General features: G+C 51.8%; 1 protein-coding gene across 1 annotated transcript; it reads left to right on the top strand.

Moving 5' to 3' along the window:
* The first annotated feature begins 52,363 nt into the window (after nucleotides 1–52,363).
* On the top strand, nucleotides 52,364–62,709 carry A4GNT (alpha-1,4-N-acetylglucosaminyltransferase). Its single transcript, XM_040074247.2, has 4 exons — nucleotides 52,364–52,523; nucleotides 56,170–56,380; nucleotides 57,417–57,866; nucleotides 58,775–62,709. Exons 2-4 carry the CDS (start codon nucleotides 56,264–56,266, stop codon nucleotides 59,384–59,386), a joined length of 1,179 nt encoding a protein of 392 aa, XP_039930181.1. The 5' UTR covers nucleotides 52,364–52,523; nucleotides 56,170–56,263; the 3' UTR covers nucleotides 59,387–62,709.
* The last annotated feature ends 7,690 nt before the right edge of the window (nucleotides 62,710–70,399 follow it).

Raw genomic sequence — 70,399 nt, 5'->3', positions numbered from 1 at the left:
GGTGTCTGGACACACCCTGTGCACAGTCCTTGGTGTCCACAGGGTCACTCTGGCCTTCCCCCACTCCTGTGCCCTGGGGGGCACCTCCATGCAAGGACAAGAGGTGATGGTTTCAAATTAAAAGGGGATCAGCTTATATCAGGAGGAAGTTTTTTACAATGAAAATGGGGTGAGGCCCTGGCACAGTTGCCCAGAGAAGCTGTGGGTGTCCCTGGATCCCTGGAAGTGTCCAGGTTGGATGGGTCTTGGAGCACCCTGGGACAGCGGGAGGTGTCCCAGCCCATGGCAGGGGGTGGAAGGAGAGGATGTTTCAGGCCTCTCCTAACGTAAACCATTCCAAGGTTCTGTGATGCCCAGCAAAATACAGACACCCCGTCACTCCTTCAGAGCCCCTCTGGTCTCAGCAGAGATCCCTGGGGTCACAAAAGGCCATTCTGCCCTGCTCTGAAAACTGCAGCTTTGTTCCTACCATCCCTTCGCTATCAGCCTGGCCTCTCACCGTGAGACTCCAGGATTTTTGGTGCAGGATCCAGCCAAAAGCCTTGGGAATGTGCAGGAGAGCACGTGAGCAGACTGTTCTTCTCGTCATGTCTCAGGTATGTGAAATGTGGGTTCCATTTATGAGGGGTGGGGAGCCCTTCCCTAGAATATCCCATTTATCCAGGTGTGTTCGCTCTTTCCTTAATCCCATTTTCCACCCATGAACCCAGAGGTGGTCTGCACCTCCCTGGGTTCCCCTGACCTCGTTTGGGAGCTTTTCTTTGCCCATCTCCCTGGTGCCCAGGCTGAATGAAGCATTTGCAGGAGCTTTGGGCTGGGGCTTCTGGAGACCCATTGCTCGTGCACAAAAATGGAATAATCTGCTCCTCTTTTCCCTTTACTTTGATTTCTCCTGCTCATCTCCACAGGTTTCCTGCTTGTGCTGTGCTTGGAAAGGGCTGTGGTTTCCATCTTCCTACCTGTTCCCTCTGTCCTGGGCAGGGTTTGTGCTCCATTTCATCTTCCCTGCTGCAGAACAGCCTCTGCCTTTCACTTCAATTTTTACCCCCTTGTTCTTCCCAGTGTCCTTCTCACGAGGAAATCCAAGCACCCAGAGCCTTCAAAACCCCTCACAAACACAGAATTTCTGCCTACCTGTCACCATTACCCACAGGTTTTTATTCTGTGTTTTCCTCCAGCTCTGAGGCTGGTTTATATGTGCATATATTTGACCCCAGAGGGATTATTGCAGCCACAAGAGTAAATAATGCAGCGGAGAATTATAAAAGTGAATACCCGAAGATGAAACCTGCCCTATCCCACTCACTGCTTCCTAATGGGAATGCCTGTGATTTATGACCTCCTGATAAAGGCATCCTGACGGAGAAAAGACGCAGTTAGAGGCAGGCAGGAAAGGTGTCACGTAGTTTATGGGCTTTGAACTTTTATTTTGGGGCTAGAAACACAGATCTAAAAGGCTATTTATCAGAGCCGGGGGAACATGAAGGTATTTGCTGATATTTTAAACATATTACTTCCAAACGTTGCTGGAAAACTTGGGTATTCCAGCAAGACATTTCTGACCAGGTTGTAAATACGTTTTCTCCCCAAATATTGATATTTGTTCCCATTTATTTTGCCCCTGACAGCGAGGATTGCTGCAAAATGCAATTTTTTTGTTCGTAAGGTATAGGACGATGTATCGATACTTTGTGAAGATGAAGATGTTGGAGCCTTTAGGCCTAGAAGTGATAAATGGAGAGTGTCTAGGGTGAGATAATTACAAAAGGGTTGCAATTATTGTTGAAAATCCGGGCTAATTTGCATGCAAGCCTGCCAGGTTCTCTTTCGAGAAGGTGAACGAGCTGGATTGACAAATTTGTTAAATCTGCTGGAGAAGCACAGTTTAAAATAATAACAATAATTAGCAGTAATATAATTGATCTATTTTGCTCTGTGCATGACAGGAATTCACTTCCAATTGAACCAGCAAATTAAAGCAACATTTAGCATACTAAACAATATTGCTGCTGAAAACCTCTATTTATATCTGCCAATAATTGTTATCTAACTGGGAGGGATGCAGCCGCTCCGCAGTCACCTTGTGCTGCAGCAGACGTGGGAATCGCTGGAGAACTGCTGGAATTTTCCGATAAAAGGGACCATATCTGGAGCATCAAGGCAGGGCAATAATCCACCGCTCCTTGCGCTGGCAGTGAGCTGGTTTCTCGTGTTAGGGAGTTAAATAAAATTCAGTTCGGTGGCCCAGCCTGTGTTCCCACGGATATCCTCCGGTTTGAAATCGAGTGTATTAAATCTGTGAGCGTGGGGAGAGGATGGACTGAAAAACCCACCACGAGGGTCAGTCTGTGGTGCCCCTCCTGCCATCAACAGACTGGGTTTTTGTGTCCAGGAGATTCAGTGGTACTCAGTTGGATGTCCAGGGGGATATCTTCTGGTTTAAAACCAAATAAATTAAACCTGCAAGTGTGGGGAGACGATGGATGGGGAAAAAAATGCCAAAAAAACCCCACTTTGGGGGAAAAACAGCCTCTGGGAATGAGAGCAGTGGAAGCTGTATCATGATCCTGGGAAAACAAAAGGGGCAAAATCCTTTTTTATTCCTTTTGGACGGAAGCAGGAGGTTTTTCCATCTGGCTGTATGAGGATGTATCTCTGCCTTTGCTGTCATTCAGAGCTGAGTTATAAAAGCCCAGAGAAATCAAAGCTGGCTCTTGGACATTGTCAGGTCCAAGCTGGAATAGACAAAGCTCAATGGAAAGCCCAGTAAAGCCCTGCCCAGGGCCAGGCTTGTGCCATCCCACGAGTCTGCTTCCCCCCCAGTCCGCAGTTCCCTGCCCAGTCCCTGGCTCTCCCAGCCTCTGGAAGCTGCTCCAGGGGGCAGGGGGTGAGGTTGGCACATGGGCTGTGCCAGCTGTGCCAAGGCCACGCCGTGCCCCGTGGTTTGGAGAGGACAGAGCCCTTCCCTCCTCCCTGCCTGAAGAAGAGGGTTTGAAAGATTCCATTATCCCCCATGGCCTGGAGGTCAGAGTGTCCAGCTGGAGCAAACCTGAGCTGTCAGCCACAGTGCTCTGGGGAGAGGCTGCCCACAGGCCCCTGGTGACCTCTTGGTGACCCTTCACAAACTGGGTCATTGGTTGTCCTAATATTTTGTGAATCAACCCCTCCACAGCACTTGGCAGCCTTGTCCCTCCCCACTCCCTCCCTTGGCTTTCCCTCCCCTCGTCCCCGTGGTCAGGACAGGAGGTCAAGGTCTACAGCACAAGCAAACTCTGCCTGAGGGGTCCTTGGTGATGTAGGAGCAGGTTGGAATTTTTATCCTTTTTTTTCTAGTATCTGACCAGGAAAATGTGCCATCCTGCTTGGTGTTCACCGAGGGCAGCTCCTCTCTGATGTCCTGGGTCACGTATTCCCGTGTGCTCTCTCTTTCCAGGGGTGGGGGGAAATGTCTCCTTCCCACCCCAGCAATTCCAGGGAAGTTGGCAGGAAGGCAAAGCGCTCCAGGGGAAAGGAGCTGCTCTGCAGTCGAGGTGGGGACACAACAGGAGCTGGACCCTGCTGAGCTCGAGCCTCGAGGTGGAATCCACTGGGACACATAATTCACATCCTTGGGTATGGAGCTGCTGCAGAGAGTCCAGAGGAGGCTCCAGGGTGAGCAGAGGGATGGAGCAGCTCTGCTGGAGGAAAGGCTGGGAGAGCTGGGATTGTTCAGCCTGGGGAAGAGAAACTCTGGGGTGACTTCAGTGTGACCTTCCAGTGCCTGAAGGAGCCAACAGGAAACAGGAAGAGAGAATATTCCCAAAGGTTCAGAGTGCCAGAACAAGGGGAACATCTTCCCACTTCCAGATGGCAGGGTTAGATGGGATATTGGGAAGGAATTGTTCCCTGTGAGGGCTGCACAGTTTTCCCAGGGAAGCTGTGGCTGCCCCTGGATCCCTGGAATTGTTCCAGGTGGGATGGGGCTTGGAGCCCTCTGGGGCGGTGGAAGCTGCCCCTGCCCCTGGCAGGGGTGCCACTGGATGGTGTTTAAGGTGCCTCCAGGAGAGCTTCTCTCCCTTGGTACTCCTGGAGTTGAGTCAATAAAGTTAATGGAGCTCGGAGACGGAGTCATCCAACCAAAGGAGAGTTTTAATTCTTTTTCCCATTTTAGGAAATGATGAAAACTGTCATAGACTCTGCTTTCAGCCAGGGCTGTTTGAGTCCTGGTGGAAGATTTCCCTGGAGAGCCCACTTCCAGCCCAAGAAATTCCAGCCCCATGGGAGCCCCAGCCCCGACAAGAGAATTGTTTCTCCCTCCTAGACCTGGTCCCTGATCTGTCTTGCCAGAGCTAACCCCACCATTTAGATTTAGATGGGATATTGGGAAAGAATTCCTCCCTGTGAGAGTGGTGAGGCCCTGGCACAGGGTGCCCAGAGCAGCTGTGGCTGCCCCAGGATCCCTGAAAGTGTCCAAGGCCAGGTTGGACAGGGCTTGGAGCAACCTGGGACAATGGGTGATGTCCCTGCCCATGGCAGGGGGTGGGACTGGGTGGGTTTAAGGTCCCTTCCCACTCAAACCATTCCATGATTTCAGGCAACTCCTGCACTCTGATTCAAAGTCTGCCCGTAGGGCTCCTTCTACAGACTTGGCTTGTGTGTGGATGAGACCTCCAAGGCTCTGGCTAATTCCTCCTTCCCAGCATTGTATCCTGAAGGGAAATACCAGGGTGAAAGGGTCAGGATGGTGCCTGAAAGGTCCTGACAGATCTCCATGGCACATGTTGGACTCCACCTGGCTCCCTGCTTCATTTAATAACTGACCTGCTTTTCCAGGGGCTGATAGCAGCTAACAAACTGCTTAATTTTACTGATTAATTAACACAGGGAAGATGTCTGACCTCGCTGTGGAGGTAATAATGTCCCTTACTGCACTAGGAGGGGATGGTTTCAATCTGCGAGCCCGGAGCAGCTGGATCATTACTGCCCGTTGAATACGACATTAGTATCCTCTCTCCTGCAGGAACGTGGGTGAGCCAAGCACTCAAAACAGGAATTCTCTGGTTTATGCCAACAGGAGATGAGGAGATAACGACAGAGCAGGAAGGGCATGAAGTACATGCCTGTCTCCAGGAACATCAGCCAGCCACGTGCCAGGAATTTCAGGGAGGAGGCGTCTGCTCCGTCAAAAGGAGGAGTTGGAAGGAAAGCAGAGAAAACTTTGCCTTTTGTTCTGAGCAAAACAGCCAGGGAGGGAGGGACGGGGGAGATGGTTGTGAACGTGAGGCTGCAGCAGGGCACGGAATCCACACACTCATGGGGTTTGGGACCACATCCGGAGTGTTCGGATGGATTTACAGCCCTCCGAGCTCTCCTGGGGGTTTTGTTGACCCAGCCGGCCTGCAGATAGACAGGGGAGCAGGAGCTGCTGCTCAGCCTTTGGCTGGGATTCAGTTGTGACCCTGGCACCTTCCCCTGCAGCATTTGGCGGCGGCAGTCTGGGTTCGGTGCTGGTGACAGGGCTGGTGGTGGCCGTGGCTCAGCGCTGACCTGTCACCACCTGGCCAGTCCTTCAGATACCAAGCCCAGGGAGCTTTTCCCTCCCTCAAGGAGTGGTCTGGTTGCAAAGGAGGCATGAAGTTAAAAACCCAGGCACCCTCAGCATGGGCTGAGGAAATTAATTCAGTAACTGGAATTAAAATTGCCTTTCCTACTTCAGTCCTTCCTTGTCTTTCTGTAAGATCGAAAACAGTTTGGTGACAAGTTCCTCTGATTCCTTCTTCTCTTTTTTCTACATTTGAAGCCATTTTACTCTGCAAATTCCTGCTCTGGTGCCGATTAACCGTCCTTCACCTTACCCTGTTATCCCTGCACAGAGTTCAGTGGCTCTGGCTTCTGCAGGACCCTTCCTGTGGGAAGGTAAAACAGGCTGAGATGCCACACTCATCCTGTTTTCCCAAGGGTCACACTCCTGGCCTTTTGGAAGACACTGGAATGCCTCTCCCTCCTTTTCCATCACGATACAGAGATAATGGATGCATTTTCAATATCCAATCTGACAAGACCTTCCTCCCTAATCATCCCTCCAGACCTGCTCCGAGCATCTTGTGGTAAATCCAGCACCAGACCTGGGCAGAAGGATCTCAGGCGAACCTCGGGGAGTTTCTTCCCCGTAGGAAAATGTAGTCGGACTGAAATCAAAACATTTTGAAGGAAACGTGTTGATTTCGACTGGGAAGCATCAAAACAGATTGTTTCAACTTTCTCGGTTTGTTTTGACAATATCAAAATGTTTCATTTCCATGAGGTAAAAACATTTGGGGTTGATGTTGCTCTCAGTTTAGTTTTGACTTTCCCTTTCCCTGAAATCACTGAATTTTTTGTCATGAAAAGCTTGAATAGAAGCTTGTGGAAGCATCAAAATCCCCAAATGGGAACCCTTCAGTATTTAAGGTGTTCCCAGGTCAGAGTGGGATCTCTCCTTTCTCCTGGGCACCCCTGTCCCATCACAGCCACCCAGACAGGGCAGAAATAAACCCAAACCCACCTCTGGAGCCAGGGCTGAGGAGAAGGAACCACAGTCAGGTGCCTTTCCTCAATTTATTTCCTCACATCCTGATGTTTGCTGCCAACCCTTTGGGGTCCTGCTGGAATTCCCCACTCTGTGCTAAAAAAGCTTTATGGAAGCCATGAAAGCCAAGCCACATCTTCATTTCTCACCTCCTCTCTTAACAGCTTTTGTTCCTGGAAGGAAGGAAGTGTTTTATGTCCTTCAGTGAGGCAGATCCATCAGCAGACTAAGGAAAACAATTAAAGCAAGGTAACAGGTAGGAATTAACCTTTAGGGGATAGACCCAGCTCAAATGACGCCTCTTCCTCAGCCCATCTGCATCCCAAGGCGGTGATTCATTTCTCCCTGCTGCTTATTACCATGCTCCAAAGACTGGAGAAAATTAGGAGGGAGCTTGAAAATCCCCAAGCTTCAAATGGTTTGCTTTCCTGGGCCCATTTTTTTTCTGCTTTCCCACTGGCTGATTTCCCACATAGCTTTTCCCGGGCATTTGGGGGTGTATTTGCCTCTTGTGCATCATCATGGCTTGGAAAAAAAATGGGGTTTTTCCCAAAGTGACTTTTTTTTTGTGCCTCTCAGCAATGCCTGAATGATGTGCATTGCTTTAGGTGGAGGAGATGAGAGGTGAGTGACCTGAGAGCTTGACCCCCCCCTCTCCATGGGGATATTACTTAAGTGTCTCTTTCCCTCCTCTACCTCTGAGTGTTTTAGGAGGTTTGTTATTTTGGAGACTCATTTCTTCCAGCAGCTGAGGTTAAAACTGGCAGAGATGAGAAAAGCACATCCCATAAGCTTTATTTCTGCGAAATCTGAAGAGTTACCGGGGTTTGAGTGGATGTGGGGCAGAGCCTGGGGGCAGAAAACCCAAAAGCAGAAAGCAACAGTTCCAAGGCCTGCAGAGAGCAGAAGGAGGGGATGGGGACCTCAAAATGATGCCCAGAGTCCTTTGTCAAAACACAAAGAGCACAAGTGCAGCTTCTTCTGAGAGCCAAAGCAATTCTCCTGTACCTGGAGCCCTGTCCGGGGTTAATTGAGTGGGTCCAGCCCAATCCCTCATCCCACAGCGCTGAGGCCAAGGGGTCACGTGGAGGGTGAGTGTTTTGGGAATACATTAGGAGTGGGCTATGGGCCGGAGTCTCTTAAACAAGAAAAAGCCCCAGCAGAAATCTTCTCTCCACCACAGCTAAAAGCAAGCCCGAGCACAGCTTTGGGGGTGCAGACTCGTCTGACCCCTGGCCCCTCCTCTGCCCCTCGCCACAGGACACGGAGTCTCCAACAGCCTTGGGCAAATGACAGCACAAAACCACTTCCCTGGGTTAAAAAGGGGGAGAAAGGAAGACAGAGGGAATGAAATGGGGCTGTGGCAGGAGGCAAAACAAACCCCCACGGAGCTGTTATCCCAGCCCTGGTGGAAGCCCAAGATCATTCACGGGAGCCCTCAGAAGTTCATAAACACCTTTGTTTGTAGTTTCCACTTTGACTTTGTTCAGACTGGAGGGGACAAATGTGTTCCTGTCGCTGGCTGCTGATTCTGCTACTTCTCCAAAAGAAATGGCCTCGCCTTTCTCCAGTGCGTGCCTCATAAAACAGGGATTAAGAGCACTTTTTTCAAACATCGTTTTTGTAATAGCGCAGCCCCAAACCCCTTCAATCAGCAAACTTGAGCACGGCTTGACAGCCTGAACTGCCGTTCCTTAACCCACAGGACAAGAAGTGCCATTTGCACATGGCTGGGTGGCGAGCAGCAGAGATTCATGTCGGCTGCTAATTGCCTTTGGCTCCCAGCCACGGCACAAACGCTCCAGCACCCCGTGCATTCCTCCTTCCCATCCCATCCTGGGAAATGGCTTTGCCAGGATTTCAATGACTCAGGAGTGCATGGAGCCAGAATTCTTTCAGGAAGGTGGGCAAGGAAAGGACAGCTGGGGAGAAAAAGTTCTCCCAGGAGGTGAGACAGGAGCTCCTGGGCACAAACCTCCAGTTAAAGCCTGCTGTGAATATCTCTGGATATTCAGTTTTCCATGCCTCTTCATGTCCTTTCATACGTAGGAAGAGCACATGGAAAAACTCCTTTGGCCTTCCAAATCCTCTAATGGAACGTGTCCTTGACCATGGTAGGGGTTGGAGCGAGCTGGGCTTTGAGGTCCCTTCCAAACCATTCCATGATTCCATGATATTCCACCCTAAACCATGTGTCCCAGTGCTGTGGAGGTATCTGAATCGATCTGGGCTCTCCACACAAGACTGGAAGATACACAGAGGAACTACAAGGTGACTTTCAGCAGCCCTGAGGTGGATGCTCCTTCAAATGCCCCTGGCTATCTCCTGGCAGCTGGAACCCCCCACCCAAGGTCCTTTTCTGCCTGCAGGATACCCCAGGTCAGCTCAGAGCTGGGCCAAGTTCCAGCTCTACCTCATTCCCAACCTCTGATCCCTCAAAACTGAGTCAGGATTGAAGGGATAACTCCACCAACCCTTGTCCACAGAGCACTGCAGAAAAAAAATGACCAGTTCTGGGATCTGGGCCAGAATCTGCAGCAAATAATATGAACAAGGTTTGTGAATGTTCAGATTTAGCAAAAAACCTGAGCAAGCCTCCTTGAAACTGGGGAGAGGTGGGACCTTAAGGGTCCTTCAGGGAGAGAAAGATGATGTTGGCAGTGGGGTGAAGGAGGTGGTTGGCCAGGGAAGCCAGGTGAGACACCAAGGTGGGCATGCAAGGAGATAATGAACTGCTTCACTAAAGACTCTGCTACCCTCAGTGGACAATCCTGACCTTTTATGCACTTTTAAAATTATACAAATATCTTTCAAAAGTTGTTTGTAGAAATAAAATTCTACAAACATAGAAATAAATTTCTACAAATAACTTTTGGGGTGCTTGGCAAGAGTATTCCCAAAAATACCCCTGGCATTTCCAGGAGTCTACGCAATCTGCCCTAAAGCCACATGACAGAAGTTATCAATAAGCTTCACTAAATCCTCAGACGGTTTATGTTGGAAGAGGCCTTGAGGACCATCCACTCTGCCCCTCCACCTTATTGGATCTGTCATTCCTGAGGAAAGAATGATAGGTTTTGATTTCCTGTATCCTTCTGTTCTCATTGGTGATGTTTTGTAACAAAGTACGACTGGCATGGATTTTCTTTTAATGGATTTAATTGAAATGATGGCAAATCATTCCAGCTGAAGTGTGGCATATGAAACAGGAGTCTACTCCCATATTTACACTCCTAACAACCCAAGATGTGGGGTTTCATGGCAACAAGGAGCTTTCATGGAAACAGCCCAGCACTGCCTCCAAACACTGATTTCTGTTGATTATGTGCTCTGTACCTTCAGGCAAAACAGCACATGCAAGCCCTAAAGCAGGAGCAGCCAGGATTTGGCACGTTCAGTTGCCTCCACAGAGGATGCAACCAGCCAGGGATGCCGTGAGGATAAAGCCAGACTGTCTTGGTTTGGAAAGACAGGTGTCTGCCACGGAAAGCCGGAGTCCCCTTGGAATGGAGAACGTAAACCCCCCTCCCTCCAAGTTATTATAGTTTTGAAATTAAGGAGCTCTCAGGCAAAGATATGGGAATAGGAATAACAGTTCTTTACTAGGAATATTTAAAATGTAGTAGTACAAAAAAAGGCAAACAAACAAAAAAGACAAACACTGACAGAGTCAGAGCACAGCCTGACCCCCTGTGGGTCAGGGTGTTGGGAGCAGTCCAGTCAATTCCCCCTGCAGTGACAGATGTGGTTCTGTTGGAGCGGAGATGTTCCAGTGGTGGTGCAGGTGGGTCCGGTGTTCCTCTGGGAACCCAGTGCACACAGGCTGTGCTGCTGTTCCCAATCCCAGGTTTTATCCAGCTGGGAATGTTTGGCTCTTCCCACTGTCTGGAGCATCTCCCAGTGGGATGCTGGAATTGTATCAGCCATGCAGTGAGCCTGGATGGCCCATGAACAGCAGATATCCCCTGCAGGGAGGATGGGTCCTGGAAGGGATAAAGAGCACGGCCCCACCTGGTTTAACAGCTGGGCCGTTAACAGAAGACACCTGCACCCTCCCCCTGGAGTTATGAGGAATGGGTCATGGAAGAGATAAAGGAATAAACACCTCCCCAAGTGCTTTCAGCAGATGGGAATAGAATACATACTTTTGGTTGCATCTTGCACTGAACCCAAGACACAGACTTTCCAGCTGAGTGACGGGGAAAGATCCATGGGAAGAACTGCACGGTGTTTCCCTGGGGAGGACAAGTCCAGCTAAAGCTCACTGTGGTGAGCAGGCAGAGCTGGAGCTGCTCATCAACCCCAGGGACCAGGCTTGGGTCAGAATTGCAGAATTTTAAAATTTCCATCAGGAATCCTATTAATGGGATAAGAGGGAATGACTTCAAGCTGAAAGAGAGCAGGGTTCAATGGGATATTGGGAAGAAGTTCTTCCCTGTGAGGGAGGTGAAGCCCTGGCACAGGATGCCCAGAGCAGCTGTGGCTGCCCCTGGATCCCTGTGAATGTCCAAGGCCAGCCTGGACAGGGCTTGGAGCAACTTGGGACCATGGAAGATGTCCCTGCCCATGGCAAGGGCTGGAACTGAATCATCTTTAAGGTCCCTTGCAACCCAAACCTTTCTGTGGTTCCATGATCCTCTGAAGCTCTGGAGATTTCTGGGACATGCAAGAGCACTGTATGGTGCTGCCAGGGTTTGTGGTAGCTCTTTTCCCAGAAATAAATGCAGAAGCTGGGCATTCCCAGTGGATTTGGGAGTGCCACCACCTCCCTGCCCTCTGCAATGCTCCTCAGAGTCCCTCACCTCACAGTGCCCTGACCTGCTGCCTCCTCCAGTGTGTTTCACAATTAAATGGGAAGGAGGAGCTGCTCCAGGAAGAACACTCTGCTGTTTTGGGGTCAGACCAGCACCTTTTAATCTGTATTAGATGAAAGAGAGACTGCCACAAAAGATGATCCTCTTACCAGAAATTCCTTTGCACATTGCCCCTTCCAGCTCCCATCCTGGAACAGGGGGGTGATGCAGGAGCAGCAGGGGGCTCCTGCAGCCTGGAACCAGGCTGGGGCTTTCCTTACAGTCCTGGGGGAACGATGCAGTGGACAGAGAGAGGTGTACAGTGCCATGCAGACCTGGGAGAAATGGGGGAACTAATGAGGAAAACTGTCAATTCCAGCTGAGAGAGGCTTCTCCACCTGGCAAAGGCTCCTAGCAGGGAAGTGTCAGGGATAATAAATCTGCTCTCCCTTACCAGGGACAGCCTGAAAATATAACTATTCTATATCTGAATAGGTCTCCTTCCTGCTGTAATATCTGGGACGAGATAAACAGAAGTTCTGGGTGATACCAGACTTAGAAATCAGTTAGTTCTGACTCCAAAATATTGTTTTCCTTCATGCCTTTTCCTAATTAGCATTAAATCAAAACAGTTTGTTCAAGTCTTTAATGTATTTCCCCTTATTTTCAAATCAGGATGCATTTCTATCTCTTCTGTATTAAAAGCTCTTTTAGGGAAAGCATCTCCAAATGCCTCATTTCTCTGCTTTTGTTTTCTACCTGTTAGGAATAAAAGCGCTTTCTTAATAAGCATGAGAGATTTGTGCACCAGGAACAGAGATTTGATTTGTGAAAACCTGCTTGGAACTGCTCTTCCGAGGCATATCAGATGTGTTCAAATCAGGGATCAAATCTATTCAAATCAGCTCTGAAAACTCTGTGTACTGCTCCCAGCCCAAGACACCTGGAAAAGGTGGATAAGGAAAGGACCAGATCTGTGGTGGTGACGTTCCACAACTCCTGAGGAAAGTGTTCCCTGAGGATTCACTTCCGGCTGTAAAGTACAGCTACGGTTTCACTGACCAGTTCTCTGCTCTCAACCCCTCACAGCAACTGGTAGGAAGAAGCAGGAGCAGGGAGAGGCTCCCTCTCCATGGATTTACCTCCTCTGCCGCTGTCTGTGATGGAGAAGGACCAAGCTCAGTCCTGGGGTCATCCATAAACCACCGACAAGTCAGAGCAGCCCCTCAGGTGTTTGCAGGTGCATCCACAAACTCTGGAGTCCTGGGGACATGGAACAAATGCATTTATATTCCCGGGAAAGCAAACAAATGGGAAAATCTCCGGCTTGTCCTGTGGGCCCAGGAGCGAGTGTGGCTGGCGGTGGGAGCGCAGCTGCTCTCCCCAGCAGAGAGATGATCTCCCCACTGCAGATTCCTGCTCTGCCACACTCCTCTGTGGCTGTAGGCACACCAGGAGGGACTGGAGCAGCATTTTTATCCTCACAGAGGGGACTGGTGCTGATGATTGCAGTGGCATCACAAGGCCCTTGCAGCATCACAGCTGCAAGTTTTGGTCTTTATCCTGAAGCTCCTGCGACCTGGAGCTGCTTTGGCTCAGGCCCCACAGGCTGGGAAGGAAGTCACATTTAAATCTGCCTCAGGAGGGGACCTGGGAGAGTGGATTTCCTGCAGGAGATGAACTGGGATGTGCTCATAATGCAGCGTGTGATCCCTCAGACTCCGTCAGCCTGCAGAAGACAGAAAATAATTCCACTGCCATCTGGCAGAGCATTCCCAGAGGGAAAGCAGTCTCTCTCCTAATGCTACCTGGAGCAGGAAGGCTGAGCTTGATCTGTGTGCACAGGCACAACCCTGGACTGGCTCCGACGAAGACAAGGACATTCAAACAATTGTGTGGCAGAAAGTCAGATGCAGATCCCCGCCCATTCCTGTCCCGGGGTTGGAATTCCCAGTCCAAGCAGCCTGTGGGATCTGGAGGTTGACCTGACCCTCTCAGAGCCTTTCCTCCTTTGCTCCCCAACCCTTCAGCTGTGTTCACAATTCCTCCAGAACTTGGCAAGGAGTCTTCTACACCCTGAGTTATCATGGAAAGTGCTGCTGCTGGAAACCAGGCAGAGCTGTTCCAGCACAAGAAGAATGCTGCAAGGAGCGCAATGCCATGCAGAGGTTTAAAACAACCTCCAACCAGGCTGCAAGAGCATCTCTCACCTCTCTGGGGCTTTCAGGGGCCTCAGCTCCCTGTGTCCAGCGAGCATGGGGCCCATGTGCAGGAAGATCCTCAGGGTTTATGGACTGGACAAGCCTGGGCAGAAGTTTTCTGGCAGTGTCAGAAGCCGTGTTTGTGACTTCCTGCCAGCTTCCACATCCTCATTCCAAGCGCTGGAGGTCTGAGTTTCGCAAAGAAACCATTGTCAGGATTTGTTTAAAATGAACGAAACTCTTACTTTTCCCCTAATATTGTCTATATTGATCCCTCCTACAAAATCAAGGGACGTATAATCAGCTTTTCCATATATCACAGGCTGCTAAAGGTCACCCAGATATCTACATCAATGGCTTGATGCATGAATGATGGCAAATATTTCCATCCTAAAGACAGAATATATCTGTTACAGCCCAGGACAGAAGAGAGAAGGATGTTATCAATGGACATTTTAATTAATGGCATGGAAGATAAAAGCCCTGAATGAACAGCCTGTGCCTGCCCAATTTGATGAATCCCACTTCTCATCTGGAGCTGTGTTGGGTTTCTTAAGCTTCAGGCCATGGAGGGATTTTCCAGACTTGGATGCTTTGGGAGCAGATTTGTTGTTCCTGTTCCCTGCTTCTTGTTGGCCTTGAAGCAGTGATGATCCAAAGCTGACACAACACCCAGGAGATGCTCCCCAGCCCTGCCCAAGCACACCAAGGACTGTGCATGGTTTTGGGAGGTAGGAGCTGTGAGGAGGAGCTGGAGCACACCAAGAGCCAACCCTGATGTCTCCACTCCGTGACTTCCAGCTCTCAGGCTATGAATCCAGCTCTGCTCGTGGAAAGGGGGTAGGGAATGGCCTGGTTCACCTTCAGGATCGTCCACAGCCATTTGCTTCTTACCCAGGAGTTCCTTGGCAAAGTCTGATTTGATTTACAGCCTGTGCTGCTGGAGTTGGATCCCTTTGTCCCTTGGGTCTTATTGGGATTGACTCGGAGCTGGAATGTGTCTGCCCTCACCACCAGCCCTCACCTTCCAGTGTGGGTGTGATGGGTTAAATTCCAGATGGTGACAGCTCCTAATCCAGGGAGCTCATGAAGGCTGAGGAAGCCTGGACAATTTATGGTTTCATTCTAGAAGAGGATGAGATGCTGAGGCTGGCAAGGCTGACAAGTGAGGCCTCTCTGCCTCCCGGGTGGGATTCCAAAAGCAGGAGGGACCTCTCTGGCCACAGATGCTGGGCTCCACTTCCCCCCGCCCTGCCCAGGTGTGATGGATTAGGACCATGAACTATTCACTAAGGAAATTAGCAAGTACGAGTTTGGGCAGCCAGAGTTTCTGGATAGTCCTTGGAATATCTTTTCCCTCCAGGCTGGAGCTATGTCCATCTCCATGGGACAGGGAAGGACCACTGATTCCTGCCAACCTTCAAAACTGCCTTGCAAAGAAGGATGAACTCTTGGATGGCTGAGGCAGATCAGGGGTTTGTTTTTCCAGATCCTTTTCCCTTTGTTTGTATTGCCCACCGACATTCCAGAGGCTGCATGGCTGAGTATTTAAATGAGAAAACACTTCCTGGAGAAAATGACCCATGGAACACTCCCAGAGCTCTGGGACACAGCAGCAGAAGAGGCAAAGATTACTAAACAGGCAAAAATTCCGTCCAGGTACTGCTCCAGCTCTCAGCAGGTGGTGGGAATAAAAGATGATGAAGGCAGAGATAAATGAGGTGTCTCCTGACGGTGGGAGATGAAAGCACACTGGAGTCAGGCATTTGTGTCTGTCTGTTCTCCAGGAACTCTTGGAAAGAGGGTTCTGCCTGTGTTTTGTTGGAATAGAAGCCAGATTGCATAAAAAGAGATCATTAGGGGCTGTGTTGTTTTTATTATCTGTGATTTTTTTTGCCTCACACTAATGGATCCCAGACCATCCCAACCCAAACTAGCTGGGGGGAGAGCTGGAGGGATCCCTCCCTCTGCCAAGGCCGAGCTGCTGAGCATTTAATCACAACCAGGAGATGGGAACCAAGCCCAGAGCTCTTCAGCGGCCGCTTCCCAGGGAGAAAGAAGGATTTGAAAGCATCCCAAAGCGTCCAAGGGCAGCTTGGATCCAGCTGTTTCAAACAAGGCTCAGAGGTGACCACACCTGAACACACCTGTGAGACCACTGGGGCCCTTCCCATCCTGTACATGGAATAAGGAGCAGGAAAAGTGGAGCAGAGCTCTCTACAGCAACCTGGGCTACAAATCCTTTGGTATCCCTGGATAGTCCTTTCTTCCTGTACAAGAACAAGAGGATCAGAAAGGACATGAGCAGAGAGTGGTTCAGGCAAACAGGAGGAGATAGGTTTCATCCATTCCCTGGACACTGTTCATGCCAAAGGATGTGGTGACGGCTGAGAGTCCACTTGGATCAGGGAGGAAAAATCCATGAATACACAGAAACGAGGGCCTTCAGATGCTCCGCCTCTGGTTTAGGTTGGATATTAAGGAAAATGTCTTCAGTAAAAGGGTGGTCAGACACTGGAACAGCTGCCCAAGGCTCTGGGGGAGTCATGTCCATGGAGGGACTTAAAAGACGTGGATGTGGCACTTGGGGACATGGGTCAGTGGTGGCCTTGGAAGTGCTGTGGGAAATGGTTGGACTCGATCTTGGAATGCTTTTCCAACCTTAATGATTCCATGATTCTACACATAGACAGCAAAACCCTTGAGCCGGAGTTTGTGGGGAACGTCACCTGGCTCCGCACTCAGTCCACACTGGAATAGATCCTTCACCCAAACACCTCGAATCTGCCAAGGCCTGGACTGGTTATGATGCTGGTACAGCCTTTCTCTCTCTCCCTGCTTGGTCCAGGTCCTCCCCAAATCCTCTAAAGCTGCCACGGAGGCAGGCTGGATTCCTCATTTACCAATCCTTGTCCTCACAGCCGGGAAAGTCCTGCTGTCCAGTGGATCATATCTCGTCCAGTGAATGCAAGCAGACGTAGCCACTTATTTTCACTACAGGGCCAGAATATTTCTGCCAAGGAGAGTTCCTTCCGGAATTCCTCGCTGGGACCTGATGCCAGCCGGTCAGGAAGACAAAACAAGCCTTGTCTCATGAATATGGAGCAGGGAGAAGGCGGGAGGGAACGAGGGGAGCATCAGGGATTCACGGAGCGCTCCAAACGTGCTCACGGCTCAGCGCACCAGGACTGCAAACATCGATGGCTCCGGCAGGCTGGGGGCCACGCTCGGGGACAAACGGACACTTTGGAAAGGCAAATTCACATCGATGGCTCCGGCAGGCTGGGGGCCACGCTCGGGGACAAACGGACACTTTGGAAAGGCAAATTCACATCACTGGGGGCCAAGCTTGGGGAGAAACGGACAATTTGGAAAGGCAAATTCTCTGCGAGTGAGAACTGCTGTCTCAGAGCTCATTCGAGCTTGGCACCAAAAAAGAGGGAAATGCCTGGGGCACGCATAAGGATTCCTGAAATTTTCCATTTATCCCGTTTTGGGCCAGTGGCTGCTGGCCGTGTTTATGGGCAGTGCATTAACCCCTGGGTGAAACGATTGGCATCAGCAGCTTCCCAGCGCCCTTCCCACCCCGTTACACTCAGCAGCAGAGAATGGGATGTATGCAGCACATGGCTAATGTGGGATTGCAGCGGGAGCCCCGTTGGAAATGGAGAGAACCCTGCAAGAGGCGGTGCGGATTCATTAGGAATCCGTGCGGCTCCAATCGAGAATATCTAAGCAGTGACCTTCATACAAAATGTATCGTGCAACACTCTCTATTAAAATAATCATAAACACAGTCAGCAGTAAACAAAACAATCCAAATGTGCCCGGAAAACAAATGCAGCCAGGGGATGGCGGATGGAGCAGGGATTAAATTTCCATTTAGGTATTACAGGCCATGATGGGGTGGGTTTCTTTGCCTTTTCTCTTTTCAAACAGTGTTTCCAAAATCAATAGCGGGGGGAGGGAAATGGGAACATGGGGAGTGATTGCTCCAGTTTGTCACCGCCTGTGTTCCATGTTGGAGCGTCCATGAGGGGAGGAGGCTGCTGAAGCCGGCCCCAGTCAGTATTTGTCCAGAGCACAGGGAAAATCCTGCAGTTTTGTGGTCTCTTGGATCCCACGCTTCCCCTCTGCCAACATCTGTCCTTCCCTTCGGGATGAGACCGGCGGATTCAGGATCAAACCACCGTGGTGCCAGATGAGACAGGAACACACAGAGCATGGCAAAGCCAGACTGGGATCTGCAGGATGGCAAAACAGAGCTACAGAGAGACTTCCAGAGGGGGAGATGAGGCTGGGCCAGGCTCTGAGCTCCTTCCAGGGGCTGTGGCAGTGCTGAAGCTGAAGGAAAAGTCTCCTTTTGTCTCTCTGAGATGCTACAGATGAAGTCCTGCTGTAATCTTCAGTCCCGTGCTGGCAGGAAAGGTGATGCTCCAGAGGAGGAGCCAAGGTTCCTTCATGCATCCGGCACCGAAACCAAAGGCCAGTGTCTGCTGGGAGTCCCAGGCTCTCCCCGGTGGCTGCTCTCTGCTGGGTGCATCCAGGTGTCCCTAAAAATGGAGAGCTGGGAGTGTTGAGCAGGAACACGGGCGATCATGGCTGCCCACTGAGGATCTCATCCCCACAGGGTGATCCATGAGCTTGGGAGCCTTCATAGAATCCCAGGATGGTTTGGGTTTGAAAAGATCTTAAAGCCCATCCAGTCCCACCCCCTGCCATGGGCAGGGACACCTTCCTCTATCCCAGGTTGTTCCAATCCCCATCCAACCTGGCCTTGGACACTCCCAGGGATCCAGGAGCAGCCACAGCTTCTCTGGGCACCCTGTGCCAGGGCCTGCCCACCCTCCCAGGGCAGAATTCCTTCCCAATATCCCATCTGTCCCTGCCCTCTGGCAGTGGGAAGCCATTCCCCCCTTGTCCAGTCACTCCATCCCTTGGCAAGAGTCTCTGCACTTTGCTTGTCGGCTCCTTCAGGTACTGGAAGGCCACAATGAGATCACCTGGAGCTTTTCTTCACCAGGCTGAACAATCCCAGTTCTGCCAGCCTTTCCCCACTGCCCTGTAAGAGTGTCCTTCCCTGTCAGTAATCCCCACGTGGTTTCACCAGTGCCCACCTTGCTCTGATGTACTTACAATCCACTCCAGCTTGGGCGTTTCCCCCATTTTACACAAGTTTCTTCAAAATCTTCAGATTTTCCTTCCAGACCTGTTGCAGTTCCTGCAGGAGCAGACTCAGAGTATCTCACCTGCTGCAGTCCCTGTTTTTCTCCTCCATGCTCTCAGGCCCTGCCTTTGCTCTTCCATTGAATGATATTCCCACCATCCCTCGCCAGCGACCTGCAAAGCCACGGGAAGGACCTCAGGAGGCAAGAGGGAGACAATTTCCACTGCCTGAGTCCCCCCTCCTGCCCTCACCCCGCCAGCCTGAGTTCCCCATCTTTTCATTCTTCATCCAGCTCTGCTCTGTTCCTGCAGCTCTGCTGTGCCTCTATCCCAGCCTCCAGCTGGGAACATCTAGGAACACCTTCATTTTCAGTCTGGGCCTTCCTGGATTAGCTGCAATCTTTAGCTACACAAGGGAAGGACGAGGAAGAGCAAAGGCTCCAGGGACAGCCTTTTGTCGGAGGTTGTAATATATTTTGCCAGTTCCAGTGAAGTTTGAATTTCTCAATTTTCATTCTCTCCTGACATTTCCCAATTTTTGTGTCACACTTTTTTTTTTTATGATCAGTCTTTTTTCCATCCTTTCTGCTCCTTTCTCCTTTTGGGAAGGTTCCCATCTTGCTGCTAATATGTTTAGTCACCCTGCCATAGCTGGAATTTTTTTGCAACATATTTTCCCTGTTACTTACCGGCCAACTTCCAGACTGCCTCCTTAACTTTCAAGCCCCCAAGTTTTCCAGCAAGCTTCCACCAAATTTCCTGGATTTGCCCATGTGATTTGAGAGAGATCCACACTTACTTTCTTCCCCTCTGCTTCCAAATGATTTTCTCATGGTTTGTCACCACAGTTATTTCCTGTGCCCGCCTCAGCAGCTATAACAAATTGACCAAGTTTTAGGATTCTAAGACGACAGCGAATTTGTTGGATTGGATCCCATCTGGAGAAAACACATCCCATCCATAGTGTGATTGTTTTTCTGATCTCCCCTTTCCTTTGTGTGCCAGGAGATCCTGGGCTGCCCTCCACACCTGGCTGCATTCCCAACACTCCCAACTTCTGTGGTTCAAACCAGTGTCCAACACATTCCCACTGGAAATCCTCCCCCGGCCCTTCCCTCTTCTCTGCTCCTCACCTGCTGCCGCTGTGTGCCCTCATAATTGATTAAAATGTTCATTGTATGATCTCATCTGCGGGTTTTTCCCTTCTTTTCCAGGGAATGAGGCAGGTTTGACATTTGCTTCCAGAGCCTCCCCAGTGCTCCCACATCACTGAGATCACTCACCCTGAAAAGCACTTCTTTAAGTGAGCATTACCAACGGGCTGCCATCGATGCCTCCCTCCTGATTAGCACTAATGAATCTAATAGGTTGCTGTTATCAGTATCCTTGCACATCATATGGTTTATTGATGGACTTGGGTGCCTATTTGCTCTAATGAAAACTATGGAATTGCAGATCCATCACGCCTAAGTGGTGATGGAACCCAGGGCCAGCTGTAATTGTTGATTCCTTCGCTGAGAAGGGGATTTGAGAAGCTCTAACTACAAAAAGCTATCAAGGGGTTGGGTTTTTTTTGGTCGTTGTTTTTTTTCTCCTAATAAATAACCCGCTTTCCCACAAAGGCAGAAAGTTCACACTGATGAAGGAAAATAAATTTTCACGAAGAGTATAATTAGCTAGAGGGACTTGTCACCAGGGAAAGTTGTTCAGCCCCAGAATGGGAGTGATGGAAAAAGCTGAGGGATTAAATGGATAATCAGAAGGTTGTTGGGAAGGGATGCAGAGCTGCACTTCCCAGGTTTGCTGCGCTCCCCCACAGATCACTCTGAGCCTTCAGGTGGAGCAGCAAGGACAGAAAGACTTGTACCACTTTCCAAAGTTTCTGGGGAGAAGCAAGGTCACCACCCTGCTGAGGAGCTGACCTGCAATGCTCAGAGACGCCCATTTCTGTCCTTTCCTAGAGTCCCAGGATGGTTTGGGTTGGGAGGGACCAATCCAGTCCCACCCCCTGCCATGGGCAGGGACACCTTCCACTATCTGGGATTGCTCCAAGCTCCATCCAGCCTGGCCTGGGACTCTTCCAGGGATGAGGCAGCCACAGCTTCTCTGGGTGCCCTGTGCCAGGGCCTCCCCACCCTCACATTCCTTCCCAATATCCCATCTAACCCAGCCCTGTGGCAGCAGGAAGCCATTTGCCCTTCTTATTTAAGCTGCCACATTCCCCTGTTTATAACGAAATAACTTCCTTCCATTCCTTAAACATTAAAATGAGTTGTTAATAATCCTTATCTATAATGTGAACTCAGCATTCAATATTAGAATAAATGCAATAAACAACAGTCGTGCTTCAGAAAATTGGGCAGTTTCAGCTGAATATTTTTTAATCTGAAGAACACCTTGGGGTCTTTGCAAAATTTTTCACACATTCTGTAAAAATCAGAACCATTTCCCACTTTTTTTTCTCCACCAAAATCTGGGTGCTGGCAGTTTTAAGGAAGAGGGTGATTGTCAAGGCTAAATTATATTGGTTCAAAATGTGTTTCCAGGAGGGACAGGGGGGCTCAGGGGTCACTGTTGGTCACACTCATGGTGAGCACAGCTGTGGGGGATTCAGGTGATGCCCTGGCCTGTGTCCAGCAGGAATTCCAAACCTACTCAGGGTGTCCATGCACATTTCTGTCTCAGTGACCACCAACACCCCGGTTTGAAGACACCCATGACACTGGGGATGTTTTTTTTTTTTCCTGCAAGGTCCGAAATTCCCTGGACAAACCACCCCGTGGCTGTCATTCCAGAGGGAGACAGTGAACAGCCTTCTTCCCACCTTCTCCTGGCTTTTCCTCTGACTCCTGCATGACCCGGGCTGTGCTTGGCCCTGGCCTGCCCTGGGGGTCACGCGGGGCACCTCCAGGTCAAGCCAGCTGTGCCACATCTGGCGGGTGTCACAGCTGCACGGAGTAACCCTGACATCTAGTGGCTCCCAGAGCCCGAGCCCTGGACATCCCGAGCTGGGTGGGGCAGGGATGAGCAGGAGGCACCTCCGGGCTGTCCAAAGGCCCTTTCCCATGGATGCAGCCATCAGCTTTTCCATAGGGCAGAGCAAGGTGTGGACAACCAGCAACACACCCAGGGGTGTTGTTAACAACGCAATATATGTCGCTAATGAATTATTTGGACCCTGTTTTGTTCGGGGTTTTTTGGTGGGGTTTTTTTTGTTTGTTTGTTTGTTTTTTTTAACCAGGCCATTGGGTTTTGGTAGCCCCAAAGCTGAGCTTGCCCTGGGAACCGTGCCCAAGGGAAGCTTTTCCATGGCCTCCTTGGGAAAACAGAGTGTGGGACAATGGGTTTCATCAGACAAGGACCTGTGCAGCCTCCTGTGTGCTGGAAACACCCCAGGGACGCTCCAGGAGCAAGCAGGAGAAGGTGCCAAAGACAGGCAGTTTTCAGGGAATTTTCAGTGTGACCTCTTCCCATATTAATGCACAAAATTCCATTTTAATGGAGAGCGGAGGCCTCAACTTCCCACTCCTGCTGCCAAGGTGGCTTTTGGAGGAGGGATTATATAGCAAAGCCTTCTCTGAGCAGGAACACCCTCTGCCTGCTCTCCAAGGGGATGATTCTGGGAGATGTGGGAGCTCTGGCTGCCCTCTTGCAGCTGATCAGGCAAAGACAATGTCTGGGTTTTGGTGTCCCTGTCCCCTGGCTGTGCCACCTGCTGTCTGTCCAACACATCCCCCAGACCCTGCCTGGGCCCCCGGATGCAGCTGGAAATCCTCCTCAGTTCCCCCTGAGCGACAAAAACATCCCAAGGGGGAAAGCACCCAGGGGCAGAGGCAGCGCAGGGGATGGGGAACGGGGAGAGGTTTCACTGCACCGCCCCCAGTGAACACAGCGACCCTGCCTGGCAAACAGAAATGCAAATCCTGCCACCTCCGTAGGTGAAGGAATTCACACAAAAGCAGCCTGGGCAGCAGCAGCAGTCAGGGAGCAGTCATCCCGGAGAGATTCCCGAGGGCTGCTGTCCCTGTCCCGGCGCTGGCTCTGCAGGCAGCCCCAGGGGGAGCCCAGGGGTGCCAGGCACACTTTGGGCACCCTTTTCCTCTGCTGACTCCAGATTTCCCAGCAATGTGGGAAAGCCACGATCCTCACATTTCCGGGGCCTTGCAGCTGTTGGTCCCTCAGCCCTGCCCGCCCTGGGAGCCCTGGGTTTGGCACCGATCCCGTTCCTCCGGCTGGGCAGGGCTGCTCTGGAATTCCCAGGTGCCAAGCTCTGTGCCCAGGCGGCCCAGCACGGAGCTGGTGGAGGTGTAGCAGGGCTGGGATGGGCTGAGGCGGAGCACAGCTCTCCATGTGCACTGTAACATCCCTGTGCTCATGGTGTTCATCCACAACCCCTCCTCAGGAATCCTGGATCCTCCCTGCCCTGCTGCAGCCACTGGGAGAGCAGGCAGCAGCCATGGAATGGACAGACAAACTCCTGCCACTCGATCCCCTCCAGCTGGGGCTCCCACCAGCAATTCTGGGACACGCAGAGCTTGTGGGTGCACGAAATGCTGCTTGCACAGACACCCCTGGCACCATTCCTGTGTTCCTGGTGCTTCTGCTGTGTCCAGGAGAGTGGAACTCACCTGAGGATGTGAAATCCTGCTGCTTTGCCGCGGGGAAAAACACCCCAGGGGAAAGCAGGGAGGAGTTTTCCCATTTTCACAGAATCCCAGGATGGTTTGGCTTGGAAGGGAGCTTAGGACCATCCCATTCCACCAGGGGAACACCTTCCACTAGCCCAGGTTGCTCCAAGTGCATTTGGAGAGGATAGGAATGAGGATTTACTCCAAGCACTGCCAAGGGGTGTAAAAGCTCTGCCCCACACCTACTGTCCCCTCCAAGGTCCCCAGGGAGGGATCCCATAGAGAATTCCCATCTCCCCACTCAACATGAGCCTGTCCCCGCCTCCTCCTGCCGTCCCTCTTCCCTGGACAGAAGATCCCATGATTTTCCATTCCCTTCCAGCTGTGTTTACAGTCACAGGATTCCTCCCTCCTCCTGAAAGTCACTCCCAGGGTGAAATTTGAGGTTGTAAATTATTAAAATGTTATCAAGAGTGCCAAGACGTGCCCATTTTTTTTTCTCCTGGTGGTGAAGAAGCTGATGTATAATTCAATTCTCCCCCCACACTTTCTTCAGTAATGCTTAAAAACTTTCCATGCACACACACACACACACACACACACACATAGATCCAAACCTTATTTCCATTTATTTCAAAGTCTCTTTGGGCCAGAGGCTTTATCGTCTCTCTTTCTGCTCAGTGCTGAGAAAAGTTTGGGTGTTGTCATTATATGAATAATATATAATAATGAATTCAGCATTCTTCCTTTTGGAATGTTTCTTCATGAGAATTGATTTTAAATGCTTTTTCTGAGGGAGAAGAAGCAAGTGAGAGCACATATATGGCACACAATTATTACTGTTCTCTAATAGACAGAGCAAAGCCAGCTCCAATTTACAGTCTCCTGACAGGAAAACAAAAATCTCCTTAAATCAAAACACAACTCTGCTTATCATTTTCTACATTTTAATTCCTGGAGCTGAAACTTCCTTGGCTGGTGTCTAACAGGGTTCAGCTTTCCTTAAAGTAGGAAGGAAGCAAACTCTTCTTTTTCCAAACTCTGCTTTTCTCCTCTCATATTTAAGCAATTTTAGAACCTTGAGGGATTTTTGTGCTCCCAGGAAAAAAAAAATAATAATAATAAAAAAGCCTTGGCTGTTTGACAGAGCAGCTGAGGTCAATGGCAGCCTCTTGGAAACACATCCAAACTTAGTTCCAGCCAAGAGCTCCTGGAAAAGCCAGGTTGCACCATCCCTGTAGCTCTTTTTTGGTGACTGAAGCTGAAACCTCCAAATCTGGGCTCTACCCAAGGGAGAAATGCAGAGAAAAAATGGGAAGGAGGAAAGAGGCATGAGGGGTGAGCAGTGGGAGAGGGCTGGAAAAGCTGCAGAGGGGGAGATGGGATGAGGTTCAAAGCTACAGCCAGCCTGGCCTTGGACACTTCCAGGGATCCAGGGGCAGCCACAGCTCCTCTGGGCTCCCTGTGCCAGGGCCTCAGTGCCCTCACAGAGAACAATTCCTTCCCTTTATCCCATCTAAACTTCCTCTCTTCCAGTTTAAAGCCATTCCCCGTTGGCCTGTCCTTCCGTCCCTTGTCCAGAATCCCTCTCCAGCTCTCCTAGAGCTCCTTTATGCACTGGAAGGTGCTGTGATGTTTCCCTGGAGTCTTCTCTTCTCCAGGTGAGCCCCCACAGTTCTCCCAGCCTGGCTCCAGAGCAGAGGGGCTCCAGCCCTTGGAGCATCTCTGTGGGCTCCTCTGGGCTCATTCCAGCAGCTCCAACATCATTCTGCTGCTGAGGACCCCAGAGCTGGAGGCAGCTCTGCAGGTGGGGCCCCAGCAGAGCAGAGCAGAGCAGAGCAGAGGGGGAGAATCACCTCCCTCACCACTGCCACTTCTTTATAATGACATATAAATAATGTATAAAATGCATCATGTGTATAATGTGTATCCTGCATAACATCCAGCCTCCTCCAGCATCTCCAAGCTCTTCCAGGGGACCCACACTGCCCATTCCAGGAGTTCTCTTCCCACACCAGTGATTTCTACCCCCAAAATCCTTTTGGTCCTGGCAGGGAGATTGAGCTGGGAGATTAGTGGTACCGTGCAGTGATATTCCCCCCCGATCCAGCGTTCCCCACAAAGCTGCTCCAATCCACCCTCTGCAGCTTTTCCTGTGATCCAGGACCTGGAGCTGCACCTCTTCCAAGCATTTTGGTGGCACTCATTCCCAGAGCTGCCACGTGGGCTGGCACATCTTGCTTCCCCATCCTGGAGGGAAGCTGGAGCATTAGCAGAATCATTCCCATTACACATCTGGCATCTCTGGCACTTTGGGAACGTCAAGGAGATCCTAATGTGTGAGCACGACCCAGGAACACAGTTCAGAGTGAAATGTAGCCTGCTAAATGCACTCCTGACTTGGATTTAAGAGCTCAAAATCCGCCAGAGAGCTCCCAGCAAACCTGGGCTCTCCATCCACAGGCAGCATCACAGTGCCAGAGGTAGGAAAAACTCAGGAGAGGAGGAAAAATGGGGCTGTGGATGACCGGGATTGAGCTGTAGAGAGATTTTTGAGCCAAGAGCACCCAGGGCACAGCTGGGGAGGGACAGCTCCGATCTCACCTTGACATTTGTGTCCCATGTCCACTTTTCCAACACAAACCTGGCTCCTCCTCCAGAGGGAACTCGTACCAGAATGTATGAGCAGAGGAGGCTGTCAACCACCATTAGAGAGGGATTATTTCTGAAGGATTGTTTTCTCTCCTTCTAATGGGAACCAATCCATCGAGGTGCTTCTCACCTTGCTGAAATAACAAAGAGGTTTTTTAACGTGTCCCCCACCCTGGCTCTGCCTTTCCCATCTCTCCTTAATGAATCCTCCAATATATGATGGGAACTGCAGATGCAGATCAGCAGCAGGCTGGGACCCCAAATCCATAACCCCAAAAAGGCTTTTCTTGTCCCAAACAGGTGCCTCCTCCTTGGGACCCACCGTTCTTCTCCCGGATGGACTTGCAAGGAGAAGGAGACAAATAGCATGGATCAAGGAAAGGTTTGGGTTGGAAGGAACCTTAAAAATCCTCGAGTCCCAACCCTTGCAATTAATTTCATTAATTGCCTTCCTGTTTATGGAACACAAACTTGGATGCAGACTCAATCTAAGAATTTAATTACGAGCAGAAATCACTTTCCTCTGCTGAACTTGGAAATTTAAAGTCACATTTCATGCAAGGAAAGCAAATGTCTTTCAACCACGACAAATTTTTGTGAGGTTTTAAAATTATTTGTCTTTTTTTTGTCACTCCCCCTTGCTGCCTTTCTATTCATTCTTGGAAGTGAGAAAAGAAATAATTAACCAGAACAGGAGAGGCACCACAAGCGCTGAAGACGTTCAGCTTAGAGAGGGGAATGAGAAGTGATTAGATTGTGAGGGATCGTGAGCAGTAATAAGAATTTACAGTAATTTCCTAGAAGCAATGGGGATGGAGTGTGGTCCTCTGCTAAAGCACAGCAAAGTTAATATTTTTAACTCAGAGCCTGGTGCTGGAATGGCAGAGGAAGAAGGAAGCTGAGTAAAACCCAGAGCGAGGTCTGCTGTGTTCTCCCAGCTCAGAATTGAGCGATTTCTCCTCGAGGTGTGAAGCTGCTGTGCCGAGGCCTGTCCTCCTGCTTGCTCTTAGGAAAAAAAAAAATAATAAAAAAGCTGATTTACGGCCGTGGACTCGCCTCGGAGTCGTTTACCCTGATATCTGCTTCCCAGATAAGTGGATAAATGGGATAAGTGGGATAAATGGGAGTTGCTCTTTGCGTGCAGAGTACCCTGTCAGTAAATATGCATTATTGCCGGGATTAGCCCGAGGAATCAGAGACATCGCTCATGCTTTGCTGGCCGCACACTCGCCCTGATTCACTCCTAAAAGCCGGTCTGTATAAACGAGCTGGTGGTGCCCGGTAATCGGCTGCGCCGGGAGCAGCGGGACTGGAGAATCCCCGCCCCAGGCACACCAGCGGCTGCCCTGGGAAAGCTGGAGAGACCCTAAAGCCAGCTCCTTGTCCAGTTGTTGCTTAGCCAGGGCTTGACCCCAAAATCTGCCCCCAAGCACCGCCTGGCCGCTCTGCCCTTCCCCAGCTGCCCCTCCACCCTGTCCCTGCAGGGCAGGAGAGATTCCTTCCTGCCCTGAGGCTTTCAGGGATGGGATTTGAGACCCCCAAATCTCTGTACGAGGGCAAACCCAGCACCCCGAGTCCCCACGGCCGGGTACGGCCCCAAACCCCACGCAGCTGCTGCAGCGCGGGTCTGGGGCTGGCGCTCCCCAAACGCGGGTCTGGAGGCACGGCACCGATGTGGCAGGGACCCGCGGGGCTCCAGGGGCTGGGGCTGCCCTGTCCCCGCTCCCCGGAGCAGGCTGGTGCCCCGGGCAGGAGCAGCAGATGTTCTCCGGGCTGCCGGGGGAGCTGCGCCCTGCCGGAGCCCGCTCCCACCTCCGCCCCAGCCCGACTCCTCTGAAATCCGTGTTCCTTAATTGCCGGAGCATCTGCCTCGCGCCAGGAGCAGGAGGGGATGTGATTTATTCCACAGCCTTCCAGGCCACGGCTGGGAACGTGTTGCTGCAGGCAGGGAAGCTGCTGCTGCTGCTCCAGAGCAGCTCTGCAGCCCCAGGGGCAGCACAGACCCCTGCAGCAGCCTCAGCCCCGGCACCGTGCCCCCCTTTTCCCCAGGTGAGCCCACAGACCGCTCACTGTTGTGTTTGCTTGGGGCTTTGCAGGGATTTCAGCCTTTCAGCTGTGGCCATTTGTCACCAAGGGCTCCTGGGGAGATGAGCTCTGCGTGCTGGAGGCCACAGGGCTGCGGCTGCTGGAATTGAGGCTTCGGCAGTGTGAGGACAGGGAAGTTGCTCCCTGCTTGTGAAAGAGGCAAAAAATTAATCTAACGTGCCTGACGACCTAAGGAGAACCCGGGTTTTTTCCTCCATCCCAGTACCACGTGTGTTTGCACAGATTAAATTCAATGTCCCTGCCTCCAATGCCTTGACAAGGAGCAGCGTGTCAAAGGGAAAAAAAACAGCTTTGGAGAGCCAGACCCAGCCACAAACTTCCCTTTGAATCCCAGCCTGTGCTGTGTTTGCTCCACTTGTAAGAGCCTGGTTTATTCACCCACTTGAGCTCCTCAGTGTAAATATTTGCCCTCTCTCGTTGCACTCACTAAATCCTCAGGATCAGCGCTGGATGTGAGCGGAGGGGCTGTGCTGGGCTGCGGGGTTTGCCTGCCCAGCCCTCGGGTCAGGCCGTGTTTGCTGAGCTGCTCAGCTCTTTTGGGGCCCCAGAGCCCCACTCAGGGACCCATTTCCTTGTTTATTCGATCGATTTGGGTCTGCGTGCTGAGAAATCCACACCGAAAACTTCCTCGTTCCAAGGAGGGTGTGAGCTGGGAGCACACGTGGGCTGGCTGCTCCTGGGCTCTCCAGAGGAGACTCAGAGCTTCTTGGAGACTCTCCTGGGGGAAAAACCTGGGATTAATGAGAGAGGACTTGTTCAAGGCCAGACTGAACAAGGCTAAGAACAACTTGGTCCAGTGGAAGGTGTCCTTGTCCATGGCAGGGTGCTGAAATGAGACGGGCTTTGAGGACGCTTCCAGCCCAAACCATTCGGTGACTGTGAAACCAAACTCAGGATAGAACATTTTTGTTTGTCTGCTGATTGAGGGGAATATTATGGAATCATGTTGTAGAATGTTTTGGGTTGGAAGAGGCCTTACAGCTCATCCCATTCCACCCCCTGCAGGGACACCTTCCACAGACCAGGCTGCTCCAAGCCCCGTCCAACCTGGAATTCGGTACTTCTTCTGCTCTAAGCAGTTTCTGCTTTTCCCCCTCCACTCCACATCCCTGTTTCTTCACTGAGAAATGATGAAATCATTGCTGGGGTCAGCAGGGATAAGTTCAACACCCCATCCCCCTTCCCAAAACCTGATGGTGACCCCAGGGCCAGCAGGATCCACTGGAGGGATCAGAGCAGAGACACAGCCCTTTGTGACATCTCTGCACAAAGCCATGAGAAACCCAGACACCCACAGTGGGTTGGTTCTCACACCCAAATGAATTCCCAGCTCATTTTCCCTCCTGGGCCACCAACTCGCTCCAATGACTACAAGTGATCCACAGCAGAGCGTTCCCAAAAGGGGCCCTGATAAAACCAGATGTTTTAAAGGACCCGCTCCACTTTAGAAAGGGAGAAATCCCTTTTCCCCAGCAAAGTTCTGAGGGAATGCAGGATACAAGGCACTTTCTTGCACCTCTGAGCTCCAGCTGGAACACTGTGTCCAAATCGGCCTGAGGAATGTGAGATGCTGGGGCTCACCAGAAAACATTATTTAATTCTCATTTAATTTTGAAATTTACCTGGGGGAAAGAAAAAAAAAAAAAAAAAAAAAAAAAAAAAAAAAAAAAAAAAAAAAAAGTCTATTTTTCCCTTCTGCAAACACAGATTCCTTTCCCTGATGTAAGGTTTTGCTTACAATAATTTGCAACACAGAAGCTCTGCCCAGAAGAGCCTTTGGAGCTGAAAAGCTTTGTTTAACCTCAGAAAAACAGAGCTCCAGACCAAGCTGGGACATTTGTACATCCCAGTAACGTTTTCAGCGCCAATGGAGTGCTCCCTTCACAGCCTCCTCTTCTTTCTCGGACAAACCAACAGCAGCCCCATTCCCTGACTGCTTGGGGTGTTCCTCTGCCCAAATCCATGGGACAAGTGAGTGTTTCCTACAGAAATGCAGCTGGAAACATTCTGGAGAATTCATCTGGTGACAGCAGCACTGATAAATGGGGAGGGAAGGTGCAGAAGCACCCAAGGAAGAGAGAAAAGCTCTTCTTCCAGGACACATCTGATGTTTTCCCTCCCCCCAGCAGCATCAGAAGCCTGGATTTCCCAGATTTCACCACTCATTTGCCATTTGGCTTTCCCGGGAGTCCCACACAGTCCTCCCTTCCAACCCCACATAGCTCCTGTCCATTCCTGCTGCTGTGCACCCCCACAACCGAGGGGGTGTTTCCTTTCTAGGGAAGAGGTTTCAGTTTCACCCCCGCCTTTCAAGGAAGAAGCACCAGAACTTTCTGTTCTTCTCTCACCGTGGTTGGCCCCGTGACAGCACAGGGACACTAGTTGGATCTTTGGGATATTTTTCAAAACCTATAGCTCTTTCTATTGGGCAACAAGCCAAAAAAAGCCTCCTTGATCACTGTGTATTTGAGAACGAGCACAAAACCCCTCGGTGCTGTTTGGGGTGTCTTAGCAAAGTGTAAAGGGGCTTTCCTACATCTGTGCATGGCTTTTGCTTTTGTTTTATATACTTTGTAATTCTCTTTTCAATTAAAACCTCTTGCTTTTCAAAGCACACCTGATCAGCTGTCCCACAAATTATTTTAAGCCATTTCTGTGAGGTGCTGGACACCCTCAGAGCCTGATGAACTTTCATGGAGATGGTAACACTCTGGCCCCATGCAGAATTTCATCACATACTCACATCTCCCCGACCCCAGCCCCAGCTTTTTGCCCTGGAGAAGAGCAGAAATGCCCTGTGCCACTCTGTCAGGGCAGTGCAGGGACACGGCAGAGTCCTGCCATTCCTTCTGCCTTATTTTCCCTCTATTTCCCGAGGATTTGAGGACTCCTGCTCCCTGTTATTTATTGCTGTTACCTTCCCATCAGCGCACACTCTCCTGGGAGGTTTTGCTGCTGGTGGCTGTGCAGGAGCAATTGATTTTCTCTCTCTACCCCTTCCTCACTCCATGGACAGCAGAGGTGCTGCCCCTCCAAAAGAGGGGGGTCCTGGACCCCTCCTCAGCTAAAAGAAAGGCATTTCCCTTAAACTGAAATCATTCTCAGAGCCCTCTGCCCTTTTCCCGGTGTTCCAGCTGTGCCCACAGCACTCCATTTTCACAGCAGCTGTCCCCAGCTAGCAGCTCAGGGTGCTTAATGAGCCCCATCATCAACCCCTCAGGGCTGCCACTGCCTCAGATCCAGCTCCACAGGCCCTTGCAGGACCTTTTCTCCATCCTCCTCCCTCTTTGTTCAAAGGTTCTCTTTGCCTTCCAGGCAAAAAGAAACATTTTAGGAGTGTGGACATCCAGCAAAGCTAATTCTGCCTTGATTAGCAGGGGAGGAAAGGCAGAGCATCCTCCTGGCCACCAGCTGTGGCCCTTTGGCTCCAGCCCTGCAGGTGTTTGCTGGCCATGCATCCCCTCCCAGCGGCTGGACACTTGTGCACAGGTGTCACCTTGGACTTTTCTTCTCACTGTAACTGATCCTGGAGGAGAAGGAAAAGCCCCACCTGTCTTTGTTAGACTCGTTGGCAAAAAATCCCTGCAGAGTCCCTTTGGAAGCAGCCTCTTCCATGGAGGCTGAGCTCCATTCTGATATAAAATCCTCCATTCCCAATCCAAACCCCCCAGAGAAGGCATTTCATAGAAGAGTATCCTGGCCAGCACCATGAAAACACGGTTTATTACTCATCCCCTCAGCGGATGATGGTTTGGTTGTCCTCCATAGCCTGAAATTTAAGGTTTGCTTCCAGCTCCAGCCAGGTTTTTCTGCTGGATCCAGGCCTTCTCTGAAGGGAAAGGTTAAATTTGGATGCTCCCAGGGTCTTGCAGCAGGGAGGTCCTGTGCTGTGCCACACCAGGATGTAAAACATCTCGGTGGAACAATTGACAGCACCGATTTTGAGCCTCAGTTAGGCTCGAAGTGAGTGAGAACTCTTCAGGAGAACATCTCCCTGTGAATCCTTCTCTCAGAGCCCTGGGAACAGGCAGAAAAGGAATAGCAAAGACATTCCCAGAGGTGTGGGAGTGTCCGAAGCCAGCCCATGGAGTTTGTGTTCAGCCTGGAGCTGCTCTGACTGATGACATGACCGGAGGTGTTCCCATCAATCCTGCCGCTCCTGGGAGCAGACTGGAGCCTGGAGACCCTTTCCCACTGCAGTTCTGTCTCCTGACCAGTCCCTGCCTGGACCTTTCTGTGCCTTTTTGGTGGCTTTTCCACCACTTTTCAACTCATATCACCTTCCCTGGGGTTGGCCTGCAGAGCTTCCCGCCCTTCTGGAGCACCTGTGGGATGGGACGCCCATCCTGCTTCCATCCCACGCCTTCCCCGATGCCTTGGGAAGGCTGAGCTGGAACAGAGACTGGACAGAGCTGGAGAATAAAGTTGATATTTTTTACAAGGCCTTTAGGGTCCACCTTGGGCAGGACAAGAGCCTGGCCAGGGCTGCACCCAAGGTGGGCCCAAAATGGGCGGCCAGTCACAAGGTCTCACAGTTTAGTAAGTTTTGGTCCACTTGCATTTTGGGGTTTAATTGTCCAATTCCAGCTCCAGGTTGTGAGGTCTCATCCTTCTTTTTCCTCCCTCCAGCCACCGTTGTTTGTGCTTTTGGGCTGAAAGTTGTCCTTGGTGTCCATCAGGAAAAGGATTTGTTTTGTCTCCCTGCTCCATGAAGAGAGCTCACTGACCCTGAATGTGAGCTCAGAGCTGCACCCCTGGGCAGCACAGAACCTGAAATACACGAAAGATAAAACTTAAGGCATCACCCCACATGCCTGGGGGGATAATCCTTTAAGTGTCCGTTTTGGGGATCGCATCCCAAAAAAGCCTCGTTGTTATGCAGGAGCCCCAGAAGTGCTTCCAGAATTAGCAGCTCCTCCAGGTTGCCCTGTTCAGCTCGAGATGTGCCACTTCAGAGCCCTTCAAGCGCTTGATTTGGGAAGTAAATGGGATTCGGAGCAGGTGAAACGTTTGGTAATTACAAATTATTGGAACACTTCACGTTATGAAAGCCCTTCAAATAATTTTAAATTGCTTTGTACTAATTGTGATCAGCGCTCCATTCATTTCCAAAACCCTCTCAAACGACAAGCCTTGGGATATTTTGGGAGCTGGAGCCCAGAGCTTGTTTTTTTTTTTAAAAAAAAAAAAAAAATCACAAAAAAATTTCCTTTTTGGGTTGCTTCACTTCTGAAAGAGATGTGAAAAACGCGCTCACCAGTTGCATGTCACAGGTTCTTCCGTGTTGCTGGAGCAACGTTCCAAGGCCAATGAGAACAGCTGATACCCTTGAGCAGAGGATATTCCCCAATCACACCACTTGGGAATCATTCAAATATGAAAGGGAGGATTAGAGAAGGAGGCCAGACAAGCGTGTTCCTGGCAGGAAACACAGGCACTGCTGGAGTGTGGGAGAGTGCGACGGGCACCATTCCCGCGCATCCTTCATCCGGGACAGCCAGGAAAAGCTTTTCCATCCTCCTAGCCAGCTCCAGCCTGCAGGCACTGATTTGTGTTTCAGCAATTGTTAAAAACCTGCCCATGGAACTGCCACGGGCTTCTGCAGGTGGCACCTTTGGAGGGACATGCTCCTAATCCCTGATGGGAATATTTGGGTTGGTTGGAGATCTGGGCACCCTGGAGATGTGAGAGTTGTGATGGGAGATTTCTCACCTCTCAGAGTCTCCTTTTCTAATAGCACCATGAATCCTCTTTTCGGTTTTTCCCACAAAAACATCAAAATCATCCAAAATGATGCTTGCAGTCAGTTGAGTGCAGTGAGCTTGAGCTACGTGACTCTAGAAGCGACTTCTACCTGATCTAGAAGCAGGCCATAAAATCAAATTGTTGACCCCTTAAACTAATAAAACACGTTATTTGCACTATCCTAACTGGACAGAGGTGTCATGAATCACTAATAATAAAATTAAACCACCACATCTGATGGCATGGGGTGTCCAGAGGAGCTGTGGCTGCTCCACCCCTGGAAGTGTCCAAGGCCAGGTTGGCTGAGGCTTGGGGTGACCTGGGATGGTGGAAGTACCCCTGCCCGTGGCAGCAGAGCTGGGAGTGGAAGTTCTTTAAGGCCCCTTCCCACCCAGAGCGTTCTGTAATTCCATGATTGTACCCATCTAGAGAAAGGGAAAAGCACGCAGCTTAGTTTTACGGGTTTGATGATTTTTAAGGATGGCAACAAAGGAAAAACCTACAAAATCCCAGTGCTTCTGGCTCCTCATCCTGCCTCTCCCATCCCAGCTCCTTCCAGATGATCTTTTCCTTTCCTAACTCCCCAGGTGTGACCATTCCCCCATATCCAGGCCCCTTGGTGTCCCTGGAATATTGCTCATCACTGGAATACTGTTCATCATGGCAAGGCTCTATAGGAACAAGTTCTTATTTTCCTGTTTAGCAGCAAAGGCCTCTTTATTCCCTTTTCCATGTGTTTTTCTGTGACTCAGCATCCAGTGTGTTACTCCTGTCCTGACTCCCTCAGAGGGCCCTTGCTGGGGTGAGAAAACCTTTTTCCATGGCCACTGAAAACCTTAATGGGAATTGCAGTGCCAGGGCCCTTCCCGCCTCCCTGCACCTGGAGAAGGCTCCTCTCCCTCCTGCTGCTGCTCCTCTTGATGCTTATGTGGCTCATTATCCTCTCCTTTTCCCGGGAAAACGCTGAGGGATTAGGAAGCTGGGGGGTTGAATTAGCAGACAAAGTCACCATGCTCCTGAAGGTCTCCTTGGGGAGGCTCCGCTCCAGGTCCTGTCTGGGCCCTGACTCCAGGTGGGGAAGGGAAATCAGCACCTTTGCTCCTTGATGAGGGGGTTTTCCAGGCCAGAGCTGCTGAGACCATCCCTGATGGGTTCGATAGGTAGTGACCTCACCAGGTTCTTTGTCTTTAAAGGACTGGATGTTTGTCCCATGATGTGTGCCCAGAACCAGTCACACACCATGGAATGATTCGGGCTGGAGGGACCTTGGATCTCATCCAGTCCCACCCACTGCCATGGGCAGGGACACCTCCCACTATCCCAGGCTGATCCAGCCTGGCCTTGGACACGTTCCAGAGGGGAGAAGACGGATGGGCACGGATTGACTGCACTTCCAACACCCAATCACCTCTAATTCCACCCTCCCACGTATCAAATCCCACTTCTCCCAGGTCCGTGGTTTGCAGCTCTGCTCTGGGAACTGAGAGGACCTATCCCGTTCATCGTCATCTGGATGCCTTGGTCAGAAATCCAGCTCTGGGATGATTTTGGGGGGTGTGGGCATCCATCCCCAAACCCTGCCACCCTGACCCCCTCTGGCAGCAGTGGTGGGAGTCTCTCCCCTCCTCTACGCAGCTGAAAATTTTCACAAGATTCGCAGGGACCTCATTATCTCAGAAACCTCATCTGCACTCCCAAATGGTGTTTGGAAGAAGCCAGAGTTTAGCAAGGGTTACAGGAGAGCTTGCCATCCTCGCTGCCTTTAAGAAACCAGGCTGCAAACGTGGAGCAAAACCAGCACAAAATCAAAAAACTGCTCATTTACTAATTACAATAACAATCAAACTCGGTCATTAAAAAAGCAGTTAAAGCAGCAAACAAACAACTGTTTCCACAGTTATCCCTAACAGCTTTTACAAGGCCCAAGTTCTCCAAAGCCGTGAAAATGAATAGCTCAGGATATCATAAATTTTATACTGCTCCCAGAGCGTTCCAGTATTCCAGAAAACGCATCTTTCATCCCCCTCAGCAGCCCTGGCTCCCATGCAGACTGCAGCCATTCTCTCAGTGTAATTTTATAACGCGCACAACTCAAAGCCTCTTTGTAAAAGAAACATAAAAATGATGCATGCGCATATTAAAGACTCGTATTTATCAGACTCCAATGTGAGTCCACGTCCGTGCTTAATGTGGCCATAAATCAGCAGCTCTCCCCGTTAAGGAGAGATGAAATCCTGGGATCAGGAGAAGCTGTTTATGGACGCTGGAGCCGCTAATCCGAGCGGCGTTTGGAAAAATATTTGTTAAAAAGATTTCCGATCGGAGAGAATCACTGTGAGGATGCAGCATGAAAGGAGAGTAAAAATAAAACCCCACCAATTAAAAAGAGCCAAGGGCTTCTGGTCGTGAGGGAGAAGTGTTTATTTCATATTTATTTAAAGCAGTGCCCTGAGTCTATCCCGCTCCTCAGGTGGGTGTTTGGATCTTTGAGGAGTCTCCCTAAAGTCTGGACTACAGAAAGCAAACTCTGTCAGAAGGGAGGTTAAGAAAGAGATGGTCATTAAGGTCTCTTCCCAGCTCAAACCTTTCCGTGATTCTGTTAAAACATCATAAAAACTGCTTTTCAGAGAATCCCAGGGTGGTTTGGGTGGGAAAGGACCTTAAAGCTCACCCAGTGCCACCCCCTGCCAAGGGCAGGGACACCTTCCGCTATCCCAGGTTGCTCCAACATGGCCTTGGACACTTCCACGGATGGGGCAGCCGCAGCTTCTCTGGCCACTCTGAGCGAGGCCATCCCCACCCTTTGCTCGTGTTCAAAACTCTTAAATTTGTTCTTTAAATTAAACCCACCAAAATGAACCACATGTAAGTGCTGGATCCTCCGCTTCTCCGTGGGGCAAAGACGCAGCAGCCTGCCCTCCTTGGGCTGCCCTGTGCTGCCAAGAAGCCACCTCCTGCTCCTCACAGCAGCCAGGAAGTGAGTGAGGAGAGAGGGGAGACCACGGGGAGAAGAAGAACCACATCTCCCCGGGGAGGAACCACGTCTCCCCTCATGCCTGTCCCAGCTGCAGACCCAGATTTAGGCGATTTGGGGGTTCTCAGGAAGGGCACAATTACTCCCCCCATCTCCTCCACAGCCTCTTGCTGCTCATCTCTGTGGCCGTGAGCTCATCAGTATTGAAATTGGTCCGTGCATAGCTCCAGTGGGCTCCTTATTCTGAGCCTGCAATGCTCCGAATTCCTGCCCCGCTGAAATCGGTTCCAGTGCCACGGCCCAGCCATGCAATTTCAGAGAGAGATAAGATATAGATCTGCTGTACTCTGGTGATTCTCTCTCACAAGTGCACCTTGTCAGGCCATAATTTGATATTCTTTTACCATTCCTATAGGGGAGGGAGGGAAAGCCCTTTAATTTAAAAAAAAAAAAAAAACACAACCAACCACATCTTCCCTCTTTTGTTCACTAATGACACAAACAGTAAAATGTTCAGATTACATCAGGGAATGGAAAAGCCTCGTGGAGAAAAGACACTGACAAAAGCTTCATTTTCAGGTAAAATTGCACAAAGCTTCAGGCACCGCATCCTCCTGGTGATGTGTTTTTTTTTTTTTCCCCTGCCTTTCATCCCCAGGCATCCCCGTGAATGTTAATCCATTTTACAATGGGACGTCTAAAAGCACTGCAGAGAAATCAGGTTTGATCCTCTCTGATGTCTTCCAGAAATCTCCAAGCAATTTGCAGCTGTGAATAACACACGGGGAGCGTGGGGAGAGCAGGGCTGGCCCCTCGGATGCCGGCTCCAGCTGCAGCTCACATCCTGCAATAAAACCATTTCTGATCAGGATGCTTTGGGTAATGCAGCGATGTGTTTTCTTTTTCTTAAAACTGCTTGATGTTTTTTACACCTGCCTGGGTGACCACGGGATGAAAAGGGAAGGGGGCAGGATGAAGGATGGTGTCCGTAGCAGGATTATGTCCGAGGGTGGAATGGTCTGGCACTGGAGAAGTGCCAGGTCCGGAGTGTGAGGGTGCCCTGCTTGAAGGATGGATTCTCCACATCTCCAGTGCCCCCAAAGCCAGAAATGGGATGTCCAGAAGCAGTGCGTGACTCTTCACTGGAACCAGGAGAGAACCTGCACACGGTTAAAAAAGTGGAAATCAGAGAATCAGAGAATCTTAGAGTGCCAATAAAACCCCAGAATGGTTTGGGATTGGAACTGGGCCTTAAAGATGGTTGGAAGGGATCCTAAAGACCATTTAGTTCCACTATCCCAGTTTGCTCCAAGCCAAATCCAAGCCGGCCTCGGACACTTCCAGGGATGGGACATCCATGAGCGCCCTTGGGGACCCTGCACCAGGGTCTTTTCAAACCAGCACTTGTAGGAAACAGCCTCCACAGCCATGGGGAACCTCAGGGCACTGGCAAAAATGGAACATTCCCAGGTTTCAGGTGTGGAGGAGGAATAGTCAGCAGTGGCCCCATCCCGCACCACCATGGGCAGGCTTTGGCGCTGGAATTCCCACACCTGCTCCCCTCGTGTGTTTGCGGAGGAGGGGATGCTGCACACAGCAGCTGGATGAGCAGCCAGAGAAATTTAAAACCTGGGATAGTAGATGTGGGGCCAGTGATAGATCTGGAGAACATCTCCCTGCACTGGGAGCGCGGGGGGATGGTGGGAAAATGCTCCGTGCCAAACCCCAGCACCACTCTGGCTGCACCTCCATGGCATTTCTCGTCTTGTGGAATCGTCGTGTGGGACACTCTGTCCTTTGGCTTCTGGCCAAGCGGCAAACCACTGGATTTCACTTCTGATCTACAGCTTATCCAGGAGTTTTCTTCAGCCACGGGATGGCCACAGGAACACGGGGCAGAGGAGCCATGTCCTGCCCATGGAGGAACAGTGGCCAGGAGCTGCTTGGACTCTTTCCGAGGCCTGTGCAGGTTTGGACTGCATGGAACTTTGAATTCCCACAATCGTCATGAGATTTCCTGTTCCTCGTGTCAGACTCTGCTTACCAGGATCATCCTGAAGATGGTCAGGACTAAAACAGGAGAAGTGCAGCAGGATGTCTTAAACTGAGTCTGGACTGGCAGAGGACTCCTTGAGGGACACCGCCATCACTCTCCCAATCCAATGGGATTTCTGGTAGCCTGGGCTCAGATGTCCTTTGGAGAATGATTCCCATTCCCACCCCCCAGGCAGCACCTTAGAGCCAGGAAAGGACCAAAGGGGAACAAAACTCCTTGAGTGATGCACAAACCCTCCGGAACCTCTGCACCTCATTCCAGTCCAGGGTCTGGCTCTAATCAGGCTTTTAGAGGTCATTTCCCTGCCCAGCCTGGAGAGAGGAGCATCCCAGGTTATCCAAGCAGAACCTGCCTGCAAGGTCCCGCTGCCCCTGAGATGTGGCAGGATTGGCGGCTCAGGGCTGAAAGCAGCTTCTCTTCCCCGTCTGCAGCTGGAGATTTAAACCTTATCAGCGCTGCTCAAGTTTTTTAATGGATATCAATGGGGCAACGTTCACAAACAGAGCGGGGATCGATGGGTGGAATAATTCGGTATTGATCGGGGTGCCGGGAGCCGATGCACCCCGCGATCAATAGCGAGCACGGATCGCATTCCCGCGGCACCGGCTCGCTGCTCGCCCCGCGCCACATCCCAGAGCCCCGGGCGCTGCAGACCCTGCAGCAGGCACTGCCGGGTGGATTCGCTCCCGTAGCGCTCCTCAGACGGGCTCTCCACTGCTCTCATCCCCTGCTGCATCGTGCCCCCGCTCCCTGGCAGGTGTTCCCATACCAGGAAAAGATCTGGGTTTTGTTCTTTGTTTCGCTTTTAAGGAAGAAGAACCAGAAACTTCGATGCTCCTCTCACCATAATTGGCCCAGAGCCAGGACAAAGGCACCTGTTGGATCCTTGAGATATTCCTCAAGGAACGTGGATGTTTTCCACTGGGCAGCTTGCCAAAAACCCTCCTTGATCGCTGAATACTTAAGAGAGAGCACAGAGTCTCTCAGGGCGTTTCTGGGGTGTCTTAGCAGATGTAAAGAACCTTCTTGCACCTTGCATGGCTTCTACTCTTTTGTTTTGTAAAGTTTGTTATTTTTGCTTTAATTAAAGCCTCTTTGCTTTTCCAAACACCCCCGATCAAGCCGTCTCACTAATTATTCTTAAGCCATTTCTGGGAGGCTGCTGGCATCCCTCAGAGCTTGGTGCAGCTTCATGGGGCTCACAACACCCTGGCCTCACGCAAATACCTATCAATCCCCCTTTTAGCCCTTGTTAAGCCTGTTTGTGGCTGGGATTCCTCTCTGAAGTGTTGACAGGGAGAAAGGCTCCGTGCAGCTGCCTGGGCAAGGAGCGTTTCCCCAGCTGCACCAGGAATCCCGCGGTTTGAGGGCTGTGTGCATGGTTTCCCAGCAGGATCACCTCAAGTTTGCCAAACCAGACTGAAACCCCGGGCTTTTTCTCTCAGGTTCCCTCTTCAAACAGAGTTTGGTTTGGGGTTCCCGAGAGAAGGGGGCCATCAGGACCAGCACTACTTTGGTTGTGATAATATTGATTTTCCCTGCAGGAGCAGGCACAAGGACAATGGGGTAAGAGCTGGACTCAGCCAGGTTTAGGGTGCAGTGAGAAGGTTTCTAACCACGCTTGAGGTGAGCCCTTCTGGAGGGTACAAGTCACTTTTGGTGTGGGTAGAGCACAGCAGGACCCTGCCCATGTTGGGGTGCAGCCCCCACGATCCAGCTGTGCTCCAGAGATACAGAGGGACCACATTCCCAGTGATCCCATGCCCTGCTGCATCCCACACCCCCCAGGCAGCTCGGCAGGGCCAAGCTCAGCTCACAGCCCATCCCCAAAGCACATGGAATTGCACAATTCCCACCACCCGTGGCTTGATGCTGGGGATTTTACACCTCACGGTCTGTGCAGGAGTGCTGGGGAGGGGAGCCTGTCCCAGCTCCATCACCCACCGCTGCCTGCTCTCCAGAGAATTTCCTTTCCTGTGGAAGCCGGGAGCAATTGGGTTTCCACACCTCTGAGAATAAAGCTGCCCCCCTCCCCCCTGCCTGCTCCAGCCAGGGCTGCGCTATCCAATTGTTCTTTTTTGAAGAGCATTTGCTGTTTCCAAAGGTTTGAGGGGGCAGGAGGTGCTCGTTCAGTTACTCACTCTGTTAGACACGGATCTTAATGGATGGTATTGATTGGAAGAAACAAAGCAGCAGTTTTCTTTCTCTCTATCCAGGGATTTCTGGGCTCAGATGAGAAGAGTTCGCTGCCTTGTGCTCTAAACAACAAAATACCGCATTACAAGAGCCCCAGGAGCCTCTCAGGGTAGTGCTGCAGCGAGAGAGAGAAATGTGCAAGGTGTTAATGGGATAACAAATTAATAGGGAATGGGATTAGGCAGGGACACAGGCTGCTGCCGGGGCTCCCCAGGTCTCCGCTGCCGAGCTTTAATCCGTTCTTGGCACGCCGGCCTGACAGATGAACACAACGGGAACCCACCTGATTCCTGGGGCCACTGGGATCCCCCACGGCAGCTGGGACGGCAACGGCATCGGGAGCAGCCAAAAGAATTTTAGGGGAAAGCAGCTCCCGCGGTACCTGGAGAGGCAGTGAGATTCTGTCCTGCAGCACTGGAGAATGGGGATGGAGCAGCTGGCTTCGAAACAGTTTTAAAATCATTACCTGACTCTCTGTTGTCCCATGCAATTTTCCCATCCATCTGCCAGTCATTCGGGAAGGTCAGGAGCAAGGATGTGCAAGTTTGGGGATCTGAGACTCGCCGCTGCCTCTCTGCTTTGCTGTCACCCACGGACAGCTGGCCCTGGCCACCGAGGCTTTCCCCCAGCCACCCCCAGCCGGACACTCACCTGGATCAGCCATCACCCGGTGAGATCTGAACCCAAAATCCTTATCAGGGCCGATTCCTCGCCAAGAGACCCTGGGTTCCATTTCCAGCTGCAGGGTCTCGGGTTGGCAGGGGCTCATTTCAGCAAGAGAACAGCCCGTCCCTCCCTCATGGCCCTGAGGGTACCGCCTCTGAGAGCTCCTCTGCCTCTCGTAAACCATCGATCCCGGGCCTTTGGGATGAGTGAGAGAGCCCAATATCCCACCACCCACAGGGCTGCAGTCCCTGCTGGCACCGAGACCAAACCAGAAGGGCTTTTGCCAGTGGGAAGTCAGAGGTGCCAAAGGAAGGAACATTTCAGTGCCTTTTAACCGTGGTGCTGGTTTTTGGTGAGCCATGAGGTTCTGTGGGATAACTGCTCCCCCAGCCCCGTGGCCGTGGTGCTGCTGGGCTGGGGGTGGGATGCTCTGCAAACCTGCATCCAGCATTCCCCGACAATGCTCTGGCTCTCCCTGACACTGATGAGTTACTTATCATCCCTGGGTTTTAGCTTTTGAAGGGCCCCCTGTCTTTCCTAGATCATGTTAACAAGACAGCCACGGAGAGCCGTGGCCCTGGGGGTCTTCATTAGTTCTTCCCAGATTTATGTTCCGTGCCAGCTCCATGCAGAGCTTTGGGCAGGGCTGCACAGTGCCGGGGTCACCGGGTGATTCCAGAGGTCAGGACCTCCATCCTTTTATTCATAAATGGCAGGGGAGCTCTGCAGGCACCCCAGGACCCCAGCTGGGAGATGCTGACAGGAGGAAGGACACCGGCACCCCCGCATTCCAGATCTACACAGTGACTGGGGGCACCGTGGGGTGGAGCTCCAAGGGATTTGCAAAGCCGGCCTTTGGCCCATCGGGAGAACGTGCGGAAGGTGGAGACCAAACCCTCAGACTCTCACTGCTCAGGGGTGTGAGAGCAGCACGGCCTTTGGCTGGATCCCAGCAGGGAGCCCCATTTCCATGGATCCCTCAGAAAATGAGACCCTGGAAAGGTTTTACCAGAGGTGAACATGGAGGGTGAGACCCACCTCCTCTGGATTATACTCAGTGCTCCCAGGAGGAAACTGAGCTGGAGACCTGAGTGTGGAGTCCCACCCACCTGACCCACACCTGAGCGTGGGCTCCCCCCATCCAATCCACACCTGGGTGGGATCTCCCATCCACTGGATCCACACCTGAGCACAGGTTCCATCTGACCCACGCCTACAAGTGCTGACCTGCAGAACAGGCTGCAATCCAAATTTTCCTTCCCTTCCCACTGTTTTTTTCCCCCAGAACAGGTAGTTTTGCACTGCTCACCTCACCCCACCCCCACAACCACCTAAGGAAGGTGCATCCCCATCCCCTGCCCTGCTCCAGCTGGCCCCACCTCCATGGGGCACCTCCAGCCCCATCCTGATTTTCCCAGCTGCCGCTGACAGTGAATTTGCTCTTGGTTAGCCATGGAAACACCACCACCTTCAGGATTCCCCCACACCTTCCCTTGTCCTCCAGGGAAGCTCCCACACCTCGAGCACGCTCAGCACCAGGTCTAGGGATGAGCAGGTTACCAGGAAAGCCACCCCCCACCAAACACTCAGCTGGAAGCTCAAATCCCAGCTGCATTCCAATGAATACTTCTCCATTCACACCACTGGATCCACAATAATTTGGAGCAGCTGAGGCCAGGCTTGTTCAAGGTTCCTATAAAAAGAGCCTCTGCCTCCCAGCCCCTGCTCTTTTACAGCTCTAACCCGTAATTTACTGAGTGAGGGATGACCTAAAGAAATTCCTGGGTAGCTGGAAAATGGGAGGGAGAAAGGAGCCATTTTATTGTATAGGCTACCCCCGGCAGAGCAGCGCTTGCGCAGGTGCTAAAAAAAGGGAAGGAATCTGGGAAGCCACAATAATAACGTACAAATTCCAGCATTCAGGAGGCATCATAATGGCTAATGATGGAAGAAGGGGTGCAGTGGGTGGTGCCGCCCACGTTTCCCTGGAACAGCATCCTTTGGCAATTCAGTGTTTCAAAGTCCCGCTGAAGATTTATTAAAACTGACACAAGTCGTTCTGGGTTTGAGGAATAATGAGCTCCTCCAAGATTTTTTTTTTTTTTTTTTTTTTTTTTTGTGAAAAATTATAGGAAACCGTGTGTCCCATCCATAGCTAAATCTGCTGCAGCACAGGTGGGTGAAATCCAGCAGCTCTTTCCCTATGGAGTGTCCTCAGAATCACGGGATCATCAAGGTTGGAAAAGATCTCTGAGATCATCAAGTCCAACCTTTTTTGCTGGATCTCCTCTGCTTTCCTACGGATCAGAACATCCCTGGGAAATGGAAATGGCCCGGGTGGGGTTTGTCATCCCTGCTGCCTTGACTAGTGGATTCCTAGAGATTTCATGTGCCTTCCGTGCTTGAGGATGCAGCTGGAGCGAGCAGATGTGATGCAAAGGGCAGAAAAGCAGCCCAAGGCATCCCTTTGGCCCTCTCCAGGTTCTTGTTTAATATTAACGGGAGCACTTCGTGCTTGTGTCAGTTTGCTCCGTGCCGAAGGAATCCGAATCAAGGTGTTATTGCTCAATGCAAACACCCTCCCTGCTGCTTCACAGGCTTTAAAAGGGTGATCAAGACTTATTAGGATTAAGGGCTCGTTTTAGCTGAATTGATCAGGTGGCATTTAGGTGTAATTTCAGCTAAAAATACAGGCAAGGGATAAGCAGATTTTATTTCTGTATAAAATCGTCTCCTCCTCTGCCTGTGCCATGCACACGCGAGGATGTGTTCGCAGTTACCCTCAGCAGCTCTGCCTGCTCTGGGGCTTTTTGCGCTCCGGGAAAGGCTCTGGGCTGGCCCTGCAGGGAGGGCAGCGCTGCCTTGAGCCCATCTGATGGATTTAAACCGCTCCCCTTCCCTTGGCACCGAAGCTGATTGTCCAGAGCCGCGTTCCCCGGACTGATTTAGCTTCCAGCGCCTCGCAGTTGCAAGCACAGATTTCTTGGAGCCGGCGCTGAAACGCGTCCAGGCGGGGAGAGCCGGAGGATGAGGGAGGAGCGGGCTGCTCCCGCACGGACCAACATTGCCATCTCACGGCGCAGCACCGCCTGCGCTGCGGCCGCCGCAGGGATGCTCCCGCTCCCGGGGCTCCGGCTGGCACGGCAGCCGCTGCAGGGAATTCAGGGAAGCCGGGAAACGTCGCTGCCAGCCTCGGAGACGGAGGGGCTTTGCCAGGATGGGCCTCTGGACAGGCTCTCCGCACACCCATCCCGATTTCCCGTGGCGATCCCAATCCCGCCGCGCTCTCTGTGCCAGCCCCGGCTCTCCCCGCTCCCCGGTTCTGTTAATTCTCATTTTCTCCAGCCTCACTAATAATTTCCCATGTGGCCCCATATCAAATGCTTTATTGAACTCCAGATAGATTAGATCTACCAAATTTCCCTTGTCTGGAAAACCAATTATCTTATCAAAGGAAGATGTCAGCACGGGCTGGCACCAACTGCCTTTGGTAAACCTAGGTTGTACTTTATCTCATTTTTCTCACTGCATTTAATTAATGTTTCCTTCAGAATCTGTCCTGCAGTCCCAAGTCTGACTACAAATGGGTTAACACATCTAGAGCTGGATGCTCCTGCTTTTCATTCTCCTAATCTTCCCCCCTTTCCCTATAATCCAGTTGCTTGTAGGGCCTCAGTCGGTGCTATTTGACCCACAAAGCTCATTAGAAACTCTGCTGTCCTCTCTGCATACCATGTGTCCCTTCTCCCTGAATTCTTGGACAACCAGGGAATGGCCTGGTCCTGGCTGTGTCCTGGCAGTTCCCTTTTCTGCCTGTATTTGCATATTTCCCTAAAGAAGCTTTCCAAAGCTCCGGACTTCCCCTCACACTGAAGATGCACCTTTCTGCTTTCCTGACATTCCTACCCATCCCTGTCATCTCTCTAATCTGGAGACCAGGGAATCCCAGGGTGGTTTGGGTTGGAAGGCACCTTAAAGTTCATCCTGTTCCACTCCTGCCATGGGCAGGGACAACTCCCACTATCCCAGGTTGCTCCAAGCCCTATCCAGCCTGGCCTTGGACACTTCCAGGGATCCAGGAGCAGCCACAGCTTCTCTGGGCACCCTGTGCCAGGGTCTCCCCGCCCTCATCATAAATAATTCATTAATTTAATCTTTAATATCTGGAGCCAGATATTAAAGGTCATGGGAAGGTCTTCCCCCATCTCTGATGTCATGGACACACAGGAGTTAGTGAGGCCAAGTTCCCCAGGAGTTTAAAGCACCAATTTTTATTATTATTATTATTATTATTATTATTATTTTTAACAGCTAAAAACACAATGTGACTGAAATTAAGGCGGTGTGGACGTTGTTCGTCCACTTTGTCATGACAAACCAAGGGTGTGCAGCTTAAATGATTCCATGCTATTCCAGGACAAAGTCTTGGATATGCTGAGATAATTCCAGCGTGGCAGCAGAGGAATTTGCCATCCCACCAGGGCCGAAATTGAAATCTTGCCTGCCATTTGGAGCAAATGTCCCTTCCAGCTATCAACGGGTCCTTTTCCTCATAGCCTGGGAAGCTGAAGATGCTCACAGAGATCCTCTTTGCCATTCCTCATGCCTAAAAAAATCCTTGGAAAATGCAGCCTTCCCAGCAGTCTGCTAGTTTTGTTTTGGCAGATGCTCAACCAAATGTTACTTTTTGGCATGGTGGGATCCCATCTTTTTGGAATCTATCTTATTGGCCTGGTGTCAAAACGTGCTGACAGCTCAGCTGGGCCCCCTTGGAAAAATCTTGGGTTGTTCCCATTTTGTGTTTTACAGCCCCACGGCGGCTCTTGGATCATGGGGAAAGGGAGGTGGGGATGGAGCCTGATGGAGCCAGGGAGGGGACTCAGGGGGCACAGGAGGTGAAGAGGGACTCTGCTTCTGCCACAGACCCTTCTGGGTTGGTAGGGGAACCCGGGCCCCCCCTCCTGCCTTTACTCTGCTTACCAGGCTCCAGTTTTCTGGAGGAAAGCCACCAATCCCAGCCCATCCCCTGCATCCATTTGTTATCCAGGTTTAACCTCCCAGCGCAGGGCTCCTGGTCAGTTGTTTCCTTTCCTCTGCTCCCTGCAGCATTTTCTGGCCAGGCACGCAGGGAGCAGCAGGGAAGGGGCCCAGGAGCAGGGAGGGCTCCACCTCCAAGGCTCGGGAGCCAAGGAGGCACACGGTGGCCACGGGGACCAGCTGGTGTGATAAGGGGGCTGGAGCAAACAGTGGTGCTCCATCCCCGTGCTCATTCCCTGAGCTCTGTTTTCCTCCCCTTCCTCTGTACACAAGCAAAGCAAGCAGAGAGTGGGAGGCTCTGAGTGCAGGCAGAGCTCCAAGAGACCAGGACAAACCTCAGGGAAGCACGAGCCATGAGCCCCAGACTAAATTTGCCTGGAAAAAACCCACCCTGACAGTGTTTTACACCAACTTGTAATGACTTTCTTTCTGTTGTGATTGTTGCTGTTGTTCTGGTTAATACCTTCCTCGCTTAAAAACCCCGGAACATGACCCCATGGCAGCCACGACACAAATATCATTTGCTTGGATTATTCCTGAGGTGGTTCCTGTGCTGGAGGCAGCAAGTGCTTACAATCACTCAGTACATAATGGAAAAATTCATTCCAATAATAACAATAATAACAGCATTTATTATTTTTGAAATATGACTCTGATGAATTCATGAATATAGAAAGCTCTTGTTGCTGGCTGCTGATGGAATCGAGGTGGATTTTCTGATGGAATTTTTTCCAGAGATTTCTAATGCCGTTGCTCCAGATGTGGGTCCATCGCCTCTCGGCATCTGATTCCTGGCCCCACTGGGTGTTTGGAGCACTGGAGGGCAGATCAGCCTGGGGCACCTCACCCTGCTCAGGGCACTGTGCTGACAGCATCCCACAAAATCCTGGATGATTTGGGTGGGAAGAGACCTTGAAGCCCACCCAGTCCCTGCCCCCGCTGTGGGCAGGGACACCTTCCACTATTCCAGGCTGCTCCAGCCTGGCCTTGGGTGGCGCAGCCACAGCTCCTCTGGGCATCCTGTGCCAGGGCCCATCACCCTCACAGGGAGGAATTTCTTCTCAAAATCTGGTATTTACTATTACTTACAAATGTTTGTTGTGTTATAAGAAACCCTTTTCTTATAGGCAAAACAACCCATAACTTTGTGCTTTTTACTCCCTGGTGTTTCTCTTTCCTAGGGGCTGGGAGCTCTGTGGGGTTCAGTAAAATGAGGCTTTGCTCCGGCCCACCCTGCCCACAAGCGGAAACCCTACAAAATTTCTGACGAGCTCAGCCTGATGGATTTCTTTGCGTTGCAGGGACTTCAGGATTGGCACAACCCAGATCTGGGGGGCTCAAATACGATCTGCAGCAGGTAAACTGGCAGTCTGCACTGGCCCTGCTCAGGGGAAAGAGATCTGTTTCTAACGGGAGGAGAAAAAATGAAAGTGTCTTTTCCCCGTGAGGCTCCCCAGTCTAATGGTGCTGCACTCTGACTGAGCAGCACAACAAGCCCTGGTGCTGCAGAGGCAGATTTAGGGGCGCCCCTGGCTAACCCAGCTCCCATTGCTCTGCAGCTGGGGAGAGAACCGGGAGGGCAAAAGTGACAGGATTCGTGGGTTGACACAATGAGAGTTCTATAGGGGAAGAAAAAGCCGCGCACCAGCAAACAAACCCAAGGAATTCACTCCCCACTTCCTGTGGGCAGGTGCTCAGCCATTCCCAGGAAAGCCAGGCTCCATCACAGGACGGGTGACTCAGGAAGGGAAACGCCACCACTCCAAGAATACCTCTCTTCCTCTTTCTTCTCCCAGCTCTGTGTGGCAAGCACGGCCCCATCCCAGCCCCTCTGGGGGAAATCAACCCTACCCCAGCCCAAGCCTGCACAAAGATACTGCTTCACAACTGGCTGTAATTTGGCACAGACCAGCTCCTTGCATTCCTTCCTCTGATATTTTTCCCTCCGTGCGTTCCTGGCCCTGCCTCCCTGTGAATCGACTGCCAAGCTCCCCTTTGGGAGATGTAACTCTGGCTCTGTTTAGATGAGTTTCTCTCCTTTTGTGTTTATCTGCGTGTAAGCTCTAAGTGCTTTATTGTTTTCCGGGCACGGCTATTGATTTTTGGGAAAATAACTAAGAAAACATTAATTTATAACTTCCCTGTTGCTCAAAAGGAGCAAATTACTTTTCTACCACATCAACATAATTCTAAAAAAAAAGGCACAGGCTTTCAATAAATACCAAAACATATAAATGCCAGGAGTTAAGAGCAGCGAGGAGGATGGAAAACCAGGGAGGGTGTGTGAGGGTGGTCCTCTATAACCAAGATGGTCATGGAATTCCAGAAGGGTTTGAGTTGGAAGGAACCTTAAAGCCCTTCCAGTCCCACCCCTGTCATGGGCAGGGACACCTTCCACTAACCCAGGGTGCTCCAAGCCCCATCCAACCTGGCCTTGGACACTTCCAGGGATGCAGGGGCAGCCACAGCTTCTCTGGGAAGCTGTGCCAGGGCCTCCCCATCCTCACAGGGAAGGATTTCTTCCCAATATCCCATCTGTCCCTGCCCTCTGGCAGTAGGAAGTCATTCCCCGTGTGCTGTCCCTCCAGACCCTCACCCAAAGTCTCTCTCCATGTTTCCTGTCAGCTCCTTCAGTCAGTGGAATGCCACAATTAGGTCACCTGAGACCCTTCTTTTCGCCAGGCTGAACAATCCCGAATTGCCTAGCCTTTCCCCATGGTAGAGGAACTCCTGGAAGTCCATCAGGATGTTTATAGAGGGTGTGCAAGGAGAGGCTGAGGGAGAAGCTCAGAACAGCAGAGGAAAAGAGAGTCTGGTCACTGTCTCTCCCTTTTTAAGAGTTTCTTGTTAAAGCTGAGCCAGGCTGGTTTGGATGATGCCAAGAGTGTGTACAGAAATATCATGGTATTATATAATGATATTATAATAAATATTAAATATTAATGGGTTTCATGGCACATGGCAATGTCTGCATGGGATTCTTGCCTTCAGGTCCTGACTCCTAGTTTGAATCATCCTTTTGAATGGTTCTGCTGTACAATCCAGGCCCAGTGCCTGGCTGGGCTCCTGGAGAGCAGCCCCCAGGCAGCCACATCAACACTCCACTCTTCTGGGAGGAGAAGCTGCCCCTGGATCCCTGGAAGTGCCCAAGGCCAGCCTGCACAGGGCTTGGAGCAGCCCGGGCTAGTGGGAGGTGTCCCCGCCCATGGCAGAGAGTGGAATGGGATGGGTTTTATGGTCCTTCCCACCCAACGCATTCCACGATCCTGTGATCCATGTCCCAGTGAACCCAACCCCAGCAGGCAGACCAGGGGCCAGAGATGGTGGGACAGTTTCCCCATGACTCTGGTGATTCTCCTGTGGTGTCTGAGTGCCAGAGGTTGCTCTGAGTGTGTTGGATGTGGAGAAGGGAAGGGAAAGCCTGACTTTGCCCCAGGGAGCTGGGGCCTCCTTCTGCTTACGTGACCCTGAGGGCTGATGTCGGCCTCCTCTGGCCATGCCACCCAGCCCTTGGAGATGCAGGAGGTCCAGGCCCAGGCTCTGCCTCCAGACTCCCATTTTTCCCTGGAAAACAGGCTCCCGTAGAGGGCAATGCAGAGCAGCAGCAGCAGCGGCAGCACTTTGGCTGCTCCCTGTGTTTAGTGTTAGTGTGTGTGTGAAGCACCCAGCGGCCCCAGTCCCAGCTGTGGTGTGTGTGACCCTGTTTACTGTGTCCCCAGCAGACTTTTGGGGACCCAAGCTCCCATGCTGGGCTGTCAGGGCACCCGTGAGGCCGTGGCAGGGGCACTGGAGCAGGGAATGGGCAGAGTCCTGGTGGGATGCTCAGCCCGCAGCATCCAGCAGGGTGCAAAGAGACTGGCCTCAGTTCATCTGGAACTACGGGGCAGGAGGAGGCTGCTCCGGGCTGTAAGTTTCGGCTGGAGTGAGCTCCATGGAAAAACCTCCTCCTAAATCTGTGCCAAGAGCCTCGGGAGGGCACTGGGGCAATGGGGAGAATGAGGGCAGGATGGGGAAGTTTCCATGCTATGGATAAGATAAGGACTGGGCTGGAACTTTTAATAGCAGCGGCTCTCTCTGTCCTGGTGTTGCTGCATCCTCCAGGCTCAGCAGACGCTTCCCAGCACCCTGGGAGGGGAGGGAGGGATGGACCGTGTGATCATGGCCTCCTTTGGGCTGCAGGGGACCCTGGAGATCATCCCTTTCCAACGGGCAGGGATGCCACGGATCTGCTGGATGGGGGGATGGATGTGTTCACCCCCAGAGGAGCTGCCGGCGCCGGAGCTGTGCGCTGGCCACCCCAATTCCCTGCGGGTCACCTGCAGACGATGTCCCCGAGGGTGTTTGCCCAAGGGGAGGGCTCCTCGCCCAGGGGTGTGCCGGACACGTGGGCTCCTCACCCACGTCATTGCCCCAGGGATGTTTTTCACAACTGGAGCGCTCCTGGCATTTTTAGCCGGGCTCTTATCAGCTGATTAAGCCCTGGGTATCTCGCTGCCTTTCCGTGGGCGCAGTTTGCTCAGCCCGCAGCCGCATTCGCGGCTCCCGCATCCTCCGCCGGCCCTCCCAGCAGGAATCCCGCAGGATCTCCGCACCCTGCCGAGGGGTGAGGGGCTGCCCTCGAGCTGGCCCGGAGCGAGCGGGAGCGCCCTGCAATGTCTGGCTGATTTTGAAGAGCTGGCTGGTTTTTTGGTGCCATCACAGGCTGCGGGGGGTGCCCTGAACGGGTTTTTGGTGGTTCCTAAGCACTGCTGGTGGAGAGAGTTGGGGGTTTGGATGGGAAATGGGGGCTTTTTCCATGTTTGCATGTGTGCAACACACGGTGCTGCCAGCACTCGTCGGCTGGACGAATCTTCCAGCTCTCCTAGCTTTTCTGGACATACAGCTTGGCCAAAAATAGGAAGGATGAGGAGGGGAGCTGCAAAGAACTGGATTGCTGTTGGTGGCTGGAGCCAGGGGTCTCACCTCTGCTGGACGCTGCGGTGTCCTCACATGGGCTGAGCAGCTCTGGATCAGGGGAGATGCACTGGGCAGATTTCCGTGATGCCACGGCTCCAGCTCTCCGTACAGATCCTGCTGTCCCAGCAGAGGATGGCCGCTGGAGTTCACACCCCTTCGACTCCAGAGCCAGGAAAGCTCTGTGGGAATCTTTCCAGTCCAAAGTGGGTCACCCAATCCTCTTCCTGCCCCCCCCCCCCAAGACATCCTGACGGGGACAAACAGAGGCTCTGAGGGGTCAGGGAAGCTGGGATGGCACGGGAACCTGTCAGGCAGTGGTTCGGTGTTATTTGGGAAGTGTTCGTGTATAAAACCCTGTTGTTGCCTCCCTTGGAAGCACCCAGAGCGCTGATCCCACTCAGCAAAGTTCTTTCTTGCCCTGTAAGAGCCTCCCTAAGAGCGGATCTCCTAGAAGGAGAAAAGGCTGGATGTGCCGCAAACCACCCCCAAAAGGCGCCTTTCCGCAGTCCCACCCATCCTCGGTGACGCTGGCAGGGCAGGGCGCTCACCCGTGGCCACCGCAGGGCCCGGCTCTGCCCACCGCTGGGAGAGCACAGCCCCAGCTGAGCCTTATCTGCGCGCCCCGGGAATGCAAACAGCCGAGCTGGTGCAGGGCGAGCCATGAGGCTGCAGCGAGCCCTGCCAGGGCAGGACACACCGGGGAGGCAGCGCAGCTCCTCGGGCTCTCCAGCGCCTCTGGATCCCTCCCAGCGGGGCTTCCCAACAGCCTGCACACCTCGCCCGCTCTTGGCAGCCCTCCGGTGAGTTCGGCTCTACCCCTAAACCTGTTGACCTGGAGAGTGGGAAGGCAGGGGTGGCACAGCGCGCTGAGAAGCCCCTTCAATCGCCTCAGATCGGCTGCGTTAATTAATCTGCCGCGAATCCGATACATTCCTCGCACAGGTTTTCCATTAGAAAGCGCTTTCCGAAGGTGCCTGGTGTTAAACGTGACCGAGCTGGGGTTGAAGTGCGTGCACGTGCATGAGGTTGATTGCAGCTGTAATTTCCTCCAGCAAATCCCACAGAGACTCAAAATAAACCTGGTGTGTGGTCACGAGATGCTGTTTGTGTGGAAATCGGGGACTGCGCTGAGGTTATCCCCAGAAACAGGGTGGGTGCATCCCAAAGGCAAATGCTGCCGACTCAGGGAGGGGATGGGCAAGAGGATGGAGGTCTCTGCTTTGAATCCCAAGGGATTCCAGGAGCTGTGGGGACGCGGATTCAGTGGCAGTGGGGTTTGCCAGAGGGCTCTGAGGTGTGCGACATTTGCTGGCGGTGCTTGAACTGCAGTTCATGATGCAGCTCTCGCTTTTGGAGAGCCTAAAACCGAAGTTAGGTCTGGGCTCGAGGGCTGGGCAAGCTGCGAGCTGCAGGTGATGGGATTATTTATTTATCTATTTATCTATTTTTAAAAATCGTTTTTAGCAAATGAGGAGTTGTAGTCCTTGCTCGAGCTCAGCCCGAGTCCCTGCGGGGCTGGTGGTGCCCCGTGGGCTGTCCACCCATCCCTCTGCGCACCGCAGGGGCCCCAGGGGGGTGATGTGCTGGGGGTGCAGGGCCAGGTCCCAGCAGCATCACTGCCCCTCTTTGGTGGCAAAATCCCGCTCTATTCCCAGCGCCTGTGTCTCACGGCCACCTTGAGGAGCTATCACAGGCATCTGCAGTAATCTCCCTCGTAGTCCCCCAGCCGTTCTCATCCCGCACTTGAAACACGGAAATTGCCCCAAGAAAAGAAATCTCTTTACAAGATGGGCCATCAAGGCAGCAGCCGCATCCCGGAATCATCCCACTCAGCAGGGTAATCTATTCAATGGCCGGGATTTATTTTTAACATTCGGCTCCACAGTCCTTTTAACTCGAGCAGGGAAGGGAACATTTTGATAACAGCAGCCTCCGGGTCAAATGTGATGAGAATTCATAACTCGCCACACAGGGGTTTTGGAAAACCAACCAAGCAAAACAATTTCCCGGAATGAGCCGATGAGGATGCGTGTTTCTCTTCACAATGCCGTGCACAGAGCAGGGAGGTGTTGGAGTGGCGCCTCATTCTCTGCCCACAATTTGCAAATAAAATGCCTCCCGGACTGTTTTAAATTTGAAGGACTATTGCGAGCACGGCTTTGCTGGGCTGCTCATCAGGAGCCGAGACATCGGATCTGTCGGCCATCAAAGGAGAAATATGGATCCAGTAATGGGAATGTCCTCACGGCCCCAACTCTAATCAAAGTGAAGCCGGATGTTTCTGCTTCAGGGGAGCGCCATCAAGATTCAAAAAGGAACAGAGGGACTCCAGTCCCTGGTCAGCAGCAGGAATGATTTACAGGGAGAATGGCTCCCAGAGGTTAGATGGGATATTGGGAAGGAATTCCTTCCTGTGAGGGTGGCCAGGCCTGGCACAGGGTGCCCAGAGAAGCTGTGGCTGCTCCACCCTGGAAGGGTTCCTGACCAGCTTGGATGGGGCTTGGAGCAACCTGGGGTAGTGGAGGGTGTCCCTGGATTAGGGGTACAGGAGCACCATTGGGTGCTCCCCAGGGTTGGGATGACCCAGGTCAGAGTGGAAGGATCCCCCTGAGCTTTCCTGCCCTGGAGTCTAAGGGGTGTGAACTCCAGTGGAAGGGGGTTGGAACAAAGTGAGCTCTAAGGCCCCTTCCAACCCAAACCACTCTGGGCTGGAAAAAAAACAGCAACGAGAAGCCTGAAAATCTGGCCAAGCTGAGATAGTGACAGAGCTGCCAGGAAGCAACTCTTTCTTTCTGTTTTCTTTCCAAATGACCAGAGTAAATTAACGGCACCTGTCTGAGAACGAGAGGCAGGTGGGAAAGGTGGGAGGAAAAGTGGAGATTGAGCGCTGTAGTTTATTTTAATGTCAGCGCTGGTATCTCCTGAGCCCGGTGGGTCTGGGCTGGACATGTGTGCTCCACCTGAGCCCCACGGGGCAGCACAGGCTGCCTTATCTGCAAGCTTGGGAACACAGCCTTTCCAAACCACAGATATTTGCTCTCCATTCCCTGTCTTCCGTTCAAATTCCGTATCTGCAGGGAGGCCCCAGGTGCTGCCACTCACAGCAGAGTGAAGGGACAACAAGAGAAACGGGGAATGGGATTGGAAAAATTAGCATAGAGTATGGAATCACAGAAGGGTTTGGATTGGAGGGGAAGTTAAATCTCATCCAGCGCCACCCGTGCCATGGGCAAGGACACCTTCCACTATCCCATGTTGCTCCAACCTGGTCTTGAGCACTTCCAGGGATGGAGCAGCCACAGCTTCTCTGGGCAACCTGTGCCGAGACCTCCCCACCCTCATACCCAAGGATTTCTTCCCAAACTCCTGTGCTGTCCTGGGAACCCAGGATGTGATGAGAAACCCTGTGCAGTTGGAATGGAAAACAACAAAATCTGTTATGCAGCACAGGAAGCAGCACTGGTGGGAACAGTCACTGCTTTAATATTTAATTTGATGAGATCCAGCCCTGAGAAATGGATCAGGAGCTGCCAGGGCTCCAAGTGTAAGCTCAGCACTGGCAGGGAATTTCCATGGGGTTTGCTCCGCTCCAGACTTATCTGTATTCTGGAAGGGTGACATGGAATGAGGCCCATTAATTATCCCAGAACACAGAGCTGTGTTTCCTGACATTCCCTTCAATCAATCAAGCTCTGGACTCTCTCAGGTCCTCTTGGACATTGGGTTGTCATTCCAGGTGTGTCTTCTTTGCTGAACCTTGGCTCCTGGCCCCTACAGAGCCACTCAGGTGCAACCTGGTGGTATTTCAGGAGGGCATTTCCTTATGTCACCAGACAGTGCAGTGCAGATCCCATTCCATGCTGCCTCTTGCCAGCAGGAACTCCCCATGGCTGTTTGGCCTCGTGTCCTGGTGGGATTGGGAGGGATGAGCTGTGCTGATGTCTTAAGTTTGAGCTTTGATGTATTTCTGTGGTTCTGTGCTGCCCAAGGGTGCAGTTCTGAGCTCACATTCAGTGTCAGTCCTCTTTCTTCACGTGGTAGGGAGACAAAACAAATCCTTTTCCTGCTGCACACCACGGACAATGGTTACAAGTTTTCCAGCCCAAAAGCACAAACAACAGTGGCTGAAGAGAGAAAAGAAGGATGAGACCTCATAACCTGCAGCTGTAATTGGACAATTAAACCCCAATATGCAAATGGACCAAAATCTATGAAAGTGTGAGACCTCGTGACTGGTCATCTATTTTGTGTCCATTTTGGGTCCACCTTGGGTGTGGCCCTGGCCAGGCTCTTGTCCTGCCCAAGGTGGACCCTAAAGGCCTTTCAATCAATCTCTGTTTTATTCTCCAGCTCTGTCCAGTCTCTGTTTCAGCTCAGCCTTCCCAAGGCATCAGTGCCGGGCACAAGCTGGGTCTCACCAAATATGTTCCTTCTTTGTCCTCTTAGGTTGATCCCACACCTTTTCTGGGACTGAGACTGAGCCAGCAGCAGAGCTGGTTTTCCCCGTGCCCCAGTCTCGTACCTCCAGAAATCCCTTTGCATGCTCCAGTCGGTTTGGGTGTCCTCACCAGGGAGCCGGGCTTTGAAGGAGTCCAACAGTCACCGCCGGGGCAAGAAAAGGTGCTGGAAATGTAGATTTGTCAGGACTATAATCCAGGTGGGTCATAATTCCTTCCTTGTGTGAAACCATCCACTTTCCATCCTCATCTGCTTCTCTCTGGTCCATCACCGGACTCCTTCCCCGCAGGACACAAATCCCTCACATCCCTCAGGGCTGAAGTGTTAGCAGAAGGGATGGGCTGGGAAAAAGCCCTTGGCATGCTGATGTTCTAGCTCTGGGTGACACCCCAAACTGTAATCACAACTTTGCCCCTGTGACACTCACAGCCCTCTTGGGCGCCTGATTCCATGGGTGCATTTGGCTCCACAGATTCCCTGGGACAAGCATGTGTTGGAATGGCACTGCAGTGCCTGGGAGCAGGTTCCCACACCTGTCTGCCCCTTGCTCCTTGCCTTGGTGTGGTGACCCTTTGTTACCCTGTTTTTTCTGAGTTTCTCTGAGCCTTTTGATTTTCTTAAATGGAGTCAGATCTTTTTAGTTATTGTACAATATTAACAGCAGTTTTCTACCTTTCTCACAGATGTAACATAAACAAATCCTTTGTTTTTCATTCTCTGTCCTTTGCATATTTCTAACCTGAAAACAATTGTAACTGACAATTGGTCTGGCCACTGAGGCTGAGGGGTGGAAAACCCAAAAAGCCAATCTTCTGCTAGACCCACAAATGTATAAAAGTAAAAAAATAAACAAAGGGGCTCTTCTTCTCTCAGCTGTGAGCTGGGATCAGAAAGACCTCTGCAAAAATCTCTTGTCCATGTGTGACTGCTTTGTGTGTCTCAGTGACAACCCTTCTCACATGCTCTCCCTGGATCCTTCCCTCTCCATGCCTGCACCGTGGGACACAGCTGCCCATCCCTTCTCCAAGACCTCTCCTGGTTCCCCCTGCCTGTCTGGGACCGAGGAGGTGAGACCCCGGATCTCCATCCAGGGGGAAGAGCCCATAGAGGGACTGTCACCAGACTTGTCACCAAACTGCCTCCACCTTTCACTGTCCAAAGCCACGTACCTGCATTTCCCAGTCCTGCTCAGTAATAACTGGCTCCTCTTTTTGCTGTTCCTTGTCTCTCCTTAGCGCCCATGCCGGAGGCATGCCCCCAAACGCTCCAGGAAAGAAAGAATGTTGAGGAAAATCCAGATATGCCTCTGCTTCTGCTTTGTCTCGGGCATTTTGTACGAGATCTCCCTCTTGTCCAGCACTGTCTTCTCCTACTTGCCCATGGCCCAGCACTACCTGACACCTGAGCAGGTGCTGAACCTTGGCAAAAGCATCATTTTCCTGGAGACGACGGAGCGCCTGGAGCCGCCCCCGCTGGTGTCGTGCTCGGTGGAATCTGCTGCCAGGATTTACCAGGACAGGCCCATCATCCTCTTCATGAGGGGGCTCACCAACGAGACGGCCTTGGACATGAACACCAGCTACGCAGCCTTCTCCCTCTTGTCGTCCATGAAGAATGTCTTCATTTTCCCTCTCCAGATGGAAACCGTCTTCCAGGAGACCCCTCTGCTCCAGTGGTACAACCAGGTGAGTGTTAGAACAAGTGGAAAACAGGAGAAGAGTTATAACTAGGGGTGGGAAAAGGCTTTAAAAGGAATGAGGAATGCAGGACTGTGTGAAATTAGCGACTTTTATTGTTTTGGTTGGGAAGAGATTCATTTTGGCCGCGTTTTGCTGCGTATTCATCTCTCTGTTTATGGCGTACATGATCGGCCTTGTCTGGAGAATCGGGTGTTTTTGGCAAAGGAAACACGGGTAAAAATAGATTGCAGACGTGTTTTGAGAAAACAGCCTTAATAATCTTCCCCAACAGAAGCTGGTTGAACAAAATGTGCTGCCTGAGCACTTGATAGAGCTGCCTCACTCTGACGGAGCCCGCAGGAGATAAGAGATAGGGGAGAGATTTCAGGTTCTATAACAGCAACACGCAAAGCCAAGGTGGGATCTGGTGAGCTCCACCCTGGACAAAGTTCCTGGCAAACTGCCCACAAGTAGCTTTGGTCAAGCTGCTTGGGCGGGACAGGCAGATTTTCTTCAAACTCTTTCTTCTCCCTAGAAAAAATGACTCCAAATGCCAACAAATGCCGATGAAAAGCCTCCAGCCGGTTCAAAGAGCTGGGAGGGATCCGAGAGTGTGTTAAGTGGGTTGTGTCCCACTGAAATAGCAGGGAATGACTCATGGTGGCATTGGGTTAACACTGTAGGTGCCATCAAACCACCTGGGAAATGTCCCTGCGTTCCTAGCGCTAACAAAGCACTGCTCTGCTCCAGCTCCTTATCTTATCCAGTAAAATCCAATGGCTGGGCTCAGCAAAGGCTGTCGGTGGCATTTGCAGCCATGCAGGTGCAGCTTTGTGGTGCCTTTTGCAGCCCCGTGGAGGGATTGGAGCCGTTCCCTGCCTGTGGCAGCACATCTCACCTTTCCCACTCCGCAGGTGGTGCCGGAGCAGGAGAAGAACTGGGTGCACGTCAGCTCGGACGCCAGCAGACTGGCGCTGATCTGGAAGTACGGGGGCATCTACATGGACACGGATGTCATCTCCATCCGGCCCATTCCCCAGCAGAGCTTCCTGGCGGCGCAGAAGTCGCGCTTCTCCAGCAACGGCATCTTCGGCTTCCCCGCCCGCCACAAGTTCCTCTGGGACTGCATGGAGAACTTCGTCCTCAAGTACAATGGCAACATCTGGGGCAACCAGGGCCCCTTTCTGATGACAAGGATGCTCAAAACGCTCTGCAACCTCACGGATTTCCAAGGAACTGAGGACCACAGCTGCCAGAACATCTCCTTCCTCAACCCCCAGCGTTTCTACCCCATCCCATACCCAGCCTGGAGCCGGTACTACCAGGTGTGGGATAAAAGCCCCAGTTTCAACCACTCCTACGCGCTGCACCTGTGGAACTTCATGAACCGCAACCGCAAGGTGGTGGAGGCCGGCAGCAACACCCTGGCTGAGAAACTCTACAAAACCTATTGCCCCACCACCTACGAGGACCTGATCCAGAATGCCAAGCACAGGGATCCCCTGAGCCCTGAGGACGCTGAGTGACAGGGAGCAAGGAGGAGAGGGGTGGGTGATCCTCACGGCCAAACGCAATCCCCACTCTGTCGGTGTCCGTATTTGTAGGAGAAAGAAAGAACTTTCCATAACCACCATTCCTGTTCCCTTGGGATGCTGAGAATGGTGGTGGGTATCCATCGGACGTAGTCTCCAAGGACACCTCTGCCTCAGTTCTGTTTCCTGAGAGGCGCTCACAAGCCACACCTTCCCAAATCTGACAGACTTTGAGCCTTTTCACAAGCTTCTCCAAGGGAAAAGCTCCTAAAGAGAGGGATGGCCTCCCATGAGGAATGTTGTCTCTGCTCCTCTTGGAACTACCGCCAGCTTCCCGTGTCAGAAAAGTTGGAAGCACAACAGACTTTGGACTGGAGCCTCTGGGGCAAAGGAGGAGAGGCCCAAACCACCGTCTATTCCTGGTGTTCTCCTCACATGGACTTTACACCCTACGTTTTTGAGAGGGACTTTAGTGAGAGAGAAAATAAAAGAGTTCATAAACAGCCACTCCTCTGAGCTCACTTCTCCCTGAAAAATGAGTCACATTTCCTGAAGGTTTGTGCTCCCACAAAGCTTTTGCTTTGGCTTTTGCCAGGAAGCGCCTGCTCTGCCCCATCCTCCCAGGTCAATCCTGGCTGTAGAAAGTGTGCCTGTAAAGGGGATCTGAGACACCAAGGAAGGATAGGGATGGCCCTCCAGGTTCCCAAATCCCTCTTAAATAAATGGATTTCAGTGGACATGAGGGGCTCACCTGTATCCAGCTGTGCAAAAATCCCATTTAATCCCAACAGGGCTCCCAGTGAGCAATCCCCTTCCAGATACTCCCTTCCCCAGGATGATGCCAAGCGACCCAATTCCCTAAAGAGAAGCCCAGCCTGCAGATTTCTACTGAGCTTCTCTGAGTTCAACTGGTTTTGACTCGGGAGCAGAAAGGAGGGGATCGGTCTCCGTCATCCAATGTTTGCCATGTGCACAATGCTATCTCCTGCAAACACCGCAGCTGCTGGGCCAGCCACAGCTCAGAATTTGGGATTCAGCAGGAGAAGGGAGCCCTCTGCACACAGGGTTTATGTGCTCCTGTGCTCAGGCAAGGGGCTCCCTCTTGCCCTGTGTTCCTCCAGCGTCACTGCAGTGTAAAGCTGGGTGGTGCCAAGCCGAGTGCTGGTGATGGTTGGAGCAGGGGCATGACACAAGGGAATATTTTTCCTCTCCCTTCCCTAGTGAGATGCTCTCATGGCTCAGCCCGAGCCATGAGTTTCATGTTCTGGTGCTGCTTAGCTTCCCTCCATCTCTGTTAGAGCAGGGTTTTCCTGCCCATGGATTTTCCTCCATCTCTGTTAGAGCAGGGTTTTCCTGCCCATGGATTTTCCTCCATCTCTGTTAGAGCACGGTTTTCCTGCCCATGGATTTTCCTCCATGGCTTTGCCCTCCCAGCACTGAGGGGCTGCAGGGGAGGAGCGTTACAGCCCAGGAAGTCCTCCCTGTGTCCCACATGGTTGCAGACAGCCCTGATTGCTCCCTGACTCCTTTTGACCACCCACACTCCTCGCTCTGCTCCCATCATCATCTCTCCTCCCCAGTTTCTCTCTGTCTCCGGCAACCAGTGAGGATTTGCCTTTTCTCCCCTGTGACTCGACTCTCTGGGAGTGTCCGTGAGGGGAGGGATGGGACTGCGGGACTTCACCACTCAAGTTCCCTTCACAGGTGAGCTCAAGGAGGAGGTGTCTCCAAGGCTGTGCTCTGTTATCAGGTGGCTGCTCTGAAGATGAGTCCAATCCCATCCCATTTCTCTCTCCTGCCTGACAGGAGAGAAGGGATCCTGACAGGAGAGGAAAAATCCTGCCAGGACTTGGAGCAAAGCAGGGCACCAAGCACAGCCAACATCACCGAAGTTCTCACATGGGAGGTGTCTCTTGTGCTCATCTCCTGTGAGTCTCAGGAGAAGCTGGGAAAGAGCAGGAGGTGCTGGCTGCAGTTGGGAAGGACCTGGAGGAGGTGGGGAAGGTGCTGGAGCAGGTCTTGGGCAGAGTCTGGGTCTCCAGTACCTGCTGCACTGCCAGGAGCACCGGGCACCAGCCTGGCCACCCACCCACGGTGCCTGCAGGATGCCCACACTGAGCTGGCTGCTCCCAGCAGCAGGGACGGAGCAGCACAGCTCTGGTGGGAAAAGGAGCAGAGCAGGAGGTGGAAGAAGCTGATTTTGCCACAGCAGCTCTTCCTGCAGCTGCTGCAAGGTGCGTGGTGTGAGGGTGTAAAACACTCCCGGGCACGGCGCTTGTTGCTGCGTCCTGCCAGTGTATCCTACACCCTGGCACCCGAAAAGGTGCCAGCCAGCCCTGCTGCTTTCACTGCTGATTGTTTCCCACCTCCATGGAGATGGCAGGTTTTCCCTGCTAGCTCCTGGGAAAATCTGTGTTTTTGGGAGGGGCCAGCTGCAGGTGGTCAGAGCTGTGTGAGACAAGGGTCTGTAAAGGGATCTCCTGTGATCCCTGTGTCCTGATGGACGTCTCATGCCATGGAGCATTTAAGCATCTTCCAGATCAGTGAAAGGCTTCTGGATGCTCCTGGATTTGATGACGATTTTCTTTCCCCACCTTTCCACCAGGAAGTCTCCTGGATGTGCCTCTCTTTGCCTGCCTCTGCCCCATCACCAAATCAGCTCCCTCCTTCCTTCCCGGAGAGGAAATCCACCCAGACCAGGTCATTTGTGTTCATTCAGCCCAGGCATCCCTGAAGCATGGGACCCCATTATAACCAGGACCTCACTGATGCTCTGGTCCCATCATTTCATTGCTCCATTGGAAAAGCACCATTTTCCCCTGAGCACTGTCCCTGCCCCATCCTGGCCTCTGCCTTCCCCACTGGTTTCACACAGAAACAGCTCCTGATCCCCTCCATCCCCATCCTCCCAACTCATCCATGTCTTTGGAGGTCTCCCCTCCTGCTTTAAAGCACCAAAGCCCTGCCTGCCTCGCTGGGGACATGAGGAATGTCCCTTCCTGCAGATCCCACTGTTTCTGCTGACTTTTCCCTCCTCTCCAGAGCCACTCTGCCACAAATCCTGCGTGACCAACTCCTTCCTTCCAGCCCACATGCAGTGCCTGCACACAGAGGCCACTGAGCCAGGTGAGCTCTGAGACAATTCCTGCTCTCACTTTCCCAAATAGGTTGGGATGGAGATGCTGGAAACCAGATGGACCGCAGGAGGCAACTTTTTATCACTTCCTTCTTCCACATTTCTGGCTGAATTCTCTCTGCCTGCTGCCTTTCCCTCAAGGGCAGGGGACTTTGGGGACTCTGGGACAAGGTTTTGTTAGAATGGGAGAGGATTCACCTTCCTCCTGTCCTTTTTTGGCAAGGAATTGAGACTCTGAAAGCTGCAGCTGTGGGAGCTCTGGAGCCTCATCACAGCTTCCCCTGTGACCAGCACTCAAGCTTGTCAGATAAAAAAGCTGCTTTTGCTCTTTGCTGGCAGGTTTCAACCCCAGCAAATGCAACAGACTGTGCTTTGTTCCGGAGGTATTTTGCCTGCTGCACTTGGATCCCATTGGGGCACTTGGAATGCAGGAGAGGGCAAAACCACACTGCTCCACAAACCACCAATCTCTTCAAATTTGCAATAAATAAATCCATAAAATAATCAGGGGCCACATGGCCATGTTTGTCCTGGCTTTTCCTGCAGCTCAGCTACCCACTTCTCCATCCTGAAACCCTACAGTGGCTTTGCTTGGTGCTTTAGTGAGGATTTCCCATCCCACCCAAAGAAAAATCCCAGTAATCCCAAAATCCCAGCAGGAGCTAGCAGATGGAACCACTGCTCACAGCCCCTCAGCTTCCCCAAGCTTTCAGAGAGGCAGAAGAAGGAGCAAGTAAAGCAAAAGAAGGAGGAGGTGGCGAAGCTGTAGGTGAAGCTGTGGGAGACATCTGGAATTGAAGAGATGTCTTAGTTTGCAAAGACAGGTGTCTGACAGGGAAAAGCCAGAGCTTCCTTTGGAATGGAGAATGTAGACTCCCTCCCTCTGAATTATTATAATTTTGAAATTAAGAGGCTCTCAGGCAAAGATACAGGAATAGGAATAACAGTTCTTTACTAGGAATATTTAAAATGTAGTAGTACAAAAAAAAAGCAAAGAAACAAAAAAGACAAACACTGACAGAGTCAGAGCACACCCTGTGGGTCAGGGTGTTGGGAGCAGTCCAGTCAATTCCCCCTGCAGTGACAGATGTGGTTCTGTTGGAGCGGAGATGTTCCAGTGGTGGTGCAGGTGGGTCCGGTGTTCCTCTGGGAACCCAGTGCACACAGGCTGTGCTGCTGTTCCCAATCCCAGGTTTTATCCAGGTGGGCATGGTGACCCTTTAGACATCCTGCAGCCAGCAGCCCTGAGGTCAGAGGTTATTCTCCAAGGGCTGGTGCCATCCCCAAAGGGACAGCTGTGTCCATGCTTTCCATACAGGGAAAGCAGGTGTTGGTCAGGACTTGCTTCCTGCTGGGGACTCAACTCCTTTTTGCCCTCCCAGGTCTTTTCTCCCTGCAGGGACTTGGGAGGTGATTGAAGTGGTGCTGGTGAGGATCATCAGGTGGAACCGGAGCTGGGACCATCCCGGTCCCAAGAGCACCAGGATGGAGCTGGTGTTGGGCTCAGGGAATTCACAGAACCACAGAACCACTGGGTTGGAATAGACCTCCAAAGTCATCGAGTCCAACCCAGCCCTAACACCTCAACCAATCCATGGCACTGAGTGCCACATCCAATCTTTATTTAAACACATCCAGGGATGGTGACTCCACCACCGCCCCAGGCAGACCATTCCAGAACTTCATCACTCTTTCCGTGAAAAACTTTTTCCTAATATCCAAACTAAATATCTCTTGGTGCAGCTTGAGTTGTGGGGATGGGGATGGGGATGGGGATGAGGATGAGGATGGGGATGGGGATGGGGATGGGGATGGGGATGAGGATGGGGATGGGGATGGGGTTGGGGATGGGGATGGGGATGGGGATGGGGATGGGGATGAGGATGGGGATGGGGATGGGGATGGGGATGGGGATGGGGATGGGGATGGGGATGGGGATGAGGATGGGGATCGGGATGGGGATCGGGATGGGGTTGGGGATGGGGATGGGGATGGGGATGAGGATGGGGTTGGGGATGGGGATGGGGATGGGGATCGGGATGGGGATGGGGATAGGGATGGGGATGGGGATGGGGATGGGGATGAGGATGGGGATGAGGATGGGGATGGGGATGGGGATGGGGATGGGGATGGGCAGAGATGCTGGGAGCACAGGGGGGGTGAATTCCCTTGTGCCCCTGGCTGGGCAGCTCCATGACCAGCACTTCCATGCGAAAGCTGCCAGAGGCAGCTGTTGGGTGCTGGCTGGGATTTTGGGAAAGATGTGGGCAGGAATTAATCAAATTAGAAGAGGAAGTTACTCCTTCCTAGAGGAGTGTAGGCTGTGAGAGCAAGAAATTCTTGCTCTGAGACTTCTGGGAGCCATCAAGGGGGAGAAAGGTCCCCCCAGCCCCTGCCCAGTCCTGGCTGCACTGGTACCAGACCCACCCCAGGGAGGAGACCACCCCCATGGGGAAGCTGCTGGGAGCCCTGCAGAGAACCCCAAACCTCCAGCAGCAGTGCCACCCTGTCCTGGAGGATGTACTGGAGGAAAACTGGAGAGCCTGTGGGTCAACAGGGAACGTCTGTCCTTCCAGTGCCACCAGCTCCAGGGACACAATAACTGCTCCAAGGTGGGTCTTTTTCTTTTTCTTTTCCTTTTTCTTGTTTTTTTTTCTTGTTCTTTTTTTGTTCTTGCTCTTGTTCTTTTTATATTTCTTGTTCTTTTTCTCTTTTTCTTTTTCTCTTATCTTTTTCTTTTTCTTGTTCTTTTCCTTTTCCTTTTTCTTGTTCTTTTTCTTTTCCTTTTTCTTGTTATTTTTCTTGTTCTTGTTCTTGTTCTTTCTCTTTCTCTTTCTCTTTCTCTTTCTCTTTCTCTTTCTCTTTCTCTTTCTCTTTTTCTCTTTTTCTTTTTTTTTCCCTTCTTTTTTTCTTTTTTCTTTTTTCTTTTTTCTTTTTTTTTTCTTTTTTCTTTTTTCTTTTTTCTTTTTTCTTTTTTCTTTTTTCTTTTTTCTTTTTTCTTTTTTTTCTTTTCTGGGGGGAGCCGCCCAAGCAGCAGCAAAACCCCACCCATTTGGGAATGCCCCGCTCTGAGAGGCAGGTGAGATGGTGGAGGCAGAACCACAGGGACACACAGGGAAAAAACTTCCCTGCTCCCACCTCTGACCCCGCTTTTTAGGATCTCTCCGGCCACTCTGCCCCTCCAGCAGCCTTCCCTGCGCTAAATTACCCCGGGCTCCTTCTCCCCGGGGGCGGGCGGGTGTGTGAGCGCACGGCAGCCGCTGGCACGGGGGTTTCAGGGGGGCATTCTCCCTCCGAGCCCTCCTCCTGCCGAGCACATCGACCGGCGGCTCCTGCGAGCATCCCCGGGCTGTCGGCAGTGCAACACCCCCACCTAGCCCCGCGCAGGGCCGCTGCAGGGGCGCGGGCAGTGCCCCGGGGCGGTGCAGCCCTTCTGCCCCGGGTGCCGAGGGAAAAGCGGTGACTCGGTGGCTTTTCCCGTGAATGTCTCCTGGAGGTGTTTTCCAGGAGCATTCCTGGGTTTGTTCCCCTGCACGGCGTGTCCCCCTTTCCCTGGCGCGTTGTTTGGGAATGCCGGGGGGCGTGTGGGAGGCAGCAGAGGCGCCCAAAGCCAGACCCGCACCCCCCATGCGCTTCCCACGTTTTACATCCCCAGGGATGTTCCTGGTCACAAACCCCCCTCGAGCTGTAAATACCTGCCAAGAGAAAATGCTGCACACACCCCTTAGCCTGGAAATTCCCAAAATTGACTCTTCAGCAGCCATCCCCTAAAGCAGACACGGGCTGTGTCTTGGGATGTGTACAGCTGGGAAATGGCGGGTGTCAGGGGTCTTCCCTGGGATTTGGACAGGGCTTGGAGCTCAAAGGATGCCCTCAGAGGTGGGTGCTGCTGCTGAGGGCTTGTCCCTTGTCCTGGGGGGTGACAGTGCCAGGCTCGCCCGCCTCAGGTTGTGAAGGGAATCTCCACCTGGACCTGCAGGAGACTCCAGGCTCGGGTGAGGCATCAGCAGCAGCCCAAGGATGACAAATTCCCTGCTGTCCTCCACCTGAGGGATGAGCTGGTCCAGCAGGGATGGCAAAAGCAGGCAGTGCAAGAGGCCCAGAGGAGCTTTCCTCCACAGCTCTCCCTCGTCCCAGGTGAGGGGACACCGTGTCCTCTAAACACATGGGCTGGGAGTCCTGTATCCATGGCCTACACTGACCCAGAGGGCAGTGCCCCAGAAATGCCCCTGAAATGCCCCAGAAAGGGGAGTTTGGGGTGCTGCAATCTCTGCAGCTGCTCTCTGCGTATTGATCCCACGTGGGATGACCTGCAATGTTCAGAAAAAAAACCACTGACTGCTCCCAAAACCTGAGCAGGGTGAATTACAGCTCTGGCAGGGCTTGCAAATCCCTCTTCCTCCTTCTCCTACATAACCCACATCCCGTGGACCCACAGGTTATAAATAAGTTCTATTCAAATAATCTGTGTTTTAGTTACTTAATTGTTAAGTAATTTCATTAAGATTGTTAATGCTAGTTCTGTATAAAGAATTTGCCTTATTCCTGTTTTAATATTGATTTATCACCTTATTTACTTGTTTGTTAATTAAGAATTCACCTTATTACCTGTATCTCTGCTCCCATTCACCGGATAGTGTCTGAATATGCAAATAAAAAGAACACTGGAATTCTGGGAACAAATCAAGAACAAGAGACTCTAAAAAGCAGAGAACCAAAGTAAAATCCAGGACTGTAGTCACACTTTAGACAGTGCAAAAGGTACGGGGGTCCGCCGAAGCAGTTTTATTTAGTCGCCGTGACCTGAGAAGGAGTCCCCCATCGCTGGATGGCCCCTGATCAGCCAAACGAAACGGACTCCCTGACAAGGGGAAAAAGCCTGTGAGGGGGGGTGGGAGTCCCCAGCTTTGCTGTGAAGCGAAGCTGTGTGTACCTCCTCCTCCGCGTTGCCAAGGGAGCAAGCAAGTTCTCCCCCAAGGCCAAGCTTGATAATAAAGAAACATACAAAAAGAGCAAGTCCCTGACTCTCTCTTTTTTCCAGAACACACAGGCCCAGCAGGACATGGAGATTTCCTTACTCTCTCCCAGCCCAAATCCCAAAGGCCCCCTGGGAGGGTCACAGCCGATGGGGACACCAGCTGCAGCAGAATCCTTGCTGATCCCCAAAGCCGCTCCTTGGAGCAGAGCCTGCCCCACAGCCCTCCTGGCACTCCCTGGAGTCTCCTCCAGACCTCCAAAGCCAGAAACCCCCACTGAGGACTTGTCCCATGGGGGAAGTGAGCCCTGTCAGATCCTCCTGGTCTCCAGGCAGTGCCCTGGAGTGTTCCAAGTGCTGCCTGAACACCTTTGGAAGCTCTCAAGTGGTGGGTGGTGTGACACCCCAGAAGGGTGTGTTTGGAAAAGGACTTTCCTGGGGACTCCCTGCCCATTTGGGATAGCTCAAACAACAACCCAAAGTGGGCCTGTACCCACTGTGTGGGACTGGGGACAAACATGGAATTTCCCACTGTGGTTTTGCTCCTTATTCCCTTCCCAGAACCTCAGCAAGAGGATGAAGAAATTGTTTTGGGGTTTGGAGACAAAAGTAATAAAACATATAAAAAATAAAATACATGCATAAAATAAAAACTCGGAGAAACTCTGCAGAAATGTGGATAAGGAACGACTTGGGCTGAGAATGAGGTGGCAGCAGAGAAGAAGAGGAAGTCAAGCAGATGAGGAAGTGGAGTGAGTTGTTTGCTCCAGGAGCAGGAGGAGTAGGGTTTAAGCTCAAGGGGAGGATTTAAGCTCAAGCAAAGCAATAGCAAACACAAGTGGGAATTGTTGGAGACTCCAGCTGATGCCTTGGGAAGGCTGAGCTGGAACAGAGACTGGACAGAGCTGGAGAATAAAGCAGAGATTGATTGAAAGGCCTTTAGGGTCCACCTTGGGCAGGACAAGAGCCTGACCAGGGCTGCACCCAAGGTGGAACCAAAAAGGGCACAAAATGAACAAACGGTCACGAGATCTCACACTTTGATAAGTTTTGGTCCATTGCATACTGGGGTTTAATTGTCCCATTCCAGCTTTAGGTTGTGAGGTCCCATCCTTCTTGTTTTCCTTCTTCAGCCACCTTTGTTTGTGCTTTAGAGCCTGAAAACTTGTAATGGTTGTCCTTGGTGTCCATCAGGAGAAGGATTTGTTTTGTGTCCCTGCTGTGTGCAGAGAGCTCACTGACCCTGAATGTGAGCTCAGAGCTGCACCCTGGGCAGCACAGAACCTGAAAAACATGGAAGATAAAACTTAAGGCACCACAGCAGCCAGGGGTGTGCAGTCAGAGGATGTGATGGATCTGTCCATGGGCAGAGTGGGACTGGATCACAGCCACACCCACACTGGTCCTGGAAAAACCCCTGGATGTCAGGACACAGAGATCACCTGCTGGGGGAACTCTGCCCACTGTGTGAGCTCAGCAAGGCCCAAAACCAGCCAAGAAACTCCAGGTATCCCATTCAAATCCACAGGAGTTCTTTCGGACATCATTTACATTAAAATAATAAAAAGAAAATCATGTGGTACCTCCTTCCCAGCTCCTGCCCATCAGCAGGGCCACAGGGAGGAGTTTGGGCACTGGGAATTCAAACCTACAGCAGCAGACGTGGCCCTTGGGCCTTCATCCAGCTGCACACATCTGTCCTTTCCCCAGTGTTTGTCCATTCACTCTTTTTTGGGGGGGAGAGAAAAAAATCATTATTCACGAAATTGGGAGCAAAAGAGTAACTGCCAGAGAATCAACTTGGGAAAAGCTCTCTGGAACAAATCCGGAGATAACTGGAATGAAGTAATGGTGAAATAATGGAGTTACTGAAAGAGGATTTAAAACAACCTCAATTTATGGGGGAAACTGGTGTAATTACAGTGGTGGCAGTGTCAGAATTAAATTGCTTCTTACACAGAAAAAAAAAATAATACAAAAATTTTCCTCAAGGAAGGCCTGGTACAAACGCTGGGAAGATTTATTTCTTCTTATTTCAATAAAAATGAAATTTCAGGTCTTTGTGTGGCAAAATCAAAACAAAAATGAGGATTTGGAGACAATTTTCAAGCCATGGAAGTAGAGGAATGGTCTCCTGCGTGGTGTCCTGGTGCAACGATTGTGTTTGGCTCTCTAGACTCTAATTTTCGGAATTGATATTTAGGATCTCTCCGGTAAATCTGCCTCTGCAAATCTGGCAGCAGAGACCTGGAGCCCTTCCCTGTGGATCAGGGATGCCGGGGAGGGCGCACATGGTGGGGACAGGGAAGCGACGGCGCTCTGGCAGCAGCCACTGGATGGTGCCACAGGACCAGGAATGAGCAGCTGCTCCCGGCCTCTCCTTTTGGGAAGACCCCGGCTCTGGGGCTGGTCAGGCACCGAGGGGGATAAATGACATTTCCTAGGTGTGATTTCTCCTCTCCCTTCAGCACACACCTGGGCAGTAAGAGGGGCTGACAGGATATCCAGGAGCTCTGGAGCCTCAGCAGCTCTCCCTGGATATCCTTAGGGCATAGGCACGGCCCCCTTCCCACATCCCACAGGCTGGGAGCAGCTCTCCACACTGGACGCACTCGTGCGTGGCTTCTGGATTATTTAGCAGCTTTCCTTCTCATTTTCCTCTTTCTCCTCTTTCCTCACTCTCCTCTCTGCCAAGGCCCCGGAAGGTGGTGGGAAAAGCCTCATTTTCTGCTGCAGGAGGAACGTGGACGGAATTCGCTCGGATAGAGAACCCAGCCACAGCTGCTGTGTCCTCACTCCTTTCCTTCTGGAATCAGGGGGAAATCCAGCCCTACGGATAAGTCTTTACACTGGACATGACCAAGTCAGCTTGACCCCTTCTAGCTGACCCCCCAAT

Source organism: Hirundo rustica, chromosome 10 (genome assembly GCF_015227805.2).
Source record: "Hirundo rustica isolate bHirRus1 chromosome 10, bHirRus1.pri.v3, whole genome shotgun sequence".
Lineage (NCBI taxonomy): Eukaryota > Metazoa > Chordata > Aves > Passeriformes > Hirundinidae > Hirundo > Hirundo rustica.
The sequence above is the reverse complement of the archived record's forward strand: the minus strand, read 5'-3'. Positions and strand labels throughout refer to the sequence as shown.

Excerpts from the sequence above, each read along its gene's own strand:
- A4GNT (XM_040074247.2), top strand. The coding sequence starts at position 56,264 with ATGCTCCAGTCGGTTTGGGTGTCCTCACCAGGGAGCCGGGCTTTGAAG. Across the intron at positions 56,381-57,416 it reads TTGTCAGGACTATAATCCAG|CGCCCATGCCGGAGGCATGC; the intron begins GTGGGTCATAAT and ends GTCTCTCCTTAG. Across the intron at positions 57,867-58,774 it reads TGCTCCAGTGGTACAACCAG|GTGGTGCCGGAGCAGGAGAA; the intron begins GTGAGTGTTAGA and ends CCCACTCCGCAG.